The 72,089-nt window shown below is 40.2% G+C and overlaps 2 protein-coding genes across 4 annotated transcripts; one reads left to right on the plus strand and one right to left on the minus strand.

Moving 5' to 3' along the window:
* Positions 1–12,051: 12,051 nt before the first annotated feature.
* THAP5 (THAP domain containing 5) lies at positions 12,052–22,374 on the minus strand. Of its 3 annotated transcripts, XM_082310370.1 has the most exons (5): positions 22,138–22,227; positions 21,236–21,392; positions 18,337–18,719; positions 17,973–18,162; positions 12,052–14,362 (listed from the first exon to the last, which is right to left on the minus strand). In XM_082310370.1, exons 4-5 carry the CDS (start codon positions 18,114–18,116, stop codon positions 13,394–13,396), a joined length of 1,113 nt encoding a protein of 370 aa, XP_082166496.1. In that variant the 5' UTR covers positions 18,117–18,162; positions 18,337–18,719; positions 21,236–21,392; positions 22,138–22,227; the 3' UTR covers positions 12,052–13,393. The 3 variants fall into 3 exon arrangements, with proteins under 3 accessions (XP_082166496.1, XP_082166495.1, XP_082166497.1); XM_082310369.1 differs by lacking the exons at positions 18,337–18,719; positions 21,236–21,392 and having other exon boundaries at positions 22,138–22,374; XM_082310371.1 differs by lacking the exons at positions 17,973–18,162; positions 18,337–18,719; positions 21,236–21,392; positions 22,138–22,227 and adding an exon at positions 15,100–15,223.
* A 105-nt stretch (positions 22,375–22,479) lies between these two features.
* On the plus strand, positions 22,480–32,243 carry DNAJB9 (DnaJ heat shock protein family (Hsp40) member B9). The gene is made up of 3 exons (XM_082310769.1): positions 22,480–22,566; positions 26,410–26,637; positions 28,423–32,243. Exons 2-3 carry the CDS (start codon positions 26,421–26,423, stop codon positions 28,851–28,853), a joined length of 648 nt encoding a protein of 215 aa, XP_082166895.1. The 5' UTR covers positions 22,480–22,566; positions 26,410–26,420; the 3' UTR covers positions 28,854–32,243.
* The last annotated feature ends 39,846 nt before the right edge of the window (positions 32,244–72,089 follow it).

Here is a 72,089-nt window from a genome sequence, read left to right on the forward strand (position 1 = left end):
ACAAAGGAATTGTAAAAAAATTATAAAGCAGTAAGTATCTATGTGTTATCAAAAATAAACTGCTAGTGCCGAAGTATTTGCACTAATTCTGAGAAGCCGTGTCAAAGCACATTTTCTCTTTGCATTTTCCCCCAACTGGAGCAGGTACAGGACAGTGCATGGGAGTCTCTCCAATATTTCTGATGTGTTTTGCATCATCATGATGCTCTCCTCACACAGCAGAGGCAGACCTCTGCATGCCAGCTTAAAATCAAAATGGCATTTTTGCACCCTTAAAGTAGTAGAGCTGGAACATGGATGGAAACCACTGTCATTCTTGTTCCATGTTATTTTCTTTTTCCTTGATGACAAATTCTCAAGAGCAGCAAAACCAGAGGATATTAAAAAAAAAGTCATTTAGAAGTCTTCCACCAAAAAATAATGATTGCCTGGTCTATATACTCTTGTGTGAACACAAGCATGCCTTTGTGCCAATATTATATGCAGAAATTATAACCAGGAACACCTGCCTTTTGTTTCATGCAGCGATGGTCTGTGGAACAGAGAGTGTTTCGGTGTGGTACTGGGGGTCACGCCAGTGCTTGGGGCCCCTGTCTTCTCTCTGCTCCTGACGGGGAGCTGCCTAGCTTGGAGAGTCCCATTGCATCAGGTAGGAGGGGTGAAGCTGCCTTGAGAGGGAAGCCACATTAAGTGACCTCCAGAGGCCTGGCAGAACCAACATTTCTGGGATTTTGTGGTTTCATGATTTGTGGCTGAAATACTAAACTGGCATTTGGAAGCTCTGGAGTTTATTCCCAACTTTTCTAAGGGGATCCACCTCCCTGCGTTGCTCTAGATCTATAGAATAGGGGTGGTAAAATCATCTTTCTTTTACTTGCTAGTTGATTCTTCTATTAGATTCTTTACTGGGTAAGTTTGCAGGGCTCATCACCCCTGAGACGTATGTTCTCTTCGTAACAGCAATGAAAACGAAGCCAGCGGGCAGTTGTGCTGTGGTTGTGATGGGTCATGGGAGATGGAATTTGGATCAAAGTTTGATATTTGTTGTTACTTTGGCCCTCACTCTCTCTTAAACCACTTTCAAAGTATTTTTACAGCGTGTTTTATAGTCCCTTCAGGATCACGAGTTAGTTCCTCTTCTCTTACGTTTTTCATATTGGATTTATGTGTTGGCTCAAGTCTTAAATAAATGTTTTCAGTTACAATGCTTTTCATCAGTTTTAAGAGTATTGTTTCCCTTTGCATCAAACATTTAGAACAGAAATGTGTCGTGCATGAAATTAAATCATCTGAATATTTATTGTTAATGATTACATGTAGAAGGAAAATATTACTCGTTTAGGGGTTTTAAAAATAGATGAAGGAAAAGTGAAATGCCAACACACATGTTGTACATGGGATTTTTGAGGAGCTGCTCTAAAAGTAAGCAGTTGGCAATAAGGGAATAATGTAGCTTGTAAATGGTGCAAAACTTGTGGGTTCTTTTCGCCAGGATTCCTGTTCTTACAGAGCTGCATTTTGCATATGGTATTTATGGTAGATTACTGTTCTCACTTTTCAAATGAATAAAATGTTTTCACTCTGGAAGGGAAGGTTTGCATTTCGTCCTTTAGGAGCTACTTTACAGTGACTTCTTTTCAGCAGCAGATGTGACACCAAACTTGGCAGAGTGCAAATATTTGTCCTTCATTGGGGTCACTCCGAAGCTCTTTGCAACAAGCACGGATCACAGTCGGCTGGGAGGCAGCTTCTGGTGCATAACGACTTCACCGGGAATTTTGTTTCATGGGGGAATGCAGGCTCTGCTATATTTGCAGGGAGAAGAGGGACTAGCATTTTTCAGAGGAAGCACTGAATATATTGAGGCCAGTTCTCTTGTTATTTCAGATCTGCATAAGGCTTTCATGAGTATAGTGCTCGAGTGCTTTGATATTACATCGTGTCAGGTGACAAATGTACTAGCTCTCTCTTTTTGCATTTGTAGCGTCTTCCCAGCCCCGAGGCTGTATAAATTGTGTTACCTTCTCTTAGCAGCTATTGCTCTCCCTTTGCGGGGGGCAGTGGTGGAGGGAGGCATGCCTGGGGTGGCTGCTGTGGCTCCAGGCACCAGCACAGACCACCAGCCTTGGCGCACCACTCCCTGCCTCCAGCCAAGCATCTCAGATCTGCTGAGAATAAAAGAGATGAGTGGCCAGATTTGTAAAGGCGGTGTGATGTGTAACACCTAAATACCTTTAGAAATACAACCTTTAGTCTTTAGCTTCTTCTTAAGAAATATAAATACTTGAGGAAAGGGCAATAGTATGAAAAACTATATGTTTGTCATTACCTATGTCTTACTTTGTGCAAGGAGCCTGGTGGAAAGGGCAGTGGAAATTTGTAGTCCTTGTTTTGCATAAGGGAGATGTTACAGGGCCATGCATTAGGAACAACAGCGATGAATTTCCTATATTGACTAGGTCTCCAGTGCATCTTCCCGTTGTTTGCGGGATCTAACACAGGGCTGCCTGCCTGAGCCTGGCTCAGGGAATTTCTTTCATAACAGAAATGAACTTTTTCTGTAAAGGTTCAGGAAATGGTCTATGTGGTGAACAAAGGATATCAAGGTTGATTTAAAATTCATGACTCTACTTTTTTTTTATAGTCTTCACTCAAATCCCTTGAAAATTACAAATCTGCTGGGAAGAAAAGCAAAATGAACAGGCACTTAATGCTTTTAATGTCCCTGCAGTTCTTAAATATTATTGGCTTCGGCTTTTTCTCTAGAGAGCTGCAGACACATGGACTGTTGCGCAGGTGTCAATATTCACTTCAAATTGGCCGTTCACAGCTATAGCTTGTCTGAAAGATAACTTGTTTCTGTTTCAAAAGTCATCAATTTGCTCATTAGAATTCAGTAAAGGGAATTTCCCAGGAGGTTACTGATCCTGTCAAATTTTGAGGTAACGTAAAATAGTGACTTGAAACATTACACAGTGTTCGAGACAGTCCTGCAAGAAAAGGCAGGACATATTATTCTATCATATAACATTTCATTACTGCTTCATGTTCCACTGTTAAAAATTGTTGTAGAAAGAATAAAATGCATTTTACCATAAATGTTGGGAAGCAAGAATATGTTGGGTTTTTATGCTCAGAAGCAGAAGATGGTAATATATCTGGGACTTGTTCTATCAACATTATTTCAAATTTTTCTTATTTTTAAGGCAAGCACAGTATCCTCAGTGTTTTGTGGGTGTGCATGTGTGTAAGAGAGAGTAAAAGTCCCCTGCTTCCCTATCAGTTCACATCAGTTCTGCATTGTGTTCATATCAATGCATGACACTCACTGCATCACTTCATCTGCAATGAAATTTGTGTTATAAACTCATATTTTTTATTGTTCTCGAACATCCTTATGTAAAACCCATATTGTCATGGCTAGCTAAGACATCATTCAGGAAGCTTACCATATTCTTTTAACTGTCAAACTATTTTTTCTTGGAATATGTAACTAGTAGCTAGAAAATTAAACAAACCTGCAGGTGTTTAGAACAGGCAGTTCTCACAGTGACTCCCAAAAGCTTTCCAGCTTTTAGCTCTCATGCTGGGGACTAGATGATTTCCACTACTATATTATTTTTACAGGTGTTGATGGAGAAGGGAAATATGTCAATTTTCAAAATCTGTATTTGTCAAAGAAACAGATCAAATAAATAGAAAAGATCCATATTTGTGTTTTTATTTTCTTTTCTTTGCCTTTTATTCTGCCATTCCCATATATTATCTGCTATAAACAATGTGGGAGCTGGAGCTGCACGCCCCACAGTGGCGGATTATTATTAGCAAAATCTTTCAGACATAATGGAGAGGTTATTTTTAAATGAAGTAGGTTAAAAAGATATCCTGTTCACTAAAAAAGACAGCACCTAACATATTTACATTAGCTGGTGGAACATAATTCACCTTACCAGCCAAGGTGCAGTCAAGGGAAGCTGAGGGTTTTGGTGTAATAAGCCATGTGCATGTCCATACCCCATAATTTTAATGTGTGAGCTTGGGGTAAGACAAAGAGATGTAGGCTGAAAGCAATGCCTGTTACAAGCAGCAGGCACCTGGCAGTTTGGCAAGGGATTTTGCAGTAGGCAGCTGTGTTCCCCAAGTCCTGAAACGGGATCAGTGTAAAAGGTGAACAAAAACAACAAATAAAGGTAAGCAAAGAGTGTCTGAAATCCCTCGGTACGTACCAAAAACTGTGGATAAAGCGGTAAAATTCATTTCAGATGTTAAATACAGAATAAAATATCTGAACCTATGCAAATAAAAAATGTATAAATATTTTTATTGAAATCTCACAAAATGGATACTTGAAGAAGCAAATTGATGGTTTTAATGTGAAAGATGTAAAATACAATTTCATTTGGATTTATGACTGTGATCTCATTATGGTGAATTATATGTTTAAAAGTTGTGAAATTAGTCATCTCAAATACAACTGTGGCTGAGGTCATGTTTCTCTAGCAATTCTTAGATAAGTGTCAGTCTCTAATATATTTTAAATTAAAAACCTAACTGGGATTTTTTGTCGCTTCTAATTAATCTCCATAAATGAAACTTAGTTTTGTGCTCATTATCTGCATCTTTTTCTTATTGTAGCATTTCTTACCCCAGTAAGTCTCGGGAGCTTGCTTTATTGGTCCCTCTTTCACTACACTAAGGGGGAGGAAAACCAGGATAAAAGCCAGCATCAGTCTACATTTTGCTTCTTCATTGAGTCCCTGCTGGAGGCCTGAGCTATGATTCAGTTCAAAGCTGATGTCCTCTCTGCCAGCCAAACCTTGAATAATTGCTCTCCCCACAGAGGGGAAATTCAGTGTTTCTGTACCAGCTTGGGTGCTGAGCCCGTTGGGGGTGAGTCCCCCCTTTTTAAGGGTCTACACAGATAACTGAGTTGTGGAGAGGGGCTGCTGCGTTGGTAGTGAGGTGTGGATGCCTTTCTACAGATGTTGGTTGGGGCTCTGACTTGAAAAGAGAGCCTGCTGTTGTACGCACCCTTAGGTAGTGGCAGCAGAACATCCACTCTTTCCTGAAAATGCCTGGTCAGTCTGTTGGAGCCAGCCCTGGGAAGGCTAATTCAGTGTTGTGAGAGTACTCCTAGGCAGTAGGCACTGAGGCAATACGGGGTCCTTGCTCCATAACTGCCCTCTAGCCAAAGCCAGCTTTACATGGTACAGGATTTCTCATTACATAAAACACTGAAAAAAGAGCTTTGATGTAAGTTTAATAATATCTGCTATTAAGTATAAGATCTAAAGGTCTTGATGTATTTTGCATTCTGTGAAACTCTCTCTCTCATGCCTTTATTATCCCCCATCTCCAAACAGTAGCTATTCTGGTCTTTGAGAGCTCCTGAAGCCTATTCTTATGTGGCCTCATAGTCTACTGACTCAGACGGAGGGTCAGACTGCTAGTATTTATGATCTATAATGTGCTTACCAAAGCAAATGTGGCTGAAAAAGACCTCTTTGTGGTGTTTGCTACCACTCCAGAGGGAAGCTATAGCATGTTTTCAGTCCCAAGGGGCTACAAGAGGGCAAATGTGTCTGACTACTACCAATTTATGCTATTCATGAAGCAGTGCAGAGCTCTTATGTCTGATGTGCACCTTGTGAAGATGTTCTGCAGCACCGAGAATTGTGCCTCAGATGTGCTCTGTCTAAGGCACCTGGTGAATCAGTTTTCTTACTTGTCCAAATTTCTTACAGAGACAGAAGTGTCTTTCAAAATATTCAGAAAAAAAGGCTCTAACTATATAAATGAAATATCTCAGCAGAATCCTCTCCAGAAGCTTTGAAAGATCTGCCTCTTCTCACTGGCTGTACAGGAAATTAAGGCACAATTTGGAAGCACTACTGTGCCAAGCTCCTTTATATTAGCATTTAGTCTTCCTAACTTGCCCTGTCTGAGAACTAGAAGTGATTTACCTTTTGAAACAGAAGGTGAGATTCAGTTTAGGTAACTTCAGGTATTTCTAACATAGATATCTAAGTCTGAAATATTTGTCTAGAACATCCCCCTAGCCATAGCCAGTAGAATAATAGGCATTTCCTCAGTTCATTTCTTCTTCTTCATACCAAATACCGCTTAACTGAGGTGCACGTCATGATGGAGACACCCAGAGTCTGGTGAGATGACTTCTTTCAGGAGGCTGTGGTGAGGTGGCTGGATTTGATCAGTGAACAACACACTGAACACCACTTTCTGTGTACCCAGAGAAGCTGCAATGCCTGGCCCCACCAGCCGTGAGGCTAATTTATGCCTCTGACGCCAGCATTTGCCTTGGCATGGCTTTCTTCACCATCTGGTTTTGCCATGCCACTGTTTTGCAGCCCTGTTCCATTCATTCAGAAAAATCCCATGGCTACTTCTAACCTGTACTGTAATGCCCTGTTATCTATTGTAATTTGAAAGTAACACTGCAATAAGCAAGGGGAAACTTGCCTGAATGTGCAGGACCAGCGTTCCCCTAATCCAATGCTGTTTGTATCATCTGAAGTTGTGTATTCTCAGAGCAAAGTCTGTCCCTCGACATTTTAAGAGGGGATTATGCCATGCATAAAGCTGTTGTGCACGCAGCTTCCCAGTTTCAAAACCATGGCTGCAGTACTTGAGTAGCAAACCAGACACCCTTGATGAAGGGTGTGATTGAACACTCACACCATTACCCTGATAAATATGCAAATCAGCAATGCTAAACTGTTTATGGGATTCAAACTTTAATCACTGGCCCACTTCAACAAATGAGGAATGCAATCATGCTCCATGTAAGGACAGTGAATACATCTTCTTTTGCCACTCACTTGAGCAGAAAGCTCTCGAATTTCGTGTTTTATGCTCAGAATATAAATGAGTTTCTTCTTGTCTGAAGCTATATTTCTGTTAGATTGAAGACAACTAGTCATACCGTTTTGTTCAGATACTACCCTTCTTTATTAAAGATACATTTGAAATATAAGAAAAAAACCCCACCAAACCTGCATAGTTAATCTGTTTGTATATGTTTCAGCAACAGAATAAATTAAAACGCGTCTTCTTCTAGAGACCTCTACAGAGCGATCCAGTAGCACCACCTGCTGTTTATAGGATGCACTGCTGTTTTATAGGTACGCAATAGATAAATTTTTATATATATATATATATGTATTCCAAAAGCATCTATACAGTTTAACCTTTTTGAATGGATGAGACACAGGCTTCTAAATTGCTTTTATGTTTCAGCAATGCCATTCTAAGTGTCGTTTGCAGGAAAGGCAGGTATTTAAGCAGTGATAGACTTTCTGCAATGTACTCCATAATATTTAATAATGCCAAGAGGTATATTTACTGGGAAAAAAAAAGTCTGTTTAGAGGTCTTATTCTTACTGTTTTATTTGCGGAAAATATTTTGTCAGAAACACACATCTCTGCAGCAGTAAATGGTCTGGTGAATTAGAAAGCCATTACACTGATTTCAGTGAAGAAGAAAGTAAAGCAGTGATCCACTTCAGGTTGCAGAAAGATAAATCAGCTTGTGTTAGTAAGTCATAAAATTCTTTGGTAAATGAGAAAAGAAAAATATATTTTTTGGTCCAAATCTATGTCCATTTATATAATTCGTCCTTTTCTCTTTCTGTTTCTCATCCCTTTTGCCTTGGTGCTCACAGTTCGGGCATTTCCAGTGCATTACTGGGTTTTCCCTGTAGCTTTGAGCTGTGCCTGGCATGTAGGACCCCAAAGAAGGGGCAGCACCTGCTGCAACTGATGCTGCCTCGGCAGTGCAAAAAGATGCCCCACAGGAAGGCACTTTCTCCAGGCAACAACCCTACCTGCCCAAACTCACTCCTTCCTCCCCATCCCCACGCACCACCCTGAGCATCTCTCACAAGGCCCCAGTGTGCAGGTGCCACCTCCCCTCCAGCCTTACGACACGGCACGAGGCTTCTTGCTTGTGGAGTTTACAGAAGGGGAGCAGCCTGACTCACCCAGCGCTAACCTACGTCTTAAGCCTTCCCTTGAGGCTGGATGTGGACTTTTTCTAGTTCTGCCTGGGTGGTTAAAAAATTGTTGGCCTGCTGCTCACAGTGTCGCCTGGGTTTGCCTGGAAGTAGGTGGGTCTTTCCTGGTGTCTCTCCTTGGGCAGATGCAATGATGTCTCACAAAAGCAGGCTCTGGGTTTCATTGCCCTAATGCCATTACAAAGTTCAAAACACCTAAGAGCAAAGGAATTTCAGCACTTAAGTCAATGGGTTTAGAAATAATACATCCTGCCAAGCAGAGTCTACCACTGTCATTGACACAATTAACTAATTATGGATGTAGGAATCCACAGCATGCAGGCAACCCCTGCCGGCACGAGCCTTCCCCTGGAGACGTGATGGGGTCCCTGGGTGTTGCACCATCTCACTGCGACACGGAAGGGCTGGGCTAGCCTGTGCCTAGTGCTTTGTTAAGGCAGCACTGGGTACAGGCTGAAGTGCAGGAGTGTGGATTTGCCCGTATGACAGCAGCCTGCAGTTCAGCAGCATTATCCAGCGAGGGGAGGCATCGAGTGGTACACAAGGCAATTTGGACCAAAGTGTGGTTAGGTATGAAGGAAATCAACCTATTACAGAAGAAGCTGGGAGATGGAGGGAAGTGTAATTTTTAAAATGCAACATGTAGCTTCAAGTTTACTGATGAGAAGACAGCGTCTAGCATGAATTTATGAACTGTGTCATTAGATCTCAGCTGCACTGCAGTCAGGTGGGGGATCCCTTCACAGGAGGGTGACAGCCCCATGGCCAAGGTGGGCACAGCTGGACCCCCCCAGCACTGGCCCAGAGCACTCGTTGTTATCGTAGATGTTGTGGTCTAACCCCAGTTGGCAGCTAAGCACCACACAGCCGCTTGCTCCCCCTCTCCCCTCCACCCCCCAGTGGGATGGGGGAGAGAATCAGAAAAAAAAGTAAAACCCATGCGTTGAGGTAAAGACAGTTTAATAGGACAGCACAGGAAGAGAAAATAATAATAATAATGATAAAAGAATATACAAAACAAGTGATGCACAATGCAATTGCTCACCACCCGCTGACTGATGCCCAGCCCGTCCCTGAGCAGCGATCGCTGCCCCCCAGCCAGCTCCCCCCACTCATATACTGAGCATGACGCCATACGGTATGGCATAGCCCTGTGGCCAGTCGGGGTCAGCTGTCCTGGCTGTGCCCCCTCCCAGCTTCTTGTGCACCGGGCAGAGCACGGGAAGCTGGAAAGTCCTTGACTGGTATTAACACCACTGAGCAACAACTAAACCATCAGTGTGTTATCAACATTATTCTCATCCTAAATGCAAAACACAGCACTATGCCAGCTACTAGGAAGAAAATTAACTCTATCCTAGCCGAAACCAGGACAGTAGACTAGCTTGGGCAAAACAGAAGAGAACAGAGAAAATGAATTATTACAAAGATGGCATTTTGAGTGAGCCCATGTCTGCTGCTGGTTTTTCTAATGTAGGAGCCAAGTGTCAGAGCAGGAGAGAGTTTAAGTGGAAAGGAAGAATAATTACAACTTCACTGCAGTAAAGGAGAGTAAAAAGATATCAAAGACATCTAATGAGAGATCTAGACAGGCTTCTAACGAATGCTTGTGAAGCATGCAAGAAGGCAGTCAATATTCATACCACTGATGCAAGTAAGTACAGAAGAGAAGTCCCAGATACTTAGGAGTCTGGGAGAAAGAAAAAATCCCCTGTAGCTGGCACTGCATTCAGAATGAGCTAAATAAAACTTCACACTCCGCCTTGTAAAGAAGATGGAAAACCAGGGGAAATGGGCACCAGTTTATTCCAGATGCAACTACACTGCTGGTAGATAACTTTAATAAAATTAGTGGAATTTAAATGAAGATTTAGGAGAAAGCCAAATGCCAAATTCCTACAGTAGCCAGTGGACAGTGGAAAAGAAATACAGCTTAGCATTTCAAGAGGTGAACTAAGAAAACAGTCCACATCTGTTAAATCCGTAAACTGTTGAAGTAATTAATTACATCAGTGGAAACAGGCAGTCAAAAGTTTTAAAAAAAATGCTGATGCAAATGCAAAATTATTGAAAATATAAATAAGAACATTTAACTTTAATCGAGATAAGCCTGATAAGTTACAGAAGGAATGATGATTCAGTGTACTATGATGCTGGGCTGGAACTGCACAAAAGCATGTTCCATTGGATCTCAAGGAATAATATAGCACCTTTGAGAGTCCATAAAGTTTAGTGAAATAAAATTGTGTGCAAAGGCTGGACAGCTTTATGATTAGGAAACACTGAAAAGAACATGTACAAGCAGCATCTAATTCAGTGGGGTCTGGCAATTCCCAACACGGTATTTTTTCTTCCTTGTAATAATTAGCCTGAGTAATTCAGTGTCAGCATATCATTGAAGCAAAGGACCTAGCCATATTTTCCTGTAAGCAACCATAGCTACCTATAACACTAAATATTTTAAAATGAATACAAAATTCTCTGCCCAAAATAATTTATTGGAATCAATTTGCAACAGTCACCGACAAAACACAGCATGGATTCTGGTCTACCTTCGAACTGCTTTGTGGAGTTTCAACCTCTTCATTGCTACAAGATCAGGCCTGAGAAATGCTACATACAAAACCATGTTGTTTTCAGGCAATCTCTGGCTTTTTTTTTTTAAGTTGGTGATGCTGGCTGCTGCAGAAACCATGAACCTGGATGGGATGGACATACCGAGATGGGATGGACACACTATGATCTGACACACAGAGAGCAATCACATGTCAAATTTAGAATTAGGAAAAACTGGTAAACTTAAGTCTAATGTTGTAAAGCTCTACTTGAAAACACCAGGTTAATAAACTGTCATATTATTTAACATCTACTGTTAGACACGTTTGCTTAACAGCTGTAATATCCTACTCCGTAAGAGAGCAGGTGTTACTTTAGGCAACAGTTGGGTAATAGGCTCAGGTGAGAAGTGCTAATTGTAGGCCTTAATAATGGCCTATTTGGCACAAAAAGCTGTGTGTAAAGAAGAAAGGCAGAGGGCCTGTTAATCCACCCTAGGGACGTTAGATCAAATCACCCTACAGCAGGAAAATTTGTAGACTTGGTGACAGGCTTGTAGAGTTACTGAATTTTTCTGCTATAGTCCCAAGAAAATCCATTAAAAAAGGAAAATTGAGCATTTGTTTTTTCCCAGGTTTAAAGAAATCTATGCCACAAATAACATTCTCAATTTTAATACTGGGAATGGTTAGTAAAGGCAAAAATATACCAGAAATGTAAATACCATGTCAAAAAACCCACATTTTCTTCAGGAATAGAACTTTGCTGAGACAACAGCATAAAGTATTGCAATTCTTTTGCCGTATCTGAGCTCTCATTGCCATTCAAGACCTACAGTGGACTTTTGAACTGGGTGGTAAGTCTTAAAACATACAGTGTTAGCAGAGGATTTGTACTGACATTCATGAAATTTCTAAAATTGCCAAATCATTTAGCAATTTCATGTAGCTTTTTGTAAATCACTTCGAAAGATCTCTTACTTGATAAAAAATCACAAAATGTGCAGTTCAGAGAGGCTATTTGGACAAAGTTCACAAGACTGGACCCTGTACAGCAGCAATGTTTCTAGAGGACACAGGACACCTCTTGTGATTTCAGAGCACATAAGGCAGAACAGGCATGTTCTTTACAGCACTCTCTAATAAGAGGGGAAAAAATGAATGTGTCACAGAGTCCCAGTAAATAATTCATCATATTATAACTTACATTTATCTTCGTTAGGAATTTTCCCAAGCATATCCCATGCTTAGAGCCTGAAAGAAGTTAACAAGCCGCAGGACAAAACAAGCCTATTACAGTGGTTACTGATAGAGACTAATCTCTTACATCACTGTGCTTTAGCAAACCAACTTCTAGGAAGCTATGCCGAGTCTCAAAAATATTCTGAAATTTGCCTAGTTTGCAACTTGTTATCTGGTTGGAGGCCAGCTTTGTAATTAGTGTTGCTTGATCCTCAATTCCTTATGAAAAGATTACCAGAACAGTTTAGAACATGTCTGACAGAGAATATAGGCTGCAAAAGAACCCATTTGCTCAAGTCTTAGACGGAACTGGTGGCAGATGACACACTTTTGAATAAAGGAAAATACATCCAAGTCCCTCAACTAATTTAATCATTGTAGAATTGACTAGACTAGAATGGTTCAGTTGGAAGAAACCTACAACAATCATCTAGTCCAACTGCGACGTACAGTTTACACTATATGATCTAGTCTAGCTCACTGTACTAGATTGTACAGTGACCTCTAGATCTACGGGGTAGCACGCAGACAGAATAAGCAGAAAGCATTTAAGCAAATTAATCTCCCTCAGAATGATTTCTCAGTATCTTTCTACTGTAGTGGTATCCTGTACACTCGAAACAGTTAATAAAATCAATACAGGGGAGCAGATTTTTAGTCTTTTAATTCCATTTCTTGAAGAGTAAGAGATAGAAAAATCTGGCCAGATTAGAATCATTAGCCAGATTCTGCTACTTTCACTAGCAATTTGCTCTGCAAAGCATTGTTTTCGCCAGTGTAATATTAAGGGTATACGCATTACCCAGCTATCGATTGTAAGAGGATCAATGCTGAGCAGATAGCACTCACTGGATAGTTAGAGCTTTCCCTTTTACTAACCAGCAAAAATATCACTATTTGAGATGGTTCTTTCCATTTCAGCTGAACCATCCAAAAAAAGAGACAGACCTGTTCATTGTAACAATATTCTTAAAGAATTTTTGTTTCTAGTACTAAATGAAAGGAAACACCTTTTATTGCAGAAACAATTTTAATAAGGTCAAAGTGTACAAAAAACTATCAGAACAAATGTTAGATGAACAGAAGATTAAAGAGTAATTGTGGCCTCACTGGACAATGTGTATTACATACCTCATTACTCATTTGAAAGAGAACTGGGATGCTTTTTTAAAAAAAAAAAAAAAAAAAAAAAGTTTTATAATTGTACATCCTACATGTTTATTCTGTCCATTCTACTGCTGCCCCAAATGCAGGAGTTGCATATTTCAGAGGCGCCTGCAGCTAGAAAGGTTTAACTTATCTTTATTGATTCCATTCATATACTTTTACACAAAACTTTAACAGGTTTTATTTTATTTTAAAGCTTACTTGCAAGTCATGTTTTATAGGCAATAGTCTACCACCTAGCTTTGGTAGTGGTTGATGTAACATTTTAAAGATTATTTGCTATTCACACAATGTGCATTAGATGCTTAAAATACCAAGACTGAAACAAAAGTTAATTTGTCCAAAAGGACAGTCAAAGAGGCTAAAAAGATATTTTAGAACAATTATCGAAAGCCTTTACTGTATCATAGTCACTTCAAGTGTTGTAAAGCAGTTTTCTACAATCTTCAGCTTTTCTTCAGAAAGCAGGTTTTCTTGCTTCAATTGTTCAATAAGAGCTTCCAAGGACCTGAGTCTCTTCAAAGTTTTTATCTCCTGCATTTCAAGTAGAGTTATCTTAGAGTGGAGCTTTGAAATTTTTTGCCAAAGGTGATCTCTGTCTATGTCTTGTTTGCAGTACGAATGTTCAGTTTGTAATACTTCACTTCCCCCATATGCATTCATATATACAGATTTAACTGTTTCTGTCTCCTCTGTGTCAAGAAACTCTTGCTTAATAGGCAGGAAAGAAGTATTTACTATTTCAGGCTTTTCTGAACTCTCAGCTGGCACAATAATAGCAATGACAGATTCTTCACTTCCACTGAACTGTTCAATAGTTTGTGTGACTGTACTCAGTAAAACTGCATTTTCAGTTGTTGGCTGTACTTCAACAGAGCAGCCTACAACATGCGAGTTAGGATTTTCAATTGCATAGTCAGTAATTGAACCTAAAGCATTTTTCAGTTTCAGAGATGAATTCAAGTAGTCAGGGTCTGTAACTTGCAAGACTGTAGCTGTACAACCTACTGGATCCTCTACAGAAGTATGAACACTGGTAGCTTCCATGCTCTCGACTGCTGCTGCCATTAAAACAGGATTAGGTTGATGTATATGCTGCTTAGAGGAATTAGCAAGAATGACACTGTCTGCCTGAAAGTCTTCTCTGTTTTGAAGTTGGAGTTCTTGAATTTGTAAAGGTTTACTCAATGCAGTTGAGCAAACTACTTCTACTTTTTCATCTACGTTTTCTGCAATTACAGAATTTTTCTTTGGTGTACAAGGTTCAAGTGATCCAGATGCTTTCTCTGACACTACATTTGTATTTGTTTCTTCTGGGTCTTCTCTCTTTATCTCTTGTGAGCTGTTCTGAGAAGAATCTTCTTCCTAGAGGAAAAAAAAAAACAAAACCAACCACCTTGTAACTAGGAAATCACTTGAGCATGAAAAACATTAGGCAAATCTCATTCTATAGCATGGTACTGCATAAGGAGTAATTTAGACGAGCACTGTTTAAAAATTACACCCGAGACCTGAAAATTCATGTAAGCATCTTCCATAACTTTGCTTCAGGTCCTAAATATCAAAATACTATTTTAAAGCTCTAAAGGCAATAATACTTTTTTTTTTTTTTCTTTTTTCAAACTCTAAGGAACTTTGCTGATTTACACGAGTCATAATTTTTAAAGCACTTGAAGAAAAGTGGCTACACAAATCTGTCTGACAAAGACTGGCTAGTAACTCCTATTATGACCTGAAACTTTGTATTAAATATATGTATACTAAGTATACACAGTACAAGATTTTTCATTAAAAATGCAACAAAGTTGTTTTAGAATGATGTACCAAATTTTTAGTCATGTGGTCCACCCCAAAGAGAATTTAACAACAACAACAAAAGATTATGAACACAGGCTTGCAGAATAGTGAAACATATTCATGCACAATCACACAGGCTGATTTTAAAACAAGCAATTCAGTTCTGACAATTAAACTTTGCAACACATAAAAATGGAGAACTGTTTTTTGGATTGATAGAAATCTTAGCAGGATACAATTTTAACAGGACTTTAAACGGAAGCTGTTAATGAGACACAATTTGAAGCTTAACGTTTTTCACCCACCTTCTTTTTCCCTTTTTCTTTTTCACATAAACTACATCCCCACATGATTAGACTTAAGATCAGTATCCAAACAAGCTTTTTGGTATGTCAGTCAGTGAAACAAAAATACACTAATAGTGAATGTCTTATTTTTTTCTAGTAGGCTTGATTATGAAGACACCAAGCTGCAGAACTTGTACTCATGTTAGGCCTGTGGACTAAAAAACAAAACCAAAAACACCCAGAAGAAACAAAGAGAACAAGAAGCAACTTTAACTTTGCTAACTAAATATAGGCCACACAAAAAAAATTGGGGGGGGGGGGGGGGGGAGGGAAGAACAAAAAGAAGTGGAAAAGAAAAAAAAAAGAAAAAGCTGCCAGGCTGAAAAAACAGATTATGATGGAAAAGACAATTTCAAAGTGTATGTTCATAAAAGTATGTATGTAGTTCGAAGTATCCTAAACACATTAAACTTTGTAATTCGATTTTACATGAAACTTCAGTCTTAAAAGGACTTAAAAATGTATACCAAAGTAGAATTCATTTGGTTGCCTTTTTACTGGAACAGGCAGCCCAGGGAAGTGGTTGAGTCTCTGTCCCTGGAGGTACTGAAAAGACGGGTAGATGTAGTGCTTAGGGACATGGTTTAGTGGTGGACTTGGCAGTGCTAGGTTTATGTTTGGACTTGATCTTAAAGGTCTTTTCCAACCTAAACAATTCTACGATTCTATGACCACATCAATCTTAGGGATTTTGAGAGAATGAAGTATTTCCCTCTCTCTGTTCTACCAGCAGCTGAAAAAGACCTTCTCAGACTAAATCTTTTAAATAGACAAATCTCTTATGAAATAAATTAGAGAAATGTCCCCCAAATCCTTGCCTATCAGAACTGCCATGAAGGCAGAAGGAAAGGCACCAAAACACCTCCCGGGACAGAGCTGCTTGAAGACAGACCTTTACTTTCATTGAAAAGCTTCCTTGACAATCAGCCCCTGCCCTCACACTCTTGCAACAGTCTTCAAAAGTAAAATCCTTGCAAACTAATGTAGAATGGTTACCAATATTGAAATGTAGGCAACTAATACTGCTCTTGAGACACAATAATTCTTTATTTAGAAGAAGAAATAATATAAAATGTTTCCTAAAGAATCATTAAGCATTTCTAGGAAGATATCCTTCACTCGCTCTCTGTAATACATAAAGCAAGGTGGTGGTGAACAATATGCAAATATTGCAACTCTTTGCTCTCAGTTTTCCAAACTAAGGGTTTATAGACAGTGTTGAAAGGCAGCTTGGGACCTTAGCTTCTTGTTCCTCTACGTTAACTCAGGAACACGCTAACAAGGGATTTTCCCCCAGAATAAGGAGAGCTCTTTCTCGTGTCTTTGTGAATATTCGGTCCATGTGGAAAATGCGGGTTTGGGGCAACTACAGAACCAGTGGCCAAGTCAACAGATATTGCTGATTTGCTGAGGTGGTCACTGACAGGATACGTCTTGATGTTTAGAAAAGTGCAGTCAGAAGCGTGAGATTAAAAAAAAATAATGTCAGAGAGAGAAGTGTGACCCCAGGAAAGCAAGTTCACAGTATCATGCATATGAAGAACTGGCATCTCTTTTCTCTTGATAGCAGGAAAGTGATGGATACGCTGAAAGGCAGCATAGAATATTTTTTTTCCAAACTGTATAAATCTACCTGGGATTTCCCAGATATATACTGCTGATGCAAAAATAATTTAGAGAAACCATGGGTATGTTCTTGGCAACAACCACTGCATAAAAAGTTTGTTACCCTCATAACTCTACTATCCATCTTTGTAGGTATGCTATGACTACTCTATGGTCACATGCAAAACAAGAGAGAATGAAGAGGTGGGGAAAACCTGACTTTTCTTTAGGGGGAAATCACATAGTTTATCTGTAATTGCACAGAAGCACAGGGCAGCAAAGCCCAGTTCTAAAGCTACGGCTTCCCAGCACAGGGAAGTGAGGGATATATTGAAGCAAGGCCAGGGGAGGTTGGAAGGAAAAATATTTATTCCTAAGTTATTACTGCCACAAATTGCAAGATTTTCTATTTTTCTATTTGAGAGATTTATCAAGATTGCGTTTCACTCTGGAGTAAAAAGCAGTCTGAACAACACTTGCAGCTATCCAAGAAGACAGAGAACTTAATGACTAAAAATAAATTCTTTTGTAAAATTAATTAGCCACACGTTTCAGTTTCAGCAATTTAGCCTTAATTCCAGTCCTTCCATTTCTCCCACCTCCAACATGATGATCCAGAGGAAGAAAGTTATGTGCCAGAAGAGAATCAGCATAGCTTTGATCAAGATTAGGTGCCTGTGTAGCACAGTATCTTTGTGTAACCAATAGTACAACTCGGTGAAAGATAAGATGGAATAGTCTTTGTGGGATATCTTTAGCAGGTAACACTCCTGAGTTCTTAGGTGTTAGAGAGGTTAGGGACAGGAAAGAGAAATGTGTAGTTTGAAACTAATACATTCCAAAGCCAGTATTCATGTACAGTTAATAAAAGGCCTTAAAAGAATATTAGAATATTAATTAAAAGTAATTGCACAGACAAGAATATTTATAATCATAATATTCTCATAGGAAATTTATTTTCCCATGAGAAATTTCCTATAGGAAATGCTTTTGTAATTTCCAGTTAAAAAAGATATTGAACCTCCAGTCAAAGTATGGGAAGTTGTTCTTCCTTTACACTGTGGAATCACACACTCATTTTGTGTCAGTCCTATTGACAAAGTATTTCGATGGATGGGAATTCTATTTTTAAAATAAAATATGAATATGTTACAGATAATTAGGACATCTATATTATATAAATAGTTGGTTAGCTTTGTACAATAAAAAAGATAGGAATACATTACCTCATCACCTGGGGAAGAGAAAATTGTTGGTACAGCAGTATGTTTCAAGTATCGTATACCCCATCGCACATCAAGGGAATCGGGGGTAAAATGATCACTGCATAGAAGCTGGTGCTTACTTGGAGTCCATGCATCTCGTTTCATATTCCGCAGCCATTTCTCAAGTCTCTCTTTATCATGAAGTGGAAATCTTTTTTAAAGCAGTTGAAAAACAAAAACAAAAAAAATTTTTTTTCTTTCTTTCTTCTTTTCAAATAAAGAATATCTCACTGTTTCTTACAAGGTAGTCTTTCCTTACAACAAAATTAAAGTAATCCTTTTTTAAGAATTTTAAATATGAAATGCTAACCAGAATGTCACTTACATGTTAATCCAGTAATTATCCCAATTATTTCTTGTTGGATATTTGCTCCAGAGTTCAGCAGCAGAATTTCTGTTGATTTCTGCTGGCCAAGGGTTTCAGAACCCATGGCCAAGATGTCTTAAAAGGCTTTATCCTGCAACACTTGCTCAGAAAGTAGTTCTGCTGAAGTCAGACGAAAGACTCTAACTTCATTTAAAAAACGTTAGGTCTGGTCCTCACTTTAAAAATAGTATTTGTGGAGCTTTTTTGTTTTACTAGACACAATTAGTCACAAAACCTTTTGTAACTATTTTTTGTTTAACAGAGTACCTTTTGACATATGTCATACTTCAGATTAGCTGATAACTTGGAAATGTGAATATTTCCAGTGCAGGATTTAAATTCTGTTCAAAAAGTAAATATACACAAATGCAAAACATTTCTATATTTTGTGTTTCAGCAATTAAGCTTTCTTACAGCATTGAGAGCCCAAAAATATTATGTAATCCATAAATAACTCTTCAATCACCTAACCTACTTGAAAAGGAAAACGAAGAGAGTATACGTTCATAGAAAAAAAATAAACCAATATTGAAAATATATGCAAACGGTCAGACAAATTACATGGGAAAGAGAACTAAACCAAAAGAAAGTGGGTGAAGATATGGAATTTACTTAATGAATCATGATACACAAATTAAGGGGAAATGAAAGGCCCATTACGATGCACGCACAGTCAAGAAGTTATGGTAATGGCATTGTGAACATTCAGACCACTCTTGGCTCTCATCTCTTACCAGACAGATACCAGGGTATTTGAAATGCGCTTACAGATTTCTCTGGTGCATATAAAGTTTCTTTCAACTCTAGCATATAACCACATAAGATACATAAACCATAACTGTTAAATGACTACTGTTAAGAAAGCAATATTCCTTAGAACCATGAACAATAATAATTAAAAAAAAAAAAAAATCTCTGCTTTTGGGTATATGAAACTGTAAGAGATAGATTCATGTGGTCATTAAACATCACCTGATCGTAACTGTAGGATGTAAAAACTATTAGCTGCTGGCAGTATGATGGACAACAGAAACATCCAGATGTGAACAAGTGCCTACAGACTCTTTACAAGAGCCATTTTTTTTTTACTCCCTAAATAGAAATGGAGCATTCCTAACTCCATTTCTCTTCCCTTAGCTCTTTTTTTCCTTCTAATTAACAATCAGTTCTTTTGGTAATCTTTATTACCATCTGTTAATGGAAATTCAATGCACAAAAAATTTGGTTCTGCAGTGAGGTATTCCCACACAACAGAAGCTGGGGAGAGAGCCTGGAGTGCCCAGTGTCACCTGAATGCCATGAATGACACCAGTCAGTTGGGCTACTTCTTGGCAAACCCTAGATCCCACCCTCAAACCCCTGAAGCTGCAGGTTTCCCCCAAAAGCTGCACATGGCAATGACTCACTTACGCAGGCCCACAGTGTTCCAAAACTGCAAACTTAGCTGATTTTGAGAGAAAGATACCTGAGATATTGACAGGATAAATGTGCATGTCTTCATCCCTTCCCCAATCTTTTGAATTTGCTGCCATTTAAGTTTTGAAGTTACCGAGGGAACAGAGCAAGCTTTTGATGCATCTGGCTCTGAGTGTATGCACGAATGCAAGGAATAATGCTAGCAAGAACAGAATAATCTCTCAAGGACAGGTTAGACGTTCAGCCTTTTCAAATCCTGCCTACTTAGTTTGTGTACACCCAATAGCAGCATTAGATATACTACACAGCACGCCCCGTGAGTAACAGAGCTTAGCCTGGGATGTTACTACATAGGTCCAAAGAAGGCTCTCAGTAAGAGGATGACTTCTTTCAATTGAAGGTCATGTCACCAATTGCACCCTCTCCAAGAAGGGCTTGAGAACATTTGCCTCCACTGCCGTTACCCTTGCAATACAGTACTTGCTGCTCCCCACAGTCAGACTGCTTCAGACAGGAAACAAAATAATCTGTAGTCAAAGACAATGTCTGGTAGGGAAATTTATTATTTTAGCTTAAGGGCAACTTTGCCAAAACCTGCTCCTGCTCTCCATACCCCCTTACTCATCATCAGAATCTGTTCTCTGGTGTAAACGAGACACAAAAAAAGGAAAACGGCAAGAGGAAGTGAACAGAATTTATTCAGGAGCTGCCACTACTGCACAAGTCAGAGAGGTGAAGAAATAAAACAAAGAAAGGCAGCTAGGCCAGGTGAGATTAGGTCACAGTTAAAAAGTTCACAGGGGGCTCAGACCCAAAACCACAGAGCAGCAGAGGACTTCTTTGGGGTGGTAAGAGGCAAGGAAATAAAACTTGCAATTCACATCAGTAGTAGCTGATAATGTAGGGCAAGAGATCTCTACAAATCACATCTCATAGGACCATGATACTCGTAATGCAGCACAATTCAATGGCTAGATAAAACAGCTGTGTTTTGGCAATCATCTTTATACTGATGGCATACATTTGAATATAAATATGTATCAGCACTCAAACTTGTTTTGATCATCCATGTGGCATTCACATTCTCTAAAGCAATAGAAATAATTTATTTCCCCTCATTTTCATGATGGTTTTATGATGAATCACACATTAAGAGACACGCCGGGAAAAGGAGCTTTCCTTCAATTTAAACTAAAATCCCTTTCAGAGCAGCCTTCCTGTGGGTCTTCCTACATAGCCTTCCTGATCTTGGAATAACAATGAATACTCAGCAACTGAAACAAACTGCCAACTTAGTGTGAGGTATAAATTTTACCAAAACAGATTTTGAGGCTAGTTGTGAAATTTATTCTTCATATCTTTCTTAAATGCTACAAAATTTCTTCTGTTGACAAATGCTATCATACTTTTATTCAACAGAAATACATTAATATTTAGTTACCTGCACTGTGCCCCTCTCAGGGTTGAGAAACACTGGTTTTAACTCACCACTCTGGGAATCAACAGCCACGCAACCACAACAGTACAGAGGTTACTGCGGGCCTGGGACGGTGACTAATCAATCAGGTGGCCGGATAGTACTATACAGCTGCCATAAACTGTTTTGGGGCAACAAAGCCAGTTAGCTTCCTGCTAGCTCAGCTACCTCCAAACAAAACAGCAATGCCTCTGTTTGCAGTGCAGGCAAGATAATAATTCTAGTGGCAATATTTAATTTTAAAGAGTCAATGCATGTTTACTTTCCGGCTCTGTTAGGCCCTCCGCTAAGCTTGCGAGCTGTCAGGTGCAGGATACTCGGCTCCTTCACCGTTAAGCCAATGCCCCCGCTAACGCCTGCCCTGCTGGAACACCCCTTCCACGAAGGTTACCCCTCCCACGCTTAAAAACACCGGGGTAACCTGTGCTGCTTAGTTCTAACAGCTACAGAGCCTCATGACTATAAGCGCAGATTTTATTTTTTAGCCGATCTCTTTGGTTTTCACCTCATGAATCCTCTGCACCTCTTCGAGAGCCCTTCGGCCCTGCTGCACCTCCTACCCCCTAAGCACGTACCCTCCGTCTTCGCGGGGGGGTGATTAAATACTCAGCCTGTCGGCCCTTTTTCCCTACACCTTTCCCCCCCCCAGAGATGACAGCGTTATTCCCCTCCAGCCACTGGGGACCAGGCAGGGTTCAAAGGCAACTCCCAGCCCCTAAAGTTAGTTTCTCGGCCATTTACCCCCCACCCCCGGCTCCTGAGGGGCCTCTACGGGCCTCGCCTCACTCGGGGTTGGCCCCTCTGGCGTTCGCCATCCCCGGGGCCAGCCCTCACCCAGACCCTACCCCCCATCCCCTGCCACTCACGGGTAGAAGCTCAGCTTGCGCTGGTCCCTGGAGCTTTGGCCCCCTCGGTTCTTGCAGCAGGACGCGGCGCAGTACCGCGGCATGGCAGAGCGGAACGCACCGGCCGCGGGGAGGAACCATCCGCGCGGCGGCAGCGGGGGCCCGGGGGGCGGGAGCCAGGGGACAGCGTCCGCCTCCTCCACCTCCCACCGCCCCTCGCGTCAGGGGGAGAAGCCCCGCCCAGCGGCGGCGGCTGCAGCGGTGGCCGTCCGCGTGCGCCGCGTCACGTGGGGCCGAGCGGCCAATGGCCGAGCGCTTCGTGTTGGAACCGCTGTCGGGGGGCGGGGGGAAGGCCTGCGCGAGCGCTGGCGGTGGTTGGGCGGGAGCAGCGCGCGGGGCGCTGAGGGGCAGCGGCCTCTGTGCTGGCGGCGGCGGCGAGCGAGGGCTGAGGTGAGGGGCGCGGCGGGGACCGGGCCTTCCCCCGACGGGGAGGGAGGCGGTAGCGAAGGGCCCGAGCCGTTGTGGAAGGGCTGGGGGAAGGCGGAGGGATGCTGAGGTAGCTGGAGGTAAGGCGGCCGCGGAGGGTCCGGAGAGGTTAGAGGGCGCTGGGGGAGGGGGACTGAGGGCGGTGTGGGAAAGGGGGGACACTGGGACTCGGTCTGGTGCATTTATTTGCTCTTTGGGCCCCTCTGGGCTCTCACTTCTCGCTAGGCCTATCTGCTGTGGTCTTTACCAAGCCTGTCCGACTTGGAGGTGGGACAGCATCGCTCAGTGTCGCTGGTATCATCTGCCGACCTCTGCCTCGGCCTTGCTTTGTGGTACGGCTCTAGCGAGGTTCATTAGGAATCGGGCTAAGGAGGGTGATGCCAGGGAAGGCTCTGTCTCGTTTCCCTGTTCTCTAGAGCAAGATTCAGGTGCGTTCTCCTGGATTTGCTTTCCAGTCAGTATAGGAGAGGCCAAGAAAAGTACAAGCCCCGGAGTTTGACAGATTTTGCTGTAGCTGCTTGTGGACTAGGAGACTTGCTTACTCATCGGGTTAGTCGTGATATGAGAACCAGTGGAAAACTTTGGTAACTGTCTCACTACTAATAAATGGTTTGCAGAAATAATTGTATGACATCAGGATTCCACTGGATAGTGCATCCCAATTCATGTAATCAGAGCAGTAGTGATGCTGTGAATTTTCTGAGTATGTGAGACTTCGTGAATATAAGCATTTACCTGAGATCTTTGCTAATGACTTTCCGAGAGGGATGGAATAGGGCATCTGCATTGCAAGATGGAAGTAGCTCCTTATTTTCTGTATATGACAGATTTTATTTCACGTACATCACCGTTAAACATCACTTCATTGTGTTGCTGTTGATAAATGTTGATAAACGGATAGAGAACCGATTGAGTGTTATCACCTCTATAATACTTTTGATAGACATTAGGCAGGATACTTCTTATACCAAGCTTAATAGTAGTTGAGATCTGTAACTACTTATCCAGCAGAGTTAAATAGTTAATCTGTGTTAATAAAATCTCTAACTTTATTGCTAGATGTACCCAAATAAAATGTAGTTCTTCATAATTGCTAGGAGAGGACTGTTTTGTGGCGTGAGCTTAATGTCAAGAAGTATACAGAACTTAACGAATTCTGGAATGTGTTTTAAGTAACTACTGTGCATAGTGAAACCTATCTGTCCCTTTTCGAATGAGAAACTGAGGGAGAAGAGACATAAGCAGAATAAGTGTTTAAAAGAGACTTTGTTTTGAAAGAGATTGTAAAAATAGTTAGGGATGGTAGGGCGGAGGTCAGGCATTTAACATCTTAGTTAACAGTAGCAACGCTAAGATGCTGAGAGTATACAAAATAGGTATTTTCTGAAAAGCAAATTCAATAATTGGTGGTAGTGTCTAAATATTAAGACTTACTATGTCATTGTGATAACCTTATAAGTTTAAAATGCTGCTTTTATTGGAGTTTCATTTGTATTTGATTTTCATTTACGCTTAATTTTATTTGTATATTTGAGTTTCATTGAGTTGTTCAAGGGCAGCATTAAATCTGTCTACATTATTTAAAAAATAGTGAAACTTAAGTACTGATTTATTTTTTTTTAAATATGCTTTAGAAATCTAGATAAAACTAGGGGTAGTATAACATAGAACTGCATTACAGAAATCCTAATGGAAAACTGTAGAAAAAGGAAAACTTAGGTGTAATTAATTATCAAGAATAATAGAAGTTGAGATAGGCAGAGCAGAAAACTTTAAAGGAGTGACTTGATGACAGGCTGTGATGAGCTTGGGAGTTATAAAAGAGGATTTGGCTCAATGAAGGACATAAACTGCTCTTTTTAGTGTTTAATAGTAGAAGCAGGGAGGTTAGCCTTAAGAGAATGCAGCAGGTGTTTATACAAGCACGATGCAGGTATGGGGAAGTGAAGTAAAATAAAAACCATCTCACCTTTGAGATGAAGACGTTAATTTGTATCTATAAAGCACAAACAGGAAGAAAGCCCCAAAAGTGTGTACCTGCGTGACTTTCTTAGTACCCGAGTGGCAAAGTTTCAGATTAGTGAAGTGGTGAGAGAAAATACGTGGAAAAGCCTTGGAAAGGCTCGTACTAAAAATTTGTCTGGTATCATGCACAAATAATACTGGACAGAACTGTCCATTTGGTATCCAAGTACACTGATGAAAATACAATTTGTTTCAACTGCTGCTCCTTAACACTTGATATCATGCAGGCTGCTAGCCAAATGAATGCTTAAGAGGGCACGGGTATGTTAATCTTAAGAGCTTTTTGCTCTTGCCTCACAACATTCATTTTAGCCCTCTGACTTACCTATTAGAAATGGTATTTTTTTCCATTTTTGGTGCTTGGGTGTTAATTTACTTCAGAGGGTATGGACTTTCTATTAAAGGCTTAGTTGTCTCGTGTACCTGATATTCAAAGGTTTTGAACTCTGCGTGACAAATGTTTGGGCCATATACCATCTAGAAGTATTCTAACTTTAATGGTACTGAGACTGTAAGGTTAGTTTATTCAACTTTCAGGAAAGAATACCATTCATTTCTTTGAGTTGTCCTTACGGTACACTCAAATCAGTGTAATCCGGTGAGGAGACGTGTTACTTCTAGCATGTTCAGGGCCTTGCACATCCTGCTGGTTAGGTGACAGCCAGCATTCTGTCTTTGAACATTCACGTTTCTATACGCTGTGTGTTAAATATAATATGCACAGGCCTTGGAAAATCATTTGATCTCTTCTGGTAGGAAGAGCTCACCCTGCCCTTCATAAAAATCATGAAAGATCATGTGGCTACGCGGAACTGATATTTTTTTTTTTTTAATGACTTATTTATGCCACAGCTTTTTCCCTGAGTTCTAGCATCAGTTTGTTTTAAAATACAACTTTTTGACAAATACATTGCTGCAAAAAATAGTTACAACTTTTAATGATTGTTGAAGCTGCTTGTCTTGTATAGAAGACTTCTTTTTTGAGTTCAGTTCAGACATTGAGAGTTTCATATGTAAACCTTTATATGCAGTGGTATTTATCAGATGAATTCTTTGATATCAAAGATGTGGTAGGTGTTTTTATTTATAATACAATCTAATATGAAAGTAAGCTAAGCCCAGCCCATTGTAAAGTAAAGGAAAATGTGCCCTACTTGACTGAACTCTGTACTCTAAATGAGTGTTTTACTCTTCATCATGTTCTCCTTAGGTCAATTAAATGACCTTCTGGAGCTGAGCACAAGTGTCTAACGGTCTTGTCTTCCTGCACCTCACAGTCGATCTCTAGGCCAGTTGTGTTTTCAGGCTCTTATTGTTGCACAAGCTAATCAGTGAATTGATCTTCCAGTATTGAGTGGGTGTTTGCAACCTGTGCTTCATTTAGAGCTGCTGTGTTTATGGTCCTAGAACTCAAGGATTAGTTTAAAGCTAGTTCAGGTATGCCAGCGTGAACTGTTTGATACAGTGCAACATATTGTATATTTACTTCAACAGCTCTGTGGGAGAATGTACAGTTAAGCATATAAAACAAAGATGAACACCAAAGCATGCTTATGATGCATGTGAAATGTGAATTTGCAGTATTTTCATTTACATATTCTGTGATTGTGAAACTAGGGGAATGGAATTTGTTGACACGAGTGAAACAAAGTGCTTACATGTCTGTCGCTGAGTGAGTCCTGAAACATACAGGGCTTCCTCTTTCAGCTTATAGTTGTACCTTTAAGTTCTTGTGGAACCTGAAATAACTTGTTCTTCAAATATATTTCTTTTTCTTTCTAGGAGCCAGAGAAATGGCAACTACGCAATCTGTCTTCACATTTGCTCTCTGTATTTTAATGATAACTGAGTTAATACTGGCTACAGAGAGCTATTATGATATCTTAGGAGTTCCAAAGAATGCATCTGACCGCCAGATCAAGAAGGCGTTTCACAAGCTGGCTATGAAATACCACCCAGACAAAAATAAGAGTCCTGGTGCAGAAGCAAAATTTAGAGAAATTGCTGAAGGTAATATGTGCTAACCTTAGTCTTAATAATTCAATACATGGCTTATATCTGTGAGCAAATGGGGTAATTTAAGTATACTCTGTTTTTACTGAATAAGAGGTAAAAAGAATTTTTTTTTTTCTTAATTCTACTTCTGTGGTGTCAAATGTCCAATATCAATATCTGACTTGTTTCTGTGTTCTTGCACATAGGTGGAACACAGGAACCTTTTACACAATTTATGCTTTCCTACTTATTAGGCTTATTTGCTTATGCCTTTTGTCACAAAAATACTTGGCAGTAGGACAACTTTAGCCCTAGAAGGTTAATTCTTATCTTTTGATCTGTCTAGTAAGATCCAGCTCAGGATTACTAGGGCTTCAGGGGGACCTTACAGCAACCTTCCAGTAGCTATGGGGAGATTATCAAAAAAACACAGCAAGGTGCTTCAGTGGTTCATGGTGGGAGTACAAGAGACAATGGGTGCAAGAAGTTCAGAGTTGTTACAAGGAAAAACTTTTTCACCTTGAGGATAGGCCAGTGTTGGGACAGATTGCAGTCTCCATCCTTGGACATTTTTCAGGAATGAGTGGATAAAGCCCTGAGTAACCCAGTCTGATGTCATAACTGACCCTACTTTGAGCAGGAGGTTAGACTAGACACCTGAGGTCACTTCCAACCTGAATTATCCTGTAATCCTAGGAATATACCATTCGTAACTGTTCTGTGATAAGATATAATGTTGGAAGCAAATAATCAAGAATAGAAAAAGGCTTGCTGAAAAATGAGATGTTCCCACTTCTGCTCCCCTTAGACTCTATTATAACATCCACCTATTTGTGTAGTTCTCCTGACTAAGCTAATAAGAGATTTCTGGGTTTTACCTTCTTGTTTGCAGAAAAGTTCTTTTGAAAGAAAGGTAGTTATTAATATAGTGAGAGAGAGGGACAGTCTTGTTAGATACTTGCTGCAGTTGTTACCACCTATTGCAGAAGGAATTGGGAACTCTTAAGTTTAAGTGTTGAAGTATACAGAATAGTTGCAAGCCTTTGACAGATAAGAAAATGGAAGTGTTTAGAATACTTAATATTATCAGAATGGGAATATTATCTGTCAGAGTTTCTGCCTTGGAACACCAGTAGCTGTAGTTCTGGACCAAAGATTGGATGGAAACCTAATTCCATTTCAGGTATATCCAATCACAAAATCCAGGTTTATTGCTGGACTTTTGAGAAATTGAGAATTTGAAGATAGGGAAAATTCATTACCTTTATTTTATCTCTTTAATGTTTATCTTGTTGCTTAGTTGTAACTGCGGTGTAGAACTTGCTAGCTGGCTGGCAAGTAGTTTTGCAGACATTGCACTGTGTTTCTGTGATAGGAAAGCAGCAGGCAGTGCACTTTGTTAGGCAGAGCTCCTAACTCATCCTTTCTCCTTCAGTCTTTCTGATCACCACGTCATTGGTATTTTCTTTCAAATATAAACACTAATCTTTATTGCTAGTTGAACTAAGTTGTATTATATGAATTTTAAATTTTGAGGCTATAATTATCCTCATAGTATAGCTATATTTGTTATTATAAAAAAATGTTTATTTTGGAACAGCTTATTTTGTATTGGAGAAAATTAGACAAATGTTGAGCTTGATTGGGTATGCATGTTGAATAAAAGTCTTGCTTGAAATTTGTCCTGTTGAGAGAGTGGGAGAAAGCTGTTCTTCTTTGTATTTGTGTATTTTTGTTTTCTTTTTTTAAAATGGGAATGGAAATAAACTTTTTAAACTTTTTTTTTTTTAATGGAAATAGCATATGAAACATTATCAGATGAGAATAAACGAAGAGAATATGATCAGTTTGTCCATCGTGAAGGACAAGGAAATAACGGAAGCCCATTCCATCAGTCATTCAATTTCAACTTTGACGATCTGTTCAAAGACTTTGACCTCTTTAGTCAAAACTCACGGTCAAAAAAGCACTTTGAAAATCACTTCCGAAGTCATCGGGAAGCTCACAATCGGCAAAGACGTTCTTTCCAAGAGTTCTCCTTTGGAGGTGGACTGTTTGACGATGTGTTTGAAAATATGGAAAAAATGTTTTCGTTTAGTGACTTTGAAAATGCACACCGACATGCAGTGCGAACTGATACCAGGTTTCATGGATCCAGCAAGCACTGTAGGACTGTGACTCAGAGACGAGGAAACATGGTTACCACATATACAGACTGTTCTGGACAATAACATTTTCTTTCTTTTCATCTCTTTTCTTCTTCTTTCAACATCTTCATAATCTTTCTTCGTTTTGTGCTAACATGGAAAAAATTATTTGAACTGTTTGTTCTAAAAAACACTTAACTGCTATAAAGAAATTGTAGGTGAAACTAATATTCAGAATAGAAACAACATGCATTTGGGAAGTAGATGTCTCAGTAACTACTTAGAATTGGAGAGAAATAATCTCATGTGACAGAAGAAAATGCATGTATTTCAGTTTAGTAAACACTTTCCATAAATTTAAACTTCAACACAAGATATATATTTTTTAATTTCAGAAACATAGTATTTTTTCATATATGCCAATTCAGGACTGTTTGAGTTACTGGTGCATGGATTGCAGCAGAGGAGATACTTTAATTTTGAAGTGCTGTTTTTTTTATTATGTCTTTCCAAGTTTTCATTTGCAGTTTTTACCTGATAATGGACTTATTGTGCAAATTTGATAATTTACACAAAATAGCAGCAGAAATATGACTTACTTGGGTCTTTGTTACTCTGTCCAGCATTGCAAATGTATTAATAATAAGACACTTTTTAAAGTTGGAGAATAACAAGAGGGAATATGTTAAGATTGTGCTTCACCTAGGAGAGCGATGTAGGAATAACTTTTATTTCCAAACAGCCTTTCATTGGCCTGAAAAGATTTTATGATTTGAATAACCCTTGACTTATTTAAGGGATATTTATGTAAGTAAGCTTGTGTGCACACAAGATATCTTTTCTTCCTTCCAAAATACAAATATCTCTTTAACAAGGTTTGGAAGAGCATACTGAAAACACTCTTGTTTTGTGCTTATTATGTTACCACGTGTGCAATGTAGTTTCCGTAGCTCAGCTTATTGAACTTAAATACTCCTCTGTGCTCTTGTGAACTTAAACAAGATAAGCTTACCTACAGATTCCCAGAGTTTCTGGAAGGGTCAAAATGAAAAATAGATAGATTGTGTTTAGATTGACAGATTTATTACCTGTCAGCAGGAATTTTTCAGCGTTATGATTTGAAAGGTAAATTCTTAGTATAAATACAAAGTAAAACTGAAAATCACAATTGTTGTATTCATCTAATGCCTTGTGGTGCTGGAATCTGATGTCAAGGACAGTGCTAACAGGTGTTAATTTCAGCACCATGGAAATCCATAACCAGTCTAAACTATTTAAAGCTAAAAAAAAAACCCAAAAAACCCAAACCCAAAAAAACGAAACCAAACAAAAAACCCACAACAAAACCCCTGAATACTTTAACCGATGTCAGTCCAAAAGTTCTGTTTTCTTTCCTAACTAGTAATACAGGTTTAGTATATTAAATTGGTTCCCCTTAATAAGATTGCTGTCACCCACATATTGCTGTCCCTTTAGAATTGTGAGATAAGAATTTACCTTTTAGATTGATTGCATGAGCAAAATGAGCATTTTAAACATCAGTGTTCTAAATGAGCTTTGAGTTCTTAAAATCTTTCTCAAAAGAGGTTTAACCCTTCGCTTCTCGGATGGATATTGAAAGCTGCCTATTTGCTAAGTAACTTTAACCTTCCCCTCAAGGGTACGTATTATTGCTTGTTCAGTTTTCATTCACTAAATACTTGGAATGGATTGTTGCATTATATTAAGTGCTTTTCCTTTTCCATGTTCTTCTTTATTTATTAATAGACTAATACCTCATATATGGTCTTTATAAAAAGCCAGTAATTTGTGCAACATTATCGGAATGTGCAATATTCTTATAGTAGGAAAAGTGCTGGAGTGAGTGTGTTTTATGTTATTTCCACCCTTTTTCTGTGTAAGTAGAGATTTTTAGTTTCTTCTGTATAATTAATATATGATTCAATTGAAAGTTGTAATTCATGTAGATTGCTGCTTTTTTTTCTTTAATATATCATATAATAATATCCATCAGTCCTGTGCATGACTCATATTATCTGCCTGATTCATATTGTATGGGCATCCAAATGAACAAATTATTAACTGAAAATTCTGAATTACTTTCTCTCACAAATGCCAAGTTTTTTAGAGGGCATTTCTGTATGCATTTGAGGAGAATTGTTCACACTGATAAGACTTTGGAAGGATGTTGCCTTTAGTATTAAATATAAGAGAGTATTACTGAATGTGCTTTAGGGATGGTGAGCGCTGGAACTTAGAGGTGGGAGGCAACTCTAGAAGCAGGATGCAAAGGTAAAATGTTAATGCCTTTCTTAGTCTAGTTGATATTTTTAATTAAAAAAAAAAAAAAATTGGAAACAGCAGAATGAGCAGTTCCTAAGCATGGGACAAGGAATATTTAAAGTTCCTACTAGAACCAAACCGTTGACTTCTCCAAATGAGTTTTTCTCCAGTTATGAACTTGAGTCCATTCCCTAATCCTGAATTAGAGGAATAAAAGCTAAAATGAGCACTGTAAATTGTAGGAAACACAGCCACCCCCAAAATTTGAGTCTCTTTTAAGTGACTGTATGAGTTCACTGTCTTTCAGCATAAGCTTTTAGGTGAAAATCAAGGGTCCTTGGCTGCTTCTAGGTTAGCTTCCCCTCTTTAAGGATGCTCCAGACTTTATTCGTACAAAGTGTACTTGTTTTCCTTAACTCTTTAAAGTCAAAGTATGAAACTGATAATAAAACGATAGAGTTGTTAGTTTTCTAGCTAATAGTACCGTAAAAAGACTTCTGCCTAGTCTGTTTTTATCTGCTTCCATATTAGTTCTCTTAATTACTGGTCATAGGAAAACCAACAAATACTTCCTATTATTCCTGTGGCTTCTCAAAGTGACCTTTCTGCTTGTTTTGGTTGTTTATCCAAGGTAAAATCAAAAGGAGAGCTTGTCACTAGTATTGCAGAGCCTAGTCTATTAGTATCTATAAGACTTTCTGTGATGGGTATGCTTTGAATAGGCTTCAGCTGAAGAAATTCAGGCAGGCTTTCCCCAGCCAGCAGTTTCAGTTCCATTGCTGTCAGAACACGAGCTTGCAAAACATGTTGTGCTTCTCACTTATTCAGAGCTCTTGCATGTTCTTTTCCTATTTATAGTGGTTGCTTAATGGCAGGCTCTCTAGCGGAAGTCCTGATATAACCTTATGCCACCCCTGACCTGAGAAGTTTCTTAAGTGCCATCTTTGATCTCCATATCTTGTGAAAAGATCCAGCAAAACCCTATTTTTTTGTTGTGTGAAGGTGAAAAATACTATTCTTAACAATTTTTTGAAAGGCATTTATGCATATGTAACTCCAAGTGGTTGAGTTTCTAGAACTTTGCCAAAAAAATAGTGTTTTTTAATGTTTGTTTTTTTCCCCATTATACTTTTGAAACACAGTATCTAGTGGAGATGAAAGTACTGTAAACTTAATTACGGTGCCATTACATTAAACGTGTGAAAATTGTTTGTGTATGAAGTCTTTTTTTTTCCTTTCTTGTTTTTCTGTTCTTCAAGACGTAGATGGAAGCCAGATTCAGGTGGGTCGTGTGGCACTTGTGTTTTATGAAACATTTGGACCACTACGTTTTCCCTGAATGGCATGACGGGGTTGGCAGGGAGAAGGGAGTGGGGTTGAAAGAAATTGACTTAATTTTACCTGGTCTGTTTTTCTTAGAGATGCTGAGAATTGTTTGGAGTTTAGGTACTATGCCTGTAAACCAAGCAGACAAAAAAGCCTGTGCAGAAGAGCCTTTTTTGGAGAGGCAGAAAGCCTCTGCCTTGAGAACTGTTGGGTCTCTGCGTGCTGCCTGTGCTCTGACCACCCCGCTGAGGTGCGGGAGAGCAGTACGGCCAACACCAGTTAGCCCGGATTGCCACTGAAAAGCGCAGATTCTGAAGCCAAGGTTAGGATGCTGTCATGCTGATTCAAAAGTTGATTCCATGACTGTGCTTGCAAGTTCTTGTTTTCTGGGCCTAATCCTTAGCAGGTGGGGGGTATAAAAGTTTTGGGATTTGGTATGTCTCATTGGGCCATTTCTCATTAGAAATGTCTTCCCTGGAACCTAAGCAACTCTGCCATCTTAACAATGCAAAACCAAATTTTGAGGACTAAATGTGTTGGAGACAGTGGAAGATCTGTGTTATATTTTTATGCTGAGGGGGTGTGGTTTTTTTTTTAAATTATTTGTAAATTGAAAACTCCCATCAGGGGTGTCTGTTGGACTTGAAACAAAAGCCTTGTGTGGAGTACCTTGACTGTGCTGTGTATGGGGCTCATTTCAGAGTAAAATGCTCTTCAGAGGATCATTTGGCTCTGGTGGCTGGCGTGGTTGGGCCTGACAGGTCTGCCCTTGGGTGGTGATTCATACAGCCGTGCTGCTGACTCCTGTAGTGTGGACACCTGTTTCTTTAGGGACTGGACAGAGACCAGCTTTGTCGAGGCTACTTAGCAGTTGTGATATCAATTCACTGTCAGTCACTCCTAGCATAAGTCTGAATCAGTTCTGGGTTAAGGCTGTAACTCATCCTTGATTACAGTTTGTTTATAAAACAAACAAACAAACCCAACAAAAAACCAAACTGCTTTGAAGTGATATACTCCAAAGCTTAGGCACAGTGGAAAACAATATTTTATTTTAGTGGTGGACTTGGCGGTGCTAGGTTAATGGTTGGACTTGATGATCTTAAAGGTCTTTTCCAACCTAAATGATTCTATGATTGTATATGGGCCACATTACCTATTAAGCAGCGGTGTTTGATTCAACAGCATTTATTTTAAGAACTACGGTAACACTGAAATGAACATTACTGCTTGTGTCGTTCCTGCTGTGGTTGCAGTCACACCAAAAGGTGCTGTGGAGGAGCTCAGGTCACTAGGGGTGCCTGCAGTGCTCTACCAAGACTTTGAGACACTAACCAAAAGATGGTGCACCATCTTTTCCAAGCAGTTCTTCTGGGACAGTCCACCAAGGAATGAATGTAAACCTGGTATCAACATATACATGGTTTTGTGTATGTATGTAGGGTAGAGCTGGGGTTTTTATTTATTTAGTTTGACTTGTGTTGCAGGTCTGTTGGGAGTCTGAGTTGCGTGTTTCTCTAGGCTGGCAAAACCCGATGGACTTCTCAAAGGTATCCCTGAGGAGAAAGAGGGAGGTGCTTGACCCATATTTGCTCAGCCTGACACCCATTCTCCACTCATAGGCAGCTCGGAAGGGGTGCTGACCGTAATCTTGATCAGTGGTGCAGGTGTCTGGCCGCTGTGGGGGGGGGTGCAAGTGACCTCAGAACTGTCTACTCCAGTGGAGGTGCACTGGGTGTTCCCATTGTATGGGTCTGATGCTTGGGCTTTGCAAATACTGCCCCAGGCTCTTTTGACTTGCAGATGCAAGTGAGACTAAGCTGAGGAATGTTTAGGGAAATGGATCATCTGTGTTTTGTGGGGGTTTTGTTTTTTGCTTTTGTTTGTTTGTTTTTTTTTTAACTGCATGGAGTACTTTGACAAGGAAACCAGAGTGGGGAGAGGGGAATGAGGAAACCAGTAAACCAGTGCTGTCTGAGGTAAGGTAGAGAGGACCTCTGTCAATAGCTCATTTCATGAGCATGTTGTTTGTGGGGCTGTAGTGTCCCAAGTCCTAAGCTGAAGAATTGTGGCTAGCATACATCTGGAAGCCAGAAGCACAAGCAGAGACAGTTACAGGCTGGATGTGGAGGAACTGGAGGAAAAAACGTTGGCAATGATTGCTCTGGTGTTATGGTTCACCCAGCTCCTTATGCCTCGCAGCACCCCTCGCTGCATGAGGATGGCAGCTTCTACCCTGGGACTTCTCCAGGAAGTAGTCAGGATGAAAGTAAGTGTTTCTGTTTTAATTGCTGCTCAGGACGTAGATGAAGTATTCATGTGGCCCTCTTTTTCTCCAGGTATGGCTGCCTGACTAGGGAGTGTGTGGTGGTGGGGAATTGGCCTCGTTCCAGAGAAAGACCAGGAATTGTGGAAGCACAATTGACGTAAGCACTGGTGATGTAGCTTGTCTTCCAAAACATGAATCTCCTGCAATGCAAAATGGAGCATGGTTTTAGTAATATGAACTGTGGGGCAGACAGCGTATGGAGATGTGAGTCCTGGAGTGACTTCAGGGATGTTACAGATGTGCTGCAGGATGGTGTCCTCAGCCCAATCTGGGATGTGGAGGGTAGGGTATTGTTTCAGAGTCCAGAACATCTGCTGTTTAGGGCAGATGAGGTCAACCTGCTCCAGAAGTGCAGAATATTGAGGAGTCCACATCAGCTGACCCTGGGGCTATACCTGTGTTGCTGTCTTCTGAAACTGTAGTTTCCAGTTTCACATTGAACCCTCCTGTTAGGCACCACGTGTTACTAGAATTTTATCTAGACATGAGAAAGAGAGAGAATAGATTTTAGGTGGCTGCTTGTTGATGATATTGCCATCATTTGTTCTTCATCTCCCACTGGCACAGAAGTGAATATGCTAAATGGGAAATAGGAAAGATGAAGTGAGCCTTGTCTGAGGGGTCCCACTTGACTTTAATCCATTTCACTTTAGCACCTGGCACTTGCAAGGTTTTTAGCCTTGAATATGCAGGATTTTGTGTAGTGATCTAATGAAAAGTTGTGTATTATGCCCACAGGGCAGGAGTAACATACGTTTCTCTTCTGCTGTGCAGCAATAGGCACTTCAGAGAACTCAATTAAATTATAAAGCGGAGCTGAAATGCCTGTCCTGGGGCAGTGCTCGCCAGGCTCCACCTGGCTGAAGTAGGGGAGCCCATTGAAATGCCATGATCATAATGCAGAGCTCCAGCTGAGGAAGAAGATACTCTGTTCTCCGCCCAAATTCCTTAATGAATCCAAACAATGACTATGATTCAGTCTTCCTGCTTTAATATGTGAACTGGTGACATTAAAGTTGTTTTAAAATAATATGGGTCTTTGGCCTGTCAGGCAGCTATCTCATGCTTGGGTTGATGGTTCTGCTACCTCTTGGTAGCTCAAACTTGAAGACAGGTGGGGAGGAAGGGCAGAGGGAGTGCTGGGTGTGTTCCTGGGATCAGCGTACAGATGTTATCACTTGTGTACAAATAAATGAAATAATGACCCGTGCAGATGGAGCATATATACAGCTTGCTTCTGCTAGGTGCTGAATGCAGGGCTCCTGGCTTGTTGGTAGAAATGTTATTAAAATCAAGAAATGTACACCCTCTCCTCCTCCTCTTACACTCTCCCCCGTTTTATTTTTCTTCTTTTGGTGTCTTGGGCTCTGCTCTACTCCAGCCCTTCTGTTTTTCCCATTTGGCAATGGCTATAGTTATTATGTTTCTCCTTGCTTTGCAAGTCCTTATCAATTTGTTTTAGTCTGCCCATACGAAACATGTTTTGCAACCCAATGACATTTCAGTGCAACCTCATTTCCTCCTATCTGTCTTTCCCCATATCCTGTTGAGTTAGCCAAGTACCCAGCGTGGGGTTTTGTACTGGTTTTCTGCTTTTATTCTGTCTTTGGAAGGACAAATGATATCCAGTCCTGCATAAAGCTAGACAGGTGCTGATAGATGATATCTTACATAAAATCTGCTGACATAAATTTACCCTACAAATGTTTTTGAAAAAATATTGACCTGGCAGAATGCATTTATGTCTGATCAGCACTTTGCATGGTAACCTTGAAGTTTAAAAATAAAAACAAATGCCCAGTTGCCCCCAAAACAAAATCCCCCATCTTGGTGAGTGTGTAGATTAACTTGAGCAGTGTAGCTGTTTTCTCGTATAAAATTCCTTCTGTGTTGAAAACAGAACTTTTAACGCATGATTAAATAAACAAGATTCTGTAAGAGATCCTGTAGGGAAGTGGCTGGAGCACTTAGACCTCCACAGTTAGCTTTATGCTTTCCTAAAAACAATGATTTATTTCAACTTCTGGGCACGTAACAAAAGCAACATAGGGCACTTCATGAAGTTATCCCCTTGTCAGCTGAGTTTGGTTAACTATTTCTAAGTACAGTCTTACGTCTGCCCAGGTCCAAGGTATTTGAATCAACTTAACATGTCCTTCTCTGGCTAGGAGAATGCAAGTAGTTATTGGGAGTTATCACTGCTTAGACACACAGTAACTTATTAGATGCTCATAATTCAATCATGCAGTTGAGCCCTGACCTGAGTTACCCGTGGTTACATAAATAATCTGAGATAGAGCTACGAGGAGAGGCCAGGTTTCTTGGCTCCTGACTTTGTACCCTTATCATGAGGTTATTCTGGCTCTACTCAATCAGGTCCTGCCTGAATCAGAGTCAAATTAACATGCTGCATCAGGTAATGTGTTTTGTCTGTGTTACAAAGCATGTCCTGTGTATGCAGTGCTTCTATCGAAACATCTTTCTTCTGTTGTGATGAAGGTGGATCAGGAACTACCCCTGTTTTATGTTGATAGTAATGTATTTTTTTCATATCTGTGGATTTACCAGTAATTCAGTCAGTCTGTTAAAAAGGACGAGGGTGGGAAAAACTGCAAATGCAGTAAGACTGTACATTTGAAAAAGGGTGGATTCTGCCATAAAGAATGGGTGAGCATGGAGAATGGGCAATTTATCTCGGAGCCTCACAGCTGCCCAATAAGCGGTCTTGATGTGCCAAGGAGAGTGCATTTGAAAGAGGGAATATGACCACATTATTGCGTTTACATGCTGCAGGAATCATGTGGATACACATTATTTATGCCTGTATGTACCATTTCCAGTAGGTGGCTGACTGTCACTTCACACTGACATAAGTACCATAAAATAACAGCTGTCACACCTCATGAGAACCACAGTCTGTTCTAACAATATCATAAATCTGTTTACTTGCCGTGAAGTAAATCCGTGAAGCCTACTGACCACAGAAATGCTACATCGTACAGCAGTACTTCCCTATGAAACAAACAACAAGCCATCCTTTAGTGCATTTTTGTAAGCCATACAATTCTTTTCAAGGCAAATAAGTACACAAATTAGATTCAGAAAATATATTATTCACCTAACATATTGTAGAAATACAGGCTCATTTCCTCTGAACATGTGCGAAGGTTTTACTGCATTTCAAATCTCAAAAAACAGCAAGCAAACACGTACCCAAAACGGTGACTGGGAGATTATTTTGCCTCAGAAAGGTGGATTTTGGTGTGTTGCGGTGTTTTTTTTTTTTTTTTTTGTTTTTGTTTTTGTTTTTTTTTTCCCCTCTCTCCAGAAATCCATTGACATGCTGGTCTTTATTTAGAAATTATGTTTCTTCTTGCTGGAACTGTTACAAAGAACTGTTGTAAGGGGGTGAGGGGGAAGCCTCCAAAATTTTGTTGCATTAAAAATGTGAAAGAACAGCTGTAAGAGTGATCTTTTCATGGTTATTTCTGGTATAAGTAAACTAGCAATATCAGTGAATATTGTAACTTGCTGTGAATACAGTGGTGTCCTAGGGAACAGAGCCTGTCATATTTGCTTGACCGATTTGTAGAGCTCTATGAAGCAAAAGTGGACATAAACCAATATTAAAATCTTGAAAGAGAAAAGAACAAGATTTGCCATTTGAGGCACATATAATTGTGGAAAAATTACTAGAATTAGGTATTTTCCCTGTACAGAGTTCTTAAGTGTATCTTTTATAATACACTGAAACTAATAACATCAGTGATGCTGTCAGATTTATGTTGTATTTCTTACATGGCAAGTAATTCTGTTGCTTCACTTATTATGAGTGTTTTTGAGAAACTTTTGACAAGTGTGGATGACTGAACAATAAAGTGGCAAATGGAATTCAAAGTAGATGAATGTAAAGTGATGTTCATGGGGTAAAATGAAAAAATATAGGCCTAGCTTTGACCATTACCATTACCAAGATCTTGTAGTTATTGTAGTTATAGGGAACAGGTCCAGGAAAACAGCAGCTCTGTGCTTAGGAGCAATGAGCAAAGAAAACAGATTTTAGAAGGGAGTAAATGACAAAGAGCACATAGTTACGTCACCATATAAATCCATGGTTTACCTACCCCTTGACTGCTGTGGGCCGTTCTGAGCCTCTTCAAGACACTGTTAGCACTGGAAGGGATCTGGAAAACGGCAGTAGGATGGAGGGGCTTCCGTATGCAGATTGGCTGCGCGGGTTTGCATTCTGCAGCCTTGAGAAGAGGTGGCTACAGGCCACCTCTGCATGTGCAGAGGCCTACAGAATCATCAGCGGTAATGAGATAGTAGGTAGGGACTGACTGTTCACTGTCTTTTGGGCTACAAGGACCAGTCTGTTCCAGGAAAATAAAAAAAATAAGCAGTTCCTCATGCAAGAGATAGTAGACATATAGAACTTGAAAAAAAATAGGGTGGTGACAAAACTATGAGACAGATTCAACGTGAAACTGGGCAAATCTTGGAAGAGTTTTCTGTTAGGGTTTAGTAAACAGAGAAACCTCTTCAAGCTCAAGAATTCCCTGAACAGAAAATATTTGGAGATAGTGGGAGCCGAAGGGAAAAACACCAAATGTGCTTACCCTGTGCTAACCTTCCTAAGTGTTCACTTATTGGAATGGTTGGAGACAGAGTACAAGACTTGAAGGACCTTTGGTTTGAGCTAGTGCGGCCATTCTGATCATAGAATCATAGAATCGCTAAGGTTGGAAAAGACCCTTAAGATCATCGAGTCCAACCATTAACCTATCACTGCCAAGTCTTCACTATACCATGTCCTCAAGCACCACATCTATCCGTTCTTTAAATACCTCCAGGGATGGACACTCAACCACTTCCCTGGGCAGCCTGTTCCAATGCCTGACTACCCTTTCAGTGAAGAAGTCTTTTCTAATATCCAACCTAAACTTCTCCCGGCGCAGCTTGAGGCCGTTTCCTCTCGTCCTATCGCTTGTTACTGGGGAGAGGAGACCGACCCCCACCTCGCTACAACCTCCTTTCAGGTAGCTGTAGAGAGCAATAAGGTCTCCCCTCAGCCTCCTCTTCTCCAGACTAAAAGATCTTTTAAGACTCTTAAAATCCCATACTATATTTAAGTTTGTTAATCATTCTGTTACTGTTTGTGATCACCTTCCAGCTTGTTAGTATGTCTTCTTCTAGCAAGTGTAGTCTTGCAGGTGCATTCCTGCTCAGCTTGATGTGATGTTCTTTGTGTAGCTACGGTTCTAACAGTCATTTCTTACAGCCTCATCATATGAATTCAGGTTTCAGTTCTGCCTTCTGTCACTCCAAATTCTCTTTCAGTACTGCGGTTTTTCAGGGCAAATCCTGACTGCACACTTAATGTTATTTTTCATTAAAAGAAAGAACTTCGGTCGTGTTCTCTTTTTCACCCATATTGGTAATTTCTTATGACCTAGACTACTATGCCTGTTCTTCTGAGAGCTAGATTATAAAATCAACGGCTAACCATAAGTTATACAATCTGTATTATACAGATGAGAATTAAAGAGAGAATTAAGGAATTAGATCAGGATAAAAGAAAGGCAGATATATTTAAAGGAAGAGCAGAAGAAATTGAGTCTTATTTGCATTCCTCATCTTTTTTTACAGTTTGCTATGAAAATGTATATGCAGGAGTAGAGAAAATCTGGAACAGAGGTTTGTTATATATCATGTGCCAATTTGACACCCAGTCCTGGCTTGTGGAGTTTGACTGTCATTGAGAAGGTGTGGTCAATGGACTATTACTTTCCTAAAACGACTTCAGCTAATTTGCAGAGGTCAGCAGTAAAGATGAACTGCAGCTTCCTCAGTTCGTTAATGTATTAGATATTTTCAGAAGTCTTAATCATATGTATCTTTTAGAATTACATACATATTACATTCTCCCTGAAAAGCCAAATATGTGGATAAAAAAAGCTGCTCAGAAGAGATACCTTGGTTTCAGATTTTGTAAATGATCTTCTCTTCTATTTGGTTAGCTTTATAAAGCCTAAGGATTTTTCAGGGACATCTGAGATTGTCACCTCTTTTTCACTTGTTTTTATACAAACTCATACACAGACATGCACACAGACACAGAGTACCTTGTGCTGCTGCATGGCTGCTGGCAGGCCGCCTAGTTACTGTGCAACTCCGTGCTCTCGGAGTCTACGTCTGTAATGCAGAACCGTAAGCACAGATACAGCCATGCATAGCTGTGAGATACGTGGACTGCAGTCAGATCAAAGGCCATCCTGCCTCTTTGCTGTCCAGAAGTAGTGTTTGTTTTGAGTAGCAAAACAGTAGCAGAGCAGCAGTGAACTGAGTTCCCAGAGACACGGATATGTCCTAACCTGGGAATGCTGGAACAGGGGTGGAGAAATCCCAGCTCCCAGTGCAATAGTGCCGTGTCAGGAGGGATTTCTGACAACAGACTTTTTTCCCCTCAAGTTTCAGTTATTTATCACACGCTGCAATTCTAGGAAGTTAATCCTCTAGGCATAGGAGGGAAGTCAATGTTTACCAGCCCTGCAGCTAATGATATACTGGAAGGGCTCAGAATATTTTTCCTCAGCACAGAATAGCACAGTGGCCACAGTACAGACCTGGAATCATAGAATCATAGAATCGTTAAGGTTGGAAAAGACCCTTAAGATCATCGAGTCCAACCGTTAACCTATCACTGCCAAGTCTTCACTATACCATGTCCTCAAGCACCACATCTATCCGTTCTTTAAATACCTCCAGGGATGGAGACTCAACCACTTCCCTGGGCAGCCTGTTCCAATGCCTGACTACCCTTTCGGTGGAGAAGTTTTTCCTAATATCTAACCTAAACCTCCCCTGGTGCAGCTTGAGGCCGTTTGCTCTCGTCCTATTGCTTGTTACTTGGGAGAAGAGACCGACCCCCACCTCGCTACAACCTCCTTTCAGGTAGTTGTAGAGAGCAATAAGGTCTCCCCTCAGCCTCCTCTTCTCCAGGCTAAACAACCCCAGTTCCCTCAGCTGCTCCTCCTAAGACTTGTGCTCCAGACCCTTCACCAACTTCGTTGCCCTCCTCTGGACACACTCCAGTACCTCGATGTTGTTCTTGTAGTGAGGGGCCCAAAACTGAACACAGTACTTGCAGTGCGGCCTCACCAATGCCGAGTACAGGGGCACTATCACCTCCCTGGTCCTGCTGGCCACATTATTCTTGATACAGGCCAGGATGCCATTGGCCCCCTTGGCCACCTGAGCACACTGCTGGCTCCTGTTCAGGCAGCTGTCAACTAACACCCCCAGGTCCTTTTCTGCCAGGCAGCTCTCCAGCCACTCCTCCCCCAGCCTGTAGCGTTGCATGGCGTTGTTGTGACCCAAGTGCAGGACTTGGCACTTAGCCTTGTTGAACCTCATACAGTTGGCCCCGGCCCAATGATCCAGCCTGTCCAGGTCTCTCTGCAGGGCCTTCCTACCCTCCAGCAGATTGACGCTTCCACCCAACTTGGTGTCATCTGCAAACTTACTGAGGGTGCACTCGATCCCCTCATCCAGATCATCAATGAAGATGTTGAACAGGACTGGCCCCAGCAACGAGCCCTGGGGAACAGCACTTGTGACCGGCTGCCAACTGGATCTGACTCCGTTCCTGGAAGACAGACAGCAAACTTTGTTTTAGATATGCAGCCAGCTCCAAAGGAGGGATTCTTTGGAAGTTCATTCAGGGTTGCTATTGTCCACTCTTCACGGTCAAAAGAGCCTCAACCTCAAAGTCATCATCTGGACTAGGGGAGGAATCAACAACGGCTCCTAGAGGAGTTCCCTAGCAGGGATTAAGAGGTTTGCGGGAAATAGTGATGGTCACCAGTCTTTGCATGCTGGGGGTAGGTATGTAAGCTCTTCGACTCTTCTTATCCTTGAGTCTGGGGCTATTTACAAGAATGAGCAAGAGAGATGACTGAGAAACAAAACTAGGCAAGGATCCAGTGCTTTGTGGTGACTGCTAGTTCTTCTGGTTACTCAGAACAAGACTGGTACAATTTAAGAAAAGACCTGCAAGGTTGGTCATAGCACTGTAAGTGGGAGTCTGGAAACTCTTCCTTCAGAGTGAAGAAATGGGTGATGGCTGCCTTGACTTGTTTTAGTTTAACAGACAGAGGAAACTTTCCATGAAAAGACTCCTATGATCTAATTTTTCTTTCCTTGGACAAAGGGTATGTGAATAATTCTAGGTACTGGGGGATTTAGATACCATGAATGACTAATACGAGAGTTTGGGCAGTTCAGGGTCTTTTCTCAAAGGCATTGTAAATTGGCCAGAGTTACTTCTGTGTAAAGTTATGGTGGAGAACTCTCAGGTCATTGCAGGCTGATGGGGCCAGAAGATTTGTAAGTAAGGGAGCAAGGTTGGGAACTTATAAATCGGCTGAATATCATAGTCAGCCTCTGTCGCATCAACAGGAGTGTATACATCTACAAACACTGTAATTCTCTGGAAATGCAGGTAGGTGATTACAAGTACCTCCTTACAGTAAGGTTTTAGGAGAATGCATCTGTTAAAGAAGATGAAAAATGGAGGTGAGGGTGGCAGTAAATGTGATGAGGAGAGGCTAGAACCTGACATCATGTCCCCACTGAATACAAACTGTTCAGGAAGGAGTCTGCGTTCTACCTGTACTTGCTGGTATCTCTCAGACTAACTAATAGTTAAACCACCTCCGTGGCACCATGCTTGTCTCCTTGAATGGCAACAACAGTAATTTAGTCTCCTTTCTGATTGTCTTTTAATGAAAAAAGAAACATACTTTTTAGGCAGTACAGCTCATGTGGGGTCCACCTAGGAGCCCCTGTCTAGGGGCAGGTTTGCTCCAGTAGCACTGTTGGTGGACTTCCAGGACTTCTCCTGAGCAGAGGAGGCTGCTCTCAGGTGCCCTCATCTGGCTGTTTAAGGTGTGCAGATGTTCTTCAGCATCTACTGTCTTCCTCAAAGAGCCAGCAAAACCAGCCAATTCCAGCCTGAATGCTTTCCTTGACAATGGAGCCTCAGGGTGGGGGGTGGTGTACGTGGGTGTACAGCTGGCCAGGAAGAGACATGAAAAAATCCCAGAGACTTGGAGAAAATTTTTTCAAAGGGTCATGTCTTTTTGAAGAACTGGATTATCTATTTTAAAGAAATCTGTGGGACATAAAAAGGAAGATTGTTTAATTCTTAGTTTTATTATAAACTAATGCTTTTCCTGAGGGAGGTAGTTTTCCTTCTATAAAAATTAATAGCTTTCCTTAGCATTTCAACAATGAAAAGAGAATTATCCTCAGTACTTCCAGATTTACACTCTGGCCTAATGAGTAATTAAAACTAGATTCTCAGCATATTTTCATACATAACTTTGTGTGTTCCTAGTAGTTTGCCAGTCCTGTTCTAAACGAAGGACCATTTGAATGAATCAAGTTGTTTGCTAAGGCTGTAACCTAGGAATGGATCCAAAACAAGGAGGTGGTCCAAACACTCCTGAACTTTCTGGCAAGACTAATTTCAAAACTTTCTGGAATCAAGGGTATGACCTGGCAGCCGATGGGAATAGCAACTGAGCGAGCATTCAGCAGCAAACTCTTCAAACGTCTCACACACAGCTTTACTGCCAACTCTTTTTATCAACTTCGGATCTATGATACCTTCAAAAAACAAGGGACCGTACATGGATTTAAAATACTGAAAGGTAACATTGAAAAAATTGATTTCTTCCCAATCCCATACTGCAGCTTCACGCACACGCAGAACATACGGTGCATCTGCACAGGCTTCAGCAGTGTCCTCAGAATATAAAGATCCCCAGTCTGAACTGTGCCAGCGCTGCCTTGAGGGTAGTCCAAGGAGATGGGTTAGAAGCGGAGTGGCACTGTTTTTCTGCTCCTGGTTTCTGGAGATCAGCCAGACCTTGGCACACGTGAAAGCAATTAGGGAAAACAAACAAAACAAAACAAAACAAAAAGCCGGTCAATGTAACATTGCTGAGAGCCTGGCACAGGCCATTTATTGTCTGAATTAACCTTTCACACCATTTTTTGATAAAGTTGCTGTTGCCCTACTGAGACAGCATCATTTTTTGTCTTCTCTGTGAGAAGAATCTAGGACCAAATGTTTGCTGAGGCCATGCCAAAAATGAAGAGAAGGGAAAACAAGGATGTTTTCCTGGGGGCAAGGTAAGAGCCAAGCTGGGGCATCCTGTCTCTGAAAGACTTAAAGCACAAGCTGCTGCAGCAAGGAATAAACCTGGCATGTCTTTGGGTACTGATAGCTGACTCTATCTGCGTTTTGTTCCTTTCTGTCCGTGGCAGCTAAAATCAACATGGCATAAGAAAGGCAATGAAGCAGGATCTTAACTAATTACTGAGTCTCTGCTGGCGAAGCCGCATTAGTTTGTCTAATCCCGCACGCTCCGTAGTGGAGTTCTGCTGCTGCCACGTCTGAAAAATGTGAACTGCCAGAAGCGCTCCTCTCTTACATTAGCAAAGAGGAGGTTATTGATGTAGCTGTATTAAACTGGAGGAGGAATGGGAGAAGGAGGTGGGTGAGACTCTGCTTTCTTGTCTCCAGACACAGTTATATTGGCAGAAGAATATCAGCTTCCAAAGTGAAAGTTGAAAACTGAAGGAGGATAAGAATTAAAACACACAGCATTTGCTGGTGAGATTTTTATGATAAAAAATACAGCATTTTTTTACAGATGGAATGGGCATTTTTCGGTCTCACATATGGTCTTTCAATGTCGCTATCCAGTTACTAGTTGTACAATTTAAAATCAGGACATAATGTGTTTCATGTTTTGCAAAAAGTCTGAAAAGCTGAAACTCCAGGAAAGCAGTGCTTTTAACGTTTCACCACTGGATGGAGACAGCACTCTAAAACTTGTGAGTAATTACTAATGGGACTGTAATGAAATCCCTTATGATAAAGACAAGAAATATATTAGTAGAAACTGCAGCAACAAACAATGGAACACCGTCTAGGTTTATGGCAGAAAATGTATTGAAGGAACATCCTTTAGATTTGTGCTTGACCTATTTTTATAGTGAGAAAAGATTTAGTTTAAAAAATTAATTCCACTTCTCTCTACAGACACACAAAGCTGCGATGACACAGACCAACAAGAAACAAGGGAAGATAAAGTGAAGCTTTCTAGGATCCTCTTTATCTTTTCCCAGTTCATAGTATATTTTTCCTGACAGGAGGATCCTTCAGCTTTGTGGATCTGGCCTTGAGGGCTCAATGCTGCTGGTAGCAGCTGAGGTTGCTCCAGCAATGGTTGCAGTGAATCTCTTGTTAATACTTTCCTCACTCCAGGACAGTGGGGAGGAAGTCACTGGGTGGGAAGCAGCAGCAGAAGCAATTCCCACCAGCCTGCAGGTTGGTAGGAGGACCTTCAGAGACCACTGCAGTTCAGGGGTGAGAGTACAGATGGGGGAGACCCTACCCTATCAGAGTTTATTTCTCCCTCACATATGTTAAGGCATTTTTACACATTCTCTTCCCTCTTTGCATGTGTGTATGTGTACGTGTGTGAGAGAAGGGGAAGGAGGGAAGGCCTGCGGTGGTTTTTAGCCCAGTCTTTTATATAATTGCATGGTGCTTCTCTGTTGCAAGCAATAACTTTTGACTTTGTTGGATGAATTAAAGGCAAATTAAATGAATTCAAAGATAATTATGTTCTTATTAATTTTGTGGAAATAGGCAGCCAGATAGACTGGAGACTCTTGAAGTGCCCTGACTAAAGGAAATGCTGAAGCGTGAGCTCATATATTAGAGAACCCACTCTGGAGAGAGCTCTTATCAGTGCCCCTTCCCTGGGAGAAGCTTTAATCAGAGTTTGCAATCAATCAGCCACAAGATAAAAAACCATAGGCAACCAGACTTCATCACTTCAATAAGCACTAGAACTTTTTCTTAAAAGTAACAAACAGAAAAGTTAACCTACTCCATTACCATCTCTCCTCTGCCTCCAGGTCACAGAGTCTGCACAGAGTTTAAAAGCTGAGAATTTTCACAAATAAAAGCAGCAACAAAGAAAATTATATCCGCTGAGGCTGATTTTTCATGTATCTGCTTGTTATATTCAGCAGATGTAGTTTCAGACAGCTCTGACATCGCATAGCGGTTAGTGGAGTGAAGCTCTTTGGGGAAAGGGCATCAGGAAGGAAGGTTGAACATAAGAGTGTGTGACAGCTGCTGATGTATGCCTGTCACTTTTGTTTCCCAAGTACAATATATGTTGAATCAATTATATGCTGATTTACATGAAAAGGTCTTAATTTTCTCTGAAATCAAGGTTTCAAGTGTAATTCCTTTGCCTGCAGCCAAGTTGGATATCATCTTCAAGGCTAGATCCTTAAAGGTATTTAGGTGTCCTGCTCCTGGGTAAAATTCTCTGCCTAACTTCACCATCCAGGATACCCAGGGAGAAGTCTGGTGCTGAGATGAGAAAGCTGATCAGTTTGATGAGCAGAGTCCTGAACTACTACAGAAGAAGGCACAGATAGTGTTCAGGCATGAGAGGGAGCTGACCTCCTGCAGGTAGGATTTGTTTGCAGTGACAGACAGATGTTTGAAGCATGTGCCTTGTTATCTACTTACTCGACTGCTCAGCTATTGGATATGTGCCCACCTCATCTGTTGTTCATCTGGTATGCTGTTTGCAGAAAGAGGTGAATACAGAAAGTCTTGAAAACTAGCTTTCCCTCACTGTGTTGTGGGAGCACTCTGACTTGCAGAAGGCTTAGATTAAAGGGAACCAGACTCAGTTTTCCTGCCAACCATCCTTTTCTACGTTTTTGAGGAAAGTCCTGATGTGGGAGCTGGTCAGGGAGGGGACATGCTGTTATATTGCCAGTCAGTGTGAAATTATGGACTGTGGCTTTGGTCAGGGGTAATAGACTTTGTTTCAGAGGAGAAGCCCTCTGAGGAAAGAAATATGTCAAAAGCCAAAATCTGCTCAAGGTGCTTGACATGGGAGCAGGAAGATTTACTGGATGGAATTAAGAGGATAGATTTAGACATGAGAAATGGAAGGAGACGCAGGAGTAGAACATCAGGAGTACTTGCTTATAATGGTGATGAGTATAGATGTGCTGTAGATACATTAGAAAAATTATGTGCAGGATTAGTAGAGGTAATACCAAAACCAGGGCTCTGATCAATGAACAGCAGCACAGGCTCAGCCCTTGGTGACGGTGAGACATGACCTGCAAAATAGCTTAGGAGCTTGTGGGTGATTAGCCATGACAATTAGCATGGATTTGAATGCTAGCTGTGTCTTATTTTCCTGATCTCTCCTTCCTGCTCCCATATTGCCTCTGTGGTTGTTTTATGGGCATCATGACTTGAACAACCAATCTGCACTCTGCTTCATGGAGCAACTTGCAGCTCCACAGGCACAACGTAGGATGCCACAGAGTGGTCAAACATGCTGGTTTTGCTATGTGAGCTTTGAAGTGACTGTGGGACAATGTCCTGGCATCTCTCTGAGTGTGCACTCCACCATCGCTCCCCAAGTGCCAAAGGCAGAGCTGAATGTTGTCTCAGTTATCTGCTGTTGGATGTCCCTTCATGCCAGGCAAGCATCACAAACCTTCGCTCTGACAACTGGTTTTGCAATTAGTTATCCAGAGCCAAGTAATACTCTGGGCTCACCAATCTGTGTAGAGGAGAGCTCTATATACACAAGCTCTGTACTTATATACAGGTATGGCTTCTTTGCTGATCTATCCCTGTACTGTAGCACTGCTACAAGTGCCACATATAGGCTTATGATAGTTTCCCTCCTCATAAGGAAGATCAGAGGCCATGCCTATAAAACAGTGGTAACTTGCCATTCACTGTGCTTTCTCCTGATGTAGAAATGCTAGCAAATTCTTGAATCATAGAATCATTTAGTGTGGAAAAGACCTTTAAGATCATGAAGTCTAACCGTTAACCTAGCACTGCCAAGTCCACCACTAAATGGTGTCCCTAAGCAACACACCTACCTGTCTATTAAATACCTCCAGGGATGGGGACTCAACCACTTCCCTGGGCAGCCTGTTCCAAAGACTGACCACCCTTTCAATGAAGAAATTTTTCCTAATATCCAATCTAAACCTGCCCTGGCGCAACTTGAGGCCATTTCCTCTTGTCCTATTGCTTGTTACTTGGGAGAAGAGACCGACCCCCACCTCTCTACAACCTCCTTTCAGGTAGTTGTAGAGAGTGATAAGGAGAGGAGAAGGGGGAATTTGTCACTAGTATCATAATCTCCTAACCCATAATAAGGGATTTCAAATCGATCATATCTGGTTCCTCCTCAGTTTCTGCTTCCTCCAGCCTGGCGCAGATCCATCAATCATGAAAAGCTTCCCAGTCTCACCAAATGACCACTCCACATGATTAATCACTCAGGCCACAGCCACAAAGAGATCTGCCAGATCCATGGTTGTCCCATACCTTCCAAACAGTCTCAGTCAGGCAGCATGCCAGACTGATTAAGAGGCTTGCTACAGCAAACAGGAAAATCTCTGATATTAGTGCTAGGGGAAAAAAAAAAAACACAACAAAAAAGGAACAACAAGTTTTCACACGGAAAGCTAACCACAGGTTTTCTTAGAGCGTAGGATGCATTCACATGTATGGACAGCTAGAATATCATGAGTTTGCAGACAATACTGCAGCATACGAGCATCTGCTCAATTACTCCTAATTGCTTTTTCTGTTCGTATCCTCTGTTGGACCTAGCTACTTAAGCCCAGTTTTCCTCTCAGTAGTGGAATGGGAGAGAGGGAGACCCAGTAATATCTAATAACTTACTGCTTAAAGCATTCCCAAACAGTAGGGTCGGTCCTACTGATGACATCCAGGGATTTTATCTTACTTAAAGGCCCTCTTGCTTTGCCTTGCACTGGATCTTCAGGTAATTTATTAAGCAATGTTATCACTTCAACAGTTTTGTTGAATGATGAAAACATAGGCCTTGCTGTGCCTAGTGGCCCATGTGACATGGTAACAGCAGGACAAGGCTCTTGAGAACCTCAATGATGCAGCAATAGTGAATCTGGATGCCTAAAGAGTAAGGTACCTATGTAAATATCCCTGAGAATCCAGATTTACTACACAAGGGGTGAATATATGGTTTTGTTTCAATTTGAATCAGGATATAGTTCTGATGCACTTGACAAACTTACTCTCCTGACTGGGTTTTAGAGCCACCCCAAAGCTTAAGTAACAAATTTTGGGTTGACCATGAACCTTCAAAGTGAGACAGTCATTGTACCTTGAATTGGCCCTAGATACTGGAGAGTCTCAAACTACCAAAGTATTTTTCCTAAATCCACTTTTTGTCTGAATTGGAAGCTTTGCAAGAAAATATCATTCAATTTTATTGGAATTTTGTGTGAAAAGTTTATCTTAAAAAAAGCTGATATCAAATTATGAACACAGCTACGTTCTGGAAACTTTTTGTAAGGAAGCAAGTTGCAGGGTTGAAGGCATATAACCCAAAGCAACAGCTGAGATTTTTTTTTTTTTTCCCTAGGGTGGTCACTTGCTTCCCTTAAAATAAAGGATTTAAAATTAAAACAGAGATAAATCTTGAACTGTACCTAGAGAACAGCATGTATAAAAAGAAGCATAAAGATTATTGTAAAGTGTTTCAGTCTGGCTCACAGTAAATTCCCATGCTTTTTCATGAACCTATTAAATGATTTAATTTGTTAAATATGCTTGTACTCATACATAAAATGGTAATCACATAGGGGGTTTCCTCTACTTTATCTAAAACTATACAAAGTACAAATGTAGGCACATTGTCTTGTGCAATGTAGGATTTCTACTGATGCCCTATTTGCTTGCTTTATGTTGTTGCATTTCACTGGTTGTCATTGACTCCTGCTGTGATGTGGGAAACGCGAGGAAAACAGCAGCCTGTGCACGGGTCCAATGCATGGGAACAGACCCATCCACAAAGTGTCTGGCCCTTTGATAATACTTATTTACTAAGTATTTCTGTTCAGTGAAGCTGGGTGGTTAATAGTATTCTAAGGGAAGAGGTGAGAAGAGTAGGGTGTGCTCAGCCCACACACGCCGCTCTGGGACTGCCAGCAGAGCGGTCAGACTGAGTATGACCTGGGCTGCATTAAAGACCCTCTTTGTGTAGGCTTTCTGCTAACAAGAGGTAATGACAGCTGCTCCCGGGGTAAATGGCGAAGAGTACTTTAGGAATGCAACAGCTATTGAATGCTATTTTCTGATTAGTGCCATTAAACAACTGAGAGAGATTTGTAGCAGTATTATCGTTTCCACTTGTCACTCAAGATTATGGCTGTATCATTGCAAAGGAGGAAAAGTTCCTGCTGTATTAGTGACTTATATTTCTGCTGCAGGAAGAGGAATTAAACCACCAAGCTCTTCCGTCATTCTGCCTCTGCCCAAGCATGTTGGTATCCAGAGTCCCAGGCTGATAAGATGATCTTTTCAGAGATGGTGACACCCTCTCCTTTCCTGACAGAGCCCACTCAGCGTGAGGCCCACTCAGAAATGAGTCATTGGTTAAAAACTATTTTTAAGTAATCCTCAACTGCCATACACAAAGTAAAGCACTCTATTCTGCTAATGTTACAATTAGCCAAAGCCAGATATATAATCAGTGAGGAGCTACATACAGAGAATACGAATACAGGGAAAACTTTCTGATGTGCCATACTGACAACAGAACTAGAACAGAATAGTGCTGTAGGGAATGCTGATTCTTCTCATCTCACCCTGGTCTCTTTTGCACTGTATTTTCCATACATTATCTTGTGAAATGAATTCCTAAATAATGACAATAATACAGCCTTTAATTCAGTGATTTTTCTTTACAGAGCAGGAATTAAGATTCCAAACTGCAGGTGTTGTTAGTGCTAATTTTGGAAAATGTAAGTACCTCATTAAGGACTGCAATATAAATGGTACTGATAAATTCCCATGGTCTCTCTGGTTCCAATTTAAAAGGTAAATAAATAAAATTTGCAAAACACTAGTTTTCCTACTGGCAGTATTGGGATCCTGTTGTGTAATATATACCGTAAAAAATAGTATGTCTTTATGCATGTGAGTGTCTGAACTGTGTGCACATACATGTGTGTGTATGTGTGTGTCTATACACATTCTGTCATGCATATATAGCGGGTTCCTCTCCAGGGCTATTATACTTTAATGGGTCACAGACACAGAGAATGTAATGATTAGGCGTGGAAAAAGCAATTAGAGAGAGTTCATTCCCTTTGCAACAGGAAGTTATAATCCCCAGTGGAGAACGTGTGTGCTATTAAGCTGATACCTTAGAACATACGAGAATGGTTTCCCATGTGAAGATGCTGACAGGATTATTTGGTTTTATCATTCCTGTGCAGGATCTAATAATGCAGGGTGGAAGAGCTGTCTAGAGAGGAAGTCACAGTTCAGTAGTTTACTTCTTATCTTTCTACTAATTATGCCTATTTTATTTTTGCCTTGTCTTACTTCCTTTACTCTATTCACTTCTTTCTATTACGTAATAAGAAGAGAGCAAGATGTCCCTTTTTAAACCTCTGTAGGGGGCCTACTACCATGGAGCTGACATCAGAGCTTTTATGTTAAGGTCAACCTTTTGTTGTCTTTTCAACAATTTAAGAGTGGGGCAAGGTGACGTGATCAGCACCAGAGCACAGTTGGCTTTAGAGTAAGCCTGACTCAAGGGGCAGCTGAGGTCAGTCAGTTGCACACCTTGTCCTGAAAAGGACAAGTGAGACCTCAAGGGAGTAATTGCCACCCCCGCCCTCCCCGTAAGCCACACATGGAATTTCCCTCATCACAGTTCTCCAGTGTATATGATATTTGCCATACAATAATTTTGGTATGCCAAAATGGCCTGATTGGGGTCAGGATGGATAGGCACTCCTGCTCTCGCATGGAAAGTGGAGAGCTACAGTGGGCTGTGCTACGAGGCAGAGACTGTGCCCCATGCCTCCTGGGGAGTGAGTTCCCAGGCGCTCAACTCAACAAGAGCCTCTGCTAAAAGCAGAAGAAAGAGCCCAACTTGCCTGAGGCTCCTCAACTTGCAGGGACTTGAGAGAAGCTGACGGAATCACAGAAGCAAATGGCACCAAGAGGGGAATTAGTGGTATTATTTTGTCTCTGGTTGTATTGCTAGTGGAACCAAAGCCCACTTTTTTCCTCCTTATACTGTGGTACTGCATACAAATATGAATTTCTACTCCAACAGTCCAGTGATTTTTTTGCAAAATGAGTTACTTCTAAAGTCGATTGTATCCATTATTCATGTATGCATTGCATTTTCCATGAATTTCTTCTCCAAAAGTTGTTTGAGAAACCATACCAGGTATCGAGTATGAGCTAAGTACAATGTTTTATCTAATTTAGTATTTGCATAGGAAAATTTTTTGAAGGTTTCAAGATTTCCATATAAAGGCTATATTATATGTTGTACTATAAATTAAGCCACAGGCAAGATATTGTATGTGATAGTAAACACACAATGAATAAAGGCTACTTTTGACAACTGTCTAAAAACCACTGTTAGAAACAACAATGTTTGAAATCATACAGATTTAATCTTACATGAGCCAACCCCCAGCCCCCAAATACTGAAAGGAAAATTACAGAGATCAAAATCTGATGAATAGGAGAACATAACCTCACTGATATCATTATATCTATAAAATATATTCTGTAATTAGAAAGAATTGGTGCTGTAGGCATGCTGCTGTCAGGAAATATACAATTATCCTTACTCTGAAGTTATGGATAATTTTATTTTGATTTTAAGTATATTTTCTGTCTTAGAATTGTCAGTCTGTGCAATATACATTGGTACACAAATGGTATACATTGCACTGAACATTGTCCTCAGTAAGATAACTGGTCCCATCTGTATTTTTCCAAAATTAGACTGCAGGGGATGTAGTTGCATATCTGTAGATTTTGATGTGTTTGCTGCTTACCGATCTGGAGCTGTTAAGTGGGGTTCTCAGGTACATTTACCTAAAATTAAGAATTGCCTTGTAAGACAGACAACTTTGATAGAAGACTGTCATAGTGGAAAATGTAAATTTCATTCACTGCCAAAGACCTACACCCTCTCCTGGTGTGTTAAAAAAATGTATTCCATCCTGATTCACTTCCAGCTCTATGTCTCACAGTACATTTTATTCCCTTTAGTGTCTAAGACCACAAGCTGCCCAGATAAGTGTCACTTCCTGTTGAAGTCAGGGTTTGAGTTTCCTGCCTTTGAATGGACACCAAGAAGAAACCCACCCTTTCAGGTGGCAGCATTTTTGTTCATTGGCTCTCTATTGGCTGACGTAATGATCCAACATTAAAAAGTAAAATTGCCACCGGTGGCCATAACTAGAACTTTGAAACATCTCGGGGTTTAGGTTTTTTTTTCTCTTTTCATATTGCTTTTCATTTCAGTGAACAACATTTGAGATGCCTCGTTGGAAACATCAGACATTGATTTGTGTCCCAGATTTGTAATTCTTTTTCAAGTGCACTGACGTTTCTCCCCTCCCCTCCCCTCCCCTCCCCTCCCCTCCCCTCCCCTCCCCTCCCCTCCCCTCCCCTCCCCTCCCCTCCCCTTCCCCTTCCCCTTCCCCTTCTCCTTCCCTGTCTCACCAGTGCTGAGCAGAGGGGAAGGATCACTTCCCTCAGTCTGCTGGAAATGTGTCTCCTAATGCAGCCCCAGATGCTGTTGGCCGCCTTTGCTGCACAGGTACAGTGCTGGTTGATGTTAAACTTTGTGTCCACCAGGACTCCCAGGTCCTTTTCTGCAAAGCTGCTTTCCCACTGGTTGGCCCCCATCCTGTACTGGTGCCTGAGGTTGTTCCTGTCCCAGTACAGGACTTTGCGCTTCCCTTTGTTGAACTTCATGAGATTCCTGTCTGTCCACTTCAAAGGGAAATGTTCAAACTTCACTCTCCTTTCAAGTGGTAAAAATGACTATCAAGGAAAAAAACCCCAAACACCTGAAAATTTGTTGTTCCTGCCAACAGAGAATTAAAAAATAAACATGGAAATGCAACCCATCTCTTTAGCTATAATAGGATTTACCACATGTACTTTCCTTCCTAGCATTAGACTTCATTGAAGTAAATCCCATTATATTTAATAACTGTACAGACTAGAGAGCCTTCTAAAAGGGACTGATCAGTATTAAATAGTACAATTTGAATACCTTACATGTATGCTGAATCTGAAAATTGAATAAATAATATGCATTCTTTAAAAGGATTTTTCTATGATCAGCACTGACCTCGGTGTCTCTTGTTAAAAAAAAATACCTTTTTTTTCAGTGGAAGAGAAGTGGAAAAAAGGTTACTGCCTGCATTATTTCAAGACCTGGAAAAGAAGGCTGAATAAATAACCCCTGTGGAGAAACAACTAAGAAGATTATTTTGCTGTATGAAAATCTGTGTTATTGTAATTTGCACAATGTCTTAAGACAAAGAGTTAGAAGAACAGGATAAAGTTGTTGTTAGGTTGAATCACAGGAGACCTATTATAAGATATGGTTAGACTCAGTGTAGAGGACACACAAGTAAAGGTATCTTGAATGTGTATTTTCATGCAATAAATGTTGCCAGTGCAGCCTATGTAATACATTACTGCTGACCTGCACTTCTCTTAGTAGCACTCCTACAACCCCAATGGCTTCAATAACACTTTAGATACCATTTCAGAAACACCGAACCCTTCATCTTTTTGTTTAGCTTTTTCAATTTGACATAACCCCTTTTTTGTTACATGTCCTGAGGTTGTAAATCTTTTTTTTGGTGTACTGATCCAACCTCACTGAAGAGAACTGATAGCAGAATTTGGCCCAAGGTATTTTGTACATTTACTCTCATTTGCCGTGTTTCCTTTGTAACTACTACGTATAGAATTTTCCTTGGTATAACACTGGTTTATTTCAAGTGAAAATCTTACAGCTAAAATCTAAAGGGAAAATGTGTGGAGAGGATGCCTTTATCAGGAACCATTGCTTGTCAAAAATTAAACAAAAAGAAGTGAAATGGAATTACAACAGTGTCCTAGCCTGGAACATCATCTTTTATTCAGGCACTAGTGGACGCTAAAGAGATTGCTGGCTAAAGAACACATTATGTCTTAAAATCCTTATGTCTGGCTGCCTGGAAATTGGATACAAAGAAGGCAATAGCGACCCAGGAAGAGAACATGAACTGGCTTAAATTGATTTAGCACCATGGAAGCCAGTGAGAAATAAAACAAACTGAGCATCAGCCCCACCACCTCTCAAAAGTGTTGCTTTCTGTTTAGGAAACTGAATTTAACACTTCGAGTGACTGCTGTATTAAAGTAGATGTGCAGCCACTCATTTTGCATAAGCAAAATTCTCTCGTATTTCTATATGAGTCTGTGTTCTGTTATTTATAGCAAATACAAAAAAGCTTATTGGGCTGACATATCTTTAAACTGCATGGTAGCTGCCACCTTCAATTTAAAATGTAATTTTTATGAATTTACAGTGTAGTTTTCTCATTCAGGGACGTTCAGAGGGCTAGAACAGACCAAGGAGTTCATGGTGTAGACACTGGTATCCAGGCAAGGGCAATGCAAAAATGTAATAAAAATAGAGAAGCTAAAATATTGAAAAACTGAACAGAAGGTTTTATTGATGCACGTGCTCAATACCGTGTCTCTAGGAAGAGCAGGCATAGAAATCTCAGCACATAATTAAAATTATTACTTAATTGTCATAGCAGAGGCTTTAGGAAATAACTCACATGACTGCAGTATTGATATACAGGGGTATAGCTGGCTCAAGAGTTTTTGGCTGATAAAAGGAGGAAAATATATTGCTTTACAGTTAAGAATATATAGAGAAAGAACAGACAGAGACATAAACAAACACCAGTGAAAGTCTCTGCTAACAATAAAAGGAGGAGAGAATGAGACAACAGTCCTTACAAGAATCAGCTGTGATGATCATTTTGAAGAGGTGAAGCAGTTGGTCCTTTTTTTCTAAAACTAACATTTCTCCAAGAAGTAAAAGTTGCACATCTCTTGGTGAAGGACCCCGCTGGATATGCAGGTTGCTTCTACTCTGCTAGGCAGGAGAGGCTTCCAGACTGGGTGAGAGGCGAAATTGGTATTGAAGAGGGCAGCTTTGAGATGGTACAGCCCAGAACAGCAAACTGGTGAAAGAATATGTTTGAATGTTTGGCTAGGTTAGTGTCTTCACACTGAATGGACTTGAAACTTCTTCAAGGGTCCTTCAAGAACAAACAGAAACAATGTCAGAGCCATTAACTATTATTCTGTAAACACATTCAGAAAGGATGACATTCCAGAAAGGGCATACATATTACCTGTCTTTAAATGCAGTAAAAAAGAAAAAGGAAATTACAGACCAGTCAGCTCAACTTTAATGTCTAGAATGGTTACAGAAGAAATAATCAAAAAGCTGGAAAACAGCTAAATGACAAATAACAGCCAGAATAGATTTGGAAAGAAAAAAGTGTCACATCAACTAAATTTCTTTCTGTGAAGACAGAGATAGATAAAAAAACAACTGACTTTAGTAAGCTGGTTGGCTCTCTGTCATACCCTGTTCTCCTAAAAAACCATAGGCAAAACTTATCTTGATGAAATTACCTTGACATGAAAAAAGGGACTGGGGAACTGTGCTCACAAAATATACCCAAAAGTTCCTGGTCAAAGTGAGACAACATTTCAAATTATGTTCTAAATGGATTTTCCAGTGTCAGTCACTGCTTCCATCAATGACATTATTAAAGAGTATATTTATTTCACGTGTAGATGGTAAACTAGAAGCAGCTGGAAGAACTATGGTGGACAGTATTTAGAATTCAGAATAACTGGAAAATTGGATACATTGCCTGAAAAAAACCAAAGGTGTGACTTGAGGATGTCAAGGATTATCCACTATGTGGATAAATGCCAAGGATAGAGCAATAAGAACAGAAAATGTGGCCTGTGAGGGAAGAGTTGAGAAAGCTGAGAAGAGATGGTGACATAGTAACACTCTTCAAATATGCAAAGGAGGCTACAAAGAAAAAAGGAATTAATGGTCTCCACATATGTTAGTATGAAGAAGAGAGGTGGTGGTTTTTAAATAGTAGGAAGGGTGTTTCTGGCTGTACATTAGGAAAAAAAAATCTCTAATTAGCCTTGTTAAGCAGTGGACCTGTGTACTATTGGACACCACAAACTTTTGAGGCAAACATGGGCTAGAAACATTGAGCATTGTTAATCTTGCCTGGACATGCACTGGACAACCTCTGGAGGTCTCTTCCACGTTTATTTTTTATTAGAAAGCAATCATTAACTATTACTGCATTGTAATTTCATTCTATTTGAGAGCCAATAAAACTTTTGTAAAACATGTAAGTGTTCAGTTTGTTTTAAAAAATGTGCAGTATTCTTTTCTGCATCTTTTCTTCCAAAACTTTAGCTAACACAATTCCTCTGATTTTACCTGTAGAAAATGAACAAGAGCAAAATAAAACCTGACAGGTATTTAAAATAGCTATAGAGGTATTTAAATAACTTTCCATGTATTGCTACTTAGTCACTTCACCTAGGAAAACAAATGCTATAGGTTGTACTGAAAGGGGAACTGCATTTTCAGTGGTGTAAAGCTCCTGTATCAACATGTGTGTAATGTACTGAACATGAAACCTCTCAGCTGGGGCAGCATGTTTTTTCCTCTATGATCCAAAGCTAGTGGATGGAGAAATGTGTAGATTGACTTGGAAAAGGCAGCTGCTCTGTTCAGCTGGTGAGAATATGGGGGAAGAGCGTATGTGTGGGCAGAAGGTAAAGGACACAAGGGACTGTGCATCGCCTCTCAGGATGTGATGGTATCAAACTGCAGAGCCCTGTGACAGAGATGTGTCTCATTTTCATTTTGACCATACCTCGAAGCCGGGCTTATAGGCTCATAGGTATGGCGAGGGACACATGCTGCCCTGTCCTGCGGTCGCGGTGCTGTGGGAGTGCCATTGAAGCTGTGCACTAAGGAAGATGTCAGGCAACAGCTGGGATGGCTGCAGCACTGCCGGGGAAGCTACCTAGGTTAGATAACAAGGTGTTAGAGAGAATGATGTAAGGAGAGGTTTAGAACGCAGAAGATAGGCTGAATGACACAAGCTGTCTTTTCTGACATGATCTTCTGTAATATATTGAGTAGCAATAAAAATAACCAACCAGCAAAACTTTGCAATTACCGTTTGTGGTCAGGATTCTCCTTTGAGGTCTGCGTAGCCAGTTTTGACTGACTCTGTTCCTCCTGAATATGCTGAACTCCCAGCAGGGTTCACTTGTTCCACGTAGATCAGATAGCAGAATTTGCTTTAAATGGTTTTATAGTAGGAAAAGGAACTAAAAGCAAAAGATGACATTTCTGGTTTGCTTTAGGTCAATAAATTTAGCTTTTTTCAGAGCTAAATTTTCTCAATGTAAAGTATTAAAGGACCTGTTCAGAGGGTAGAAAAAGAAATATACAAATGCTCCAATTTTATTTATCATGGGACTAGTTTATACATGCCTTACCTATAATTTTAAGTATTATAGCACTATGGATAATAGATATGCTTGCTATATTTTGGTGGCTGCACTAGATTATAGTGAATAGGGTAATCTCTGGAGTCAAACTGCTCCTATTTCCACTAATATCATAATACTATAACTTTTGTTAAGTAATGTCTGAAGAAAAATCTTGTCCTTGTCTTTGTTCTTTATGGATATTTTTGTAGTTGTATATTAAAATGAGCAAATAGCTTCAGAAAGAAATATTCTCTTCTCTTCTAGTGACTAGGATAAAGGACATAAAATGAGACTGAGATAAGTGGAGATAAAATGCAGGGGCGGCAGTCATGTCTCACTAATCAAGAGAGAATGATTTAGTTACTCTGTTCCTTTGGATCTTTTGATTCTTGTTATTTAGATACATTTTACCGCCTTTAGCGGCCATTGCAATTAGTAGGCTTCTGTGATGAGCTTCTGTGATAAACATCCTTTAAACATCTTTGCTTGAATCTCTGCATCAGAACACCTGAACATCTGCTGCAGATGATGAAATAAAATTAACTCAAATTCCATTTCATTTCCTGCTTTGTAGGCTGCCCTGTCCAACTCAACAGCTTTGCCAGAGCCAAGGCTTAGCAAAATTCAGAGCAGCTGAGTGTATTTGAGACCTCTGTCATCCGTCACTCTGCTTGTATATTCTGCGCCTTTATTTAATTTCAAAGAAAGACCTTCAATCTCACTGATTTTTTGGTGCAAAATTAAAAACATGGATAAAGAAGTGTTTTATACATTCTGCCTGAAAAGAAATATTTTGCTTGGTACTGTGAACTGGTTTAGTCAGCTACATTAGGAGGTGCGGGAAGGTTAAACGTCGTAAGTGGCCAGCAGGCAGAAGATAAAATTAAAACTCTGCTTGAGGTCTCTTACTATCATGTCAAGGATGAAATGAAGTGCCTATTAAGCTCAAGAGAGTGTCAGAAGATTGAGGCTAGCAGGCTCTGGGGCTGCTGGGTACACACACCCACCCTGCACAAAGGAAGGCAAGAGAGCGGTGCCGTGTTAGCTGTGCAAGCCTTGCATCTCTCTGCTCATTACCTTACACGCTGACCCCTGGCTCAGAAACACCGGTGAAGAGAAGCCTGCAGCAGCCAGCGGGGTAGCAGTCAGCTGGTCACCAACCACAGCCTTGTTTCTGTCAGCCCTGACTGCAGAGTCATGGCTGATGTTGTGTTAGTTAACATATCCCCTCAAGTCTTGTTCTCATACAGCTCATTAGGCACTCTCCAGCTTTTTATATTGACTGAGATTCATGCTGCCAAATGCATCTGCAGTTTGTAACATGCTCATTTTTTTTGCAGGCCAGCTGTATAAAAGGTATTTAAGCCATTTCACTAGCTTGTGCAGATATCTTAAAATTACACTAATACATAACGTGTGTGGTATTCCTTCACAGTGAGATACAAGTTCATAAAATGACCAAGACCAGAAGTAGAACTGTTTAGAGTATTTAATCCCAATACATTTCAAACCTTTGCAAAAAAAAAGATCTCTCCACGAGCTGAGTATTTGTCACTTCTTGCTTGGAAAGTATTTGCCTGGAAAGCTGCAAGAGCTTGGGGTAGAAGCTGACATTTTGCAAGGCAAGCAGCCACATCCTCACTCTATTTTTGAAATAATTTATTTAGTAAAAAATCCAATTTTCCTTTAAAATAGTCAGGATAGAAAATTTTCCACTAGTGCAACAGAGAAGAAAAAAAAATGGTACTGAATTCCTTGACAGATTGCTTCAAGATAATAGCCTACTCTCAAGTCAGTATAAGGTGAAATAATTACAAGTATCCAGCCTGGTAAGGAATTAAATCCCTGCAGAGCTCATTTGCATCTGGACTTTATGGCTTCAGAAAATATTTTTGATAACAAATGCCCTTTCTTTCCCTTTTGTTGAAGAAATAGTCTATGAATCCTGTTTTGATCCTGCAATAGCTTTAAAGTGATAGAAGTCTACAGGTCCTCATTGTGTTGCTTTCTAGTTGGTATGCTAGAGGCCAATTTCTTTCCTCATTTGGAAAAATTAGACAAACATTTGGGCACACTTCAAGTCTGAAAGAAAAGCAGAAGACTTCAAAACCAAACACAATTTGAGAACACGTGTTTGGAGTTCAGTTAGTTTATGTAGCAGGTAGACCATCTTGGAAAGAAAGGGTAAAAGGAGAAAGGTGATAAGATATTTATACCTTTGTAAGAGAGAAAAACAGTTATCAGGCTGTTGATTGCCTTACTGGAGGGAGGTATCATATTATGTGCGGTACAACTGCTAGCTCTGCTGAGTCCGTGTTTTTTGTATCCAGTAGAGTTATGAATTTTAGCTCCCATACTCAGTTTTGGAAGGTATTTTGTGGGTTTTCCCTAAGCTACAGGGCTGAGGATTAGAGACAGAATGATTACTCTGTGAGAAATGTTCATCCACTGGCAACTGCCTAATCCTTTATAGATTGCCTGGGTGAGTTCATTCTGCTGTGAAGTGTTTGCTTAGTTTCACTGACATAATTACCCTGAGAGAGTCTGATGTGCTGGCTGAAGAGTATAACATGCCTGGATGTGCAAGAGCAAGTCTGGCAGATTATTTAGGGTGGTACTTTGGGTTTGCTCGTGGAAATCAGAATCGAGGTGCAGGCATACGGCAGTTGTATGTCCATTGTCCTGCAGCCCCTACCAGCGACGGGCATGACTTAAGTGCTGTAATGGTGGTGGTAGCCTCCCTGTGCAAAAGGAGTATGAACTTTTCACGAGGTTTCAGGAAGCCATTGTTCTGAGTTTGCACACTGAGAGCTGCAGGGCTGAAGTTTGGCCCTCGTGGTTTAGAAGGATGGCGTTTCACCAGGATGCCTGGGGCCAGAGAGGGGCTCTTTGTGCCTGCCAAGCTGCCTTTGCAGACCGGATGTGTGGGACTCTCTTCCAAGCATGAATCTGATTCTTCTCCAGGAAACTCAATGTCAATCAATCATAAAATAGGAGCAGGCCGTAGCCCCTGGTTGCCATGCTGTTTTGATCTGTCACTTTTGTTTCCAAAGGACAGCCAAGGACAATCATAAAGAGGTCAGCTGGTGCTGACAAAATATGACAACCATGGTAAGAGAGCAGGGCCTGCCTGTAACTCCAAGACGTTTTTATATTTAATATTAATGAAGCATGATCCATCAGCAGATGGAACTATAACCAATAGCTGCTCTGCTGTTCGGCTTAATTATTTCAAGCTGACATGTTTGTGACCATGCTAGGCAGTTTTTATTTAGAGTGTATTTTGGCTAGGTTTAGATATTATTTACCACAAAGATGTGAGGAATTAGAAACAAAGTTTATAGGGATTAATTAAGTTTAAATTTATCATAGACCTAAGCTCTTGAAGAGGTCTTTGGCAGCTGTTAAGTCATTTGATCTCGGAGGGCTGTGGGTGCCCTCAGAATGCTCTGGTTACATGCACGTAGCATGGTCCATGGGGTGCCTCGGCCATGCCAAGGCTTCTGAGGCCCCTTGACTGCTTCAAAACATTAAGATGTGCCCAGCTTACTTGCATCATGCCTGCTCCCCTCCACTGTTCTAAATCAGGGGCAATTATCTATAAGCTCCTCTTTTTCCAGGGTACTGCTATGAGAGGATAAGCAGAGGAGAGGAAGAAGGTTTAAAACTGTGGCACTGTGAAACATGAACTACCATATTTCTCCACCTCTTGTGCAGCACCTCCCTCTTCCTCTACAAGGCCAAGTAAAACATGCTGGAAAACACCTGCCCCTATCAGCTTGGCACTTCAGTGTCTGAATGGAGCATACCAGCACCCATGGATATGGCACTGGCTGGCTTGGAAGTTGATCCTTATTTTTGTGTGGGTAGATGAATTTGAATCTGTTATTTCCTGAGAATGTAGCATATCAGATGCCACGGACTTCATTCTGGCAATTTGCCCCAATCGTTACTATCTAGGACTTTCTTCCTCTCACTCATAGAGACCACAATCAAAGAAAAGTCCCTCACAGGACACCTTCCTGTCTCTTTCTCAGACATGTGGAAACAAAACAGAATGGACATGTAATCTGTCATCCCCAGACTCTCTCTATGGACTGAAATGTCTACAGGCAGAAGGGATGTGTCCCCAAAGTCCCCCTTGTGGAAGCTGGTACTTCTGACAATCCCCTTCTGTGGGAGCAGTTCCCTTGAAAATCCCAGAACAACAAACCTGTAACTGGAGCCTCTCTTGCACTAGTGTGGCATCTCCAGTGACTGGGAGTCTGAGGTGTCCTGGAACTGATGAATTTGGAGCTGGACTCACAATCTGTAGCTTTGAAAGGTGGCCTAGTGATCTCTTGAAGAAGGAGTAAAAGGACAAACAAGGGACTGGGATCTGTGGATGAAGACAAGAAAAGGTGTGACAAAACTAGCTACAAGAAAATCTTCCACTCATTCATTGAGGTCTGTTCTCTATGTTTATAGCATTTCCAAATGTGTGTGGACTCTAGGGAAAGTGCAGACTCTAGGGAAGTTTAAGCAGAAATGGGACTTGGCATACCATGCAAGAGCCAGGCTGTCAAGCATGTTTGCATTGAAACTTTGGTACGAGGTGGAGTCCCTCGCTGTCTCTAAGTGTAGCAGGACCATGTGTGATTTCACATATGCCTGCCACATTGTCTCAGCTGGGATCTGATTCACAAACAAGGACTGAAAACAGGCTGATGAAGCTGGGAATACTCTACAGGGGTGGATGACAGTAGGAAAGTTATGGATTCGGCTATTGAAGGGCTGAGCTGACCCAACCTCAGAAAGAGCAATTATCAAGCAGGCCAAGAAGCATTTTCAGAGTGATGCCAGTGGCCTGTGGACAGCTGCCTCGCTAGCTCAAGGTGCCTATGAACTTCAACTGTTTTTCACTGGGGAAACATGGCATGAAAAATGGTATAAGTTGCATGGATACATGGGCTTGGCTTTTGATCGCCAGTAGTGCAGTAAAGGTCCCATGTGGGATTATGTGTAGGATACATAAAAAAATAAAGGTAAGATGAATGGAGTAGACATATCAGTTCTGCTCACAGTTAGGAGCTGCCGTGAGCTCTGACTTCTGACACTTCCACATGGATGTGCTTTTCATAGAGAAAATACCGTAAGGTGATACTGTTCTGCAATAGAGGTGATGGCACACTATAGCAGTACTTGGTACTAGCGCAATAGGTTGAACTGTTCAATAGATGGAAGGGCTGAACTGAGTCCCAATGTTTTTGACAGAATAATGTTCATGAATGCCCTGTATTGTGACTAAAGTCTTCAACGATGAAAATAATTCATTGATGCTTTACAGGATAGGCAATATAAAGAAAAAGCAGCAACAGCTGTAGATGTTCCTGGGTGTAGGGACATTGAGACTGTTTGATAAGATGTCCTAGGTTGTCCTCTATGAAGCATTTACATGGTTTTCCCTTGGCATACTATGTCCTCTCACATGACACCTCCAACATGGTTCAAGACCAAGAGCATGTCAATGTCTACAGAGTTTGATTTTTGGGCATGCTTAAAGGAGGGTTCTTTCAAGACAGAATATTTCAGTCTTCAGTAGTCCTGGCATGCAGTAGAATGAATTAGTTCAACCTGACATCAGTTCTTACACTGTGGATGAGATTATTTTTACCTAGAATTGTTTGGGCTTTATTACTTCAGTAGTGTTTTAGAACTTCATTTAAGAAACAAAGGCCTCAAGGTAAAAAGTTACTCTAAAGATCAGAAAACTCAAACAGAAATCATCAGAATGAATTTGTAGGACTAATATCCTAGTTTCTTTGCAGAAATCAGTTGGCCAAATAAATACATATTAAACACCGAAGGAAAAATTTCCAATTAAAAAAGAATTTTTTTAAAAATAATCATCTACGGTTATTTTTATGATCCCCTTTAAATTTTCTGGCAACCTTCATATGCAGCACTGAGTTTTCTTGAGTGCTTTGCCTAATTAGTTTGCAGAGGACTGACAGCTGACATGACTTCCATTAATCAGTTCTGATACTCTACATTAAATTTCCTTTTACTTTGTGTATTAACTCAATGCTGAGGGGCTGTCAGGAAGTGGTTGAGAATCCCTCTGGGATTGTACATTTGCTTGAAACTGAAGTGTAGGAAGATAATAAATCATGTGAATTTCTGGCACTTCTCCCCCTTTGTCTTTAGACTTTTGGAGCAATTAAAGCCTGACAGTTCAGCCACACCGATTCACTTATTTTCCTTAAAAATAAAATGCAAGTATTGGTTTTTATCAAACAGAATCTTTGTTTTTTTGGATTTTCAGCTGCATTTGTAAACAGCTCATTCCCCTGCTTCATTGATTGTTTTCTATGTCATGACAGGTCTTTTTAAATCTATGAATTTTTATTATTTTTTATGTTTAAGAATAATCAGTAGAACTGATAAACTATAGAAAGTGAAGAATAATGTTACTAGCTACCATTAGTGAGAATATAATGTATTAACATATTTTCATAATATAAAGTCAGAATGGTTATATTAAAATATTTTCATTTGTGGGTAGAATTTCCCATCAAGGCTAAGGGAACTGAACACCCAGCTTCAATGGGACTTACTTAGATGTCTAGCTTCTTTTGAAAATGTCTTTCTTCAGTATATGCAGGAACTCATAAAATAGAAATATGTCTATTGTCATGACTGGTTTCTGCCTCAGAGAACTGATGCCAAAGCTTTCCTTTCTTACCTGTTAATAAGATGTATTCTCCGGTTTACCTCAAATATATGAAGGTTTCTTGGACTGAAAGAAATACAAACATTTAGGTTCTGGATCTATATCCTGAGAGGTTTTTTCCCCTGCCTCAGTTCTCTTTACTTAGCTAAACTACTAGCAACAATCAAGAAATCCTATTAATGGGATTGAGATCTAGGCTCAGATAAGGTACAACACCTTTACTAGATAGATATATATATATATACACACACAAAATCCAATTTTTAGATATTTAAGCACTTATAAAAACATTTATGGTATGAATTTATGCAATCATAAAGATGTGATAACACATAATATTTTTATAAACAATAATAGAAGATAAAGAGATACATTTGTTTATTCAGTTAGACTTGGACGAGAATAACTTTGTGTCGACTTAACTCTGCTTTCTTATAGTTAAGCATCTCACCCCCACTAGCCTTTAGATAGACTTTAGGTTCTAGCCAGCCTACAATATACATAACTTTTTTGTCAGTCATTGCACTTGGCTTTTTGCAGTGCCAGTGACTGTCACTTTCTTCCTCATGTTTCAGCTGAAAAAAGTCTCACATAATTTAATGTCACATAGAATTTCCAGTATTACCTGGAAAAAACATGAGGGGAGGACTACTTAAAATCCAGTGGAATCTATCATTTGCTGCCCCATTTGACAGAAAGGAGCTTTACTAAATATTAAAACAGCATATTTACATAGCAGCACCTTTGGCACATATGGATATATGTTTCAATGTAACAAGGTGAGCATGCAAAAAATATACCTGATGTTCCAGGAGCAAGTTGTGTGTATGAGTTGAAAAGGAACTCAACACAGCCCACTCCCTTTAGTGGTTCATAATCTAACATTTCTACTAAAAAAAATCTTATTTTTTTATGATTCAGAGAACAAGATGGTTAGATGGTTGAAATTATTAAGCCTTTCATGTTAACTTAATTGGAAACAAAATTAAGTACTCATAGTTGACACACCAAAAAAGAATCTTTAAAAAAATCCAGCAATTTTAGCATTTAATATTAATATAAGGACTTACTGAAAAGTCAGCTGCAATGCAAATTGAACCAAATGTGGAAATTAGTTGCATTCAGGAGTTAAGAATTTGTCAATCGCAGAAAGCTTTCATGAAGTATCAGTTGCATATATAAATATTTTATATGCATCTGAACTGCCAACAATTTATGGGCAAATAGGAATTAGTTTATACTTGCACAATGTATAAAAATGTCCTTATACAGTAATATATAAATATAATGTAATGGAAAAACACCTCTTTTGGATATATACAATCAGAGAATGAACAGTGTTCTTGTAAAGTATAACAGATGATTAACAGCTAAGTTTATTAATTCAATCAGATATTGTGTAAGGATGTATTTGTGTAGGCTCTGCCACTTTCCCAGGAGTAACTAGTTCATCACTATGTCAGTGATATATTTGCTCTGGGTTCCTAGTGTGTTTGAGTAAGTTCATAGCCGTGGACCACTCTCTGGAAATTCTGCCATTGGCAGGGTTAAGTGTTAACCTGAGTAAGGCAGAGTCTTTCACATAGATCTACAGCTTGGAAGAATGAAAATAAGAACTTTTTGGATACAACATTACATTTGATTTTCATGCATCTTTGTATGCACAATGTTTTTGGCAGGAAACAATAGGACACATGGAATATTTTAAAAAAATTTCATATATTTTACCATTGTGATAAAGAAATGATAGGAAAACCCTCCTGTGGCTGCTTCAAAAACCTCAAGTTCCTTGGCCTATTAGTGAAAATATGTAGCCTAGTAAAGTTATTCTGTATCACCTGCAAAGCACCTTGACTATAAAAAAAACCAAAACCAAACCCAAAAAAATACAACATGTAAATTGAAGAAATGGATGTTAAAAAATCCCTGAAGCACCACTTAAGCAAACAAACAATGAACAGCCCATGGAAAATACTCACTTATATCCCAGTCTTATGATTCGTCCACAGAGCTGGTGTTATTGGAGCCCTGTTGATCAGCTATGTTTTATGCATGCCACGCTCCAGCCCTGCTCACACAAATTTAATTGGACTACATCACTAAATGTGATGGGAAAAGTGTTTGAACTTTTTCCCCACCACATGTAATTTGTTGGCATTCATGGTGTTACTTAAATAATTAAGAATGAATTAGTCAGGTGAATACGAACTTGAAAAACTGGAAATCAATTGCTTCAGTTGAAAGGGAAAGATCAAGATTATAAATAAGGCCTACCAATTTACAGAATATGATGTATTTGATAATAATTTAGAGAAACTGAAGTTACTTAATATTTTGCATGGGAGTGTTAAATGCCCAAAGCAGCTTATTAGGGCATGTTAATTTATGTGAAAATGGAGACCAGGTTAACAATGGATACCATAGTCCAATTTCAAAGCTGGTTGTAAGGCATGATTTACCTTCACACTGGTTTGTAAAAGAAAGCAGACTACAGTTCATCTCACTAAGAAGATACACCTGCCAATAATATGCTAATAGAATAGATACCAGTTTTAGTAGCTAAGTTTTGAGATTTATCTTGAAACTAATTTTCAGCATTTGTTGCAAATTTATGGTCTCCAATAACTCAAAATAAAGCTTTTGGTTCTCTCCTCAGGTTGAGACATTTCGAAAATCAGATAGCTAAAAGTGGAGGCATCTCCTACACATAGCCAGAGAGATCTTGCTGCAAGAGGGAATCCAAAGACCTAAATTTATGTGTTTTTTGAAAATGGATATCTCAGTGCAAACAATTGGCAGTGATATAGAGGTGAATTGATAGCATTGCAGGGTTGAGGGCAAACAAATGCAATTTGGACTTAGCTGTGGTGATCTTCCTGTGGGGAGAGTAGGCCTGCAGTGGAAGCTTGGATTGACAATATATCTATCTTTTGAAGAAAAAAACTGATAGATATCAATGATATTGATATCAATGTTTTTGATCAGATTAGTGGATGTATTAAATATGTAATTGGAAAGTTTCAGTAACATTTGTTTCAGACACTTCTGGAGCCTTCAAAACAAAATTTCAGCTTGTTAATAAATCATTAGTAATAATTCCAAACACCACAATCCTAAGAAGCTTTTTCCTTCAGATTAATGGAATTGCTTTGTATGGCTAGGCAGCCAAAAAGATACTAACTCTTCAAGCTGATAATATAGAGCTGAGGTGTGGTGCCCAAGAAGAGCTCTGTAGACTTCAGTGGAGCTCTGGGCTTTCCATGGTAGGATCTTAACTGTAGAATCAGGAGCTGGTGAAGTGAAACAGCATCTCCAGGGATGCTAAAAACAACTGAGCCAACAAAAATTGAAATGTATGAATTCCCTCCATAAAGAAATAGTTATGGTGTTTATTTTCCGCTCAATGCTTGTTCTAATTTTTACTGTCATGATTGGTTATGTTATCTACCTTTTTATTTTCCATTTTATGTCTTTGAATTGTAAATTCTAAATGTGACATTTTATTGAAATTGTAATAGTTTATAGAAATATTAAGTGATTTGATCATGTGTAGTGGCATTGAATTACATCTGCAGATTTAGAAATGTAGATTATACATATATTTCCTAAGATTAAAAAAAAATCTTAGAATTATTTTCTTTTTAAACATGTACATTACTGACTGTGTTAATGTTCATCATTCCAGTTCTACTGTACTTAGGGAAATCTGGATCCTGGAAGAGAGATCCTTTGATCAAACTTGATTAAACCTTTCCGTCAGCTTTTTCAGCCTAGAGAAGAGAATTCTGAATGCCTGGAGAGACTGAACTTTTCTTCAAAAGCTTTTGGAGCATAATTTGATTCAGTCAGAACCACCTCCATAATTCTCTACAAAACCAAGGAAAACTCCAAAGTGTTTGAAAAGGATTGAAGTTTAACTTTGCTACAGAGTCAATTGGGGAGGCGTAGGCAAGATATACTTTCCAAAGAAGTAAAGAACAGAATGGTTAGTGTGCATGGTTTTTCAAGAGAAATAAAATATCATTCTTTTGAAAAAGTCAGTGTGAAAGTTGAAATAACAAAATGATGTCTGAAAGTATTTTTTTTCCATGTACACTCAATAATTTCTGTATAACTGGTCACCTGGGATAGTTGTATAAGAAAAAAGATTTTGAAAGAGTTTCTTAAACACTGGCTGTTTCTTAAATGCATGTATTTTCTGTAAGTTGCCAGACTGATGATGCTTTTTTTATTAGTACTTTTATGTACTCTAAAGTGGTCACTCCAGGGCAGAACCTAAACAAATAGTTGGTGGATGTAAGCATACTTTTTCTTACGGTCATTTAACCTGTGACACCTCTGAAGACTGTCAGCAAGAGTGGCGTATGGGAAGTTTGTATATAAGAGATATAGATAAGCACATGTTGGAATATGTGACGTGAGGAATCGTCTCCTAGAACCTACAAGTATTTTATCACCCTAAAATGGCCAGGAGGTTTATCTAGCTCCTAGGAGGTGGTAAATGATAAAATTCTTACTGTGATGGAGGTAAGTAGTTGTTTTTCATGACAAGAGGGATGAACTTATTGCAAACTTGGGTACAATAACTAGTAACAATTACCAAATATATAGAGATTTTCTAAATATGTTTCTGATTTACTGTGATAACCCAGCAGTCATCGAATTCCAGACTTTTAGAGTTTCTCCTTCTCACAAGCTGCTGAGTGTGGCTTATTGAGGCTCTTCAGCTTCAAAAAAGGGAGGTAAAACAGGGATGGAGACTAGCCTGACTTTCTGCCAAGGATGAGGAATCACAGAGTGGTTGAAGTTGGAAGGGACCTCTGGAGGTCACCTTGTCCAACCCCCCTGCTCAAGCAAGGCCACCTAGAGCTGGTTGCCCAGGACCATGACCAGATGAGTTTTGAATACCTCCAAGGAAGGAGACTCCACAATTTCCCTGGGCAACCTGTACCACTGCTCGGTCACTCTCACAGTGGAAAAGTGTTTCCTGATGTTTAGAGGGAAGCTCCTGTATTCCAGGTTGTGCCCATTGCTTCTGGTCCTTTCACTGGGCACCACTGAAAAGAGCCTGACTCCATCCTCTTTACACACTCCCTTCAAATATTTGTACACATTGATGAGATTCCCCCTAAGCCTTCTCTTCTCCAGGCTAAAAGGAAAGTGAAGGAGGGGCTATGGTTATTCACAACACTGTGAGAACTCCTCCTCAGCAGAGGAAAACAAAGCACGCAGTTAGAAGAGGTTTCAGGATAGACTTTGGCTTACATTAGGGTCTGCTTGTACTTTGTGGACAAGTCAAGGGAGTTCAAAAACCCTGCAAATTACATGTACAGCCATATTGAGGCAAATTTATGTTGCCTCAGCAGTATAAAGGGGGTCTGAGGTTATGGTAACATAATGAAAATGGATTAAATTGTCACAGTATAAGAAGATACTACTCAATGTCTGAGCCACAGTAAGTGAAATGAATATGTGAGATCTTAATCCTCCACTGTCATGAAGAAGGCAACCTAGCTTACACCACCTCGGCCTTACAGCTGCTTCTTTTCAATTCCAAAATCTCTGTTGTGTAGCCTCAGAGCCAGAATAGTTAGCTTTTCTGAGGGCATGGGGGAAAAATAGTTAGAAAAGGACTGGCTTTGTTCTCTGCATCTGTAATTAATGATTTTGGAATGAAAAAAGAAGTCAAAAGTAGAAATAGTAAATGAACCTGCTCTGCACCAGGCAGGTGAAGAAAGGGAGAGAGATGGTGCAGGGTTCTGTCTGGATCTCAACAGGAAAGACTCAGTAACAAATGGCTTAATATAATAACTGTTTAGACAGAATAGGAAGAGGAATATAGATAGCGAGTATATCACTTCAGCTACTGGGAACCCCGTGTTCGTGCAACATTGGACGGATCCTGGATGGATTTTCCCACAGCACACTGTGCAGATCCCATCCATGGAGGGAAGCCTCTCCTTTTTGGTTTTGGTTTTATAAAATTTTCTTACAAGAAGACAACTCTATGCATAAAGGATGTTTCAATGAGAACCTCTTGCTGCACTCTTAGATGAAGGCAAGGCCATACAGGTGGTG

This window comes from Platalea leucorodia (genome assembly GCF_965183815.1).
Source record: "Platalea leucorodia genome assembly, chromosome: 4".
Taxonomy (NCBI): domain Eukaryota; kingdom Metazoa; phylum Chordata; class Aves; order Pelecaniformes; family Threskiornithidae; genus Platalea; species Platalea leucorodia.

Excerpts from the sequence above, each read along its gene's own strand:
- THAP5 (XM_082310369.1), bottom strand. The coding sequence starts at position 22,220 with ATGCCGCGGTACTGCGCCGCGTCCTGCTGCAAGAACCGAGGGGGCCAA. Across the intron at positions 18,163-22,137 it reads CGCAAGCTGAGCTTCTACCC|ATTTCCACTTCATGATAAAG; the intron begins GTGAGTGGCAGG and ends GCTTTAAAAAAG. Across the intron at positions 14,363-17,972 it reads TCTCTTCCCCAGGTGATGAG|GAAGAAGATTCTTCTCAGAA; the intron begins GTAATGTATTCC and ends TTTTTCCTCTAG.
- DNAJB9 (XM_082310769.1), top strand. The coding sequence starts at position 26,421 with ATGGCAACTACGCAATCTGTCTTCACATTTGCTCTCTGTATTTTAATG. Across the intron at positions 26,638-28,422 it reads ATTTAGAGAAATTGCTGAAG|CATATGAAACATTATCAGAT; the intron begins GTAATATGTGCT and ends TAATGGAAATAG.